Raw genomic sequence first — 72,089 nt, forward strand, 5'->3', positions numbered from 1 at the left:
TCTCCAGATTGATTTAGACTTGTCTTCTGAGTTGAAGTATATATTCATTGTAAACATTGTTGATGATTTTTACATCTAAAAAGACAATAGTGCAAGACTTTTCATTAAAAACATTTTTCAAAATGAGATTAATAACTGATTAATTTACATGTGTCAAAGACATGTTAACAAACCTTTTTTGATGACAAAATAGTCCACAAAAGGGATCATTTTAGCAATTAAGACCATCTCAATAATACACCTTCTGAGTAATATAGAATAAATAGTTATCGGATACAACTAATTAAAATAATTAGTATTTCTATCTTTACAAATTACTTTAGTAATTACCTGTGGCTTTACACACAATTTCCTGCAAAATAACAGTGATGCCATAGACATATCCTTTTTAACATGACGTACAAAATACTTCAGATATAAGTAATGGTGACTGAAAAATATTTCAATCTCTTGATCCATTTCAGGAACAGTTGGATTTCAAGTTTGAAGAGAACTGATTTACTCCCGACCCCTATGTTTTTTGTTTCTTCAATTACTGTAAATATTCAATCTCACAATGTCAAAGGAAACCAATTTCGAGTAATCTACATGTACACATTTACAATTTTATTCATTGAGTAAAAGTCCAGAATGGTCCAGAATAAACAAATTGGTTTGAATCTGTCATTGCTGCCATCTATAATAAAGTTAAATAATACTTGTCGGTTTTAAAAGATGGACCAAAGAATACTGCCTGACCCTACAGAGGCTTAGAACTGAGTTCCCTAACCATTATTCTATTTGCATCACACTAAAACAGCTGATATTTATTCATGCAAACAGGCACAGAGTACTGGGACACTGGGTATGTTATGTTCTAGGACTTGATCGATCAGCTGACAAAGATATTACCTATCTTTACAGTAATTAATGTTCTTTAAATTATTTTTAAGAGTATTTCAGGAATTATGCCTACGTTTCATTCTAATATATCTAAGTAATGTACATGTTAAATTTATGTTTAAATCTGACCACTAAGTTTTGTGTGATTGAGTATTAAACATCCAAACATTCACATAAACTTTCATATTTATACTATATATAGGATTACAGTTTTACCTATTTAAATAAAGAGAACAATATTATTCTTCATCATGATATTGCCAAGCATATTCAGTAATTTTCCAATGTAAACAGTTTTAGAGTGTTTGGTCAAATTCTATTCTTATCCATCTGAAAACACATTGAAAACTTAAGGAACAACACTATTCTTTAAGTTGATATTGCAAGCATAATGTGCAATTTTCCAAGGTTTTAATAGTTTTATAGTTTTTAGTAAAATGCTATCTGGACCATCAGCTGTCTATGGAAATGTCCCTTAAAATAAAGTGTTACAGATACCTTTATTTGTATAATAAAATCTATGCTATCCTCGGTAGGTATTGGTTCCCAGTAGTACTAGTCTCTACTACAACTATGCATGTTTTAAATATTTTTGTTTAAGTCTATGGATAAATTATTTTAACATGTAAAGCAGTTGAAAAATATTGTTTAAATTGATAGATATTTATTTAAAAATTTAGTTGTTTATTAGAATATATTATGTCAGACTATTTTCCCCTTTTGGTTACAATAAAATATTGACCCAAATCAGAGTTGTATTTTTGTCTATATTCTTGTGTTTTCTTGGATGTGCTGTAGAGCAAATTAAGTAATTTTAGTTGAAGAGTTTCCAAATGGCTTGTGTTGTCTTAACTTAGAGATTACTAATTTAAGTGAACTTTAATTCTTAAATCTGGAAATGTTTCAAGATGGTGAAGATTCTAAATAATTGAAAATGATATTATTAAGAGCCATTTGTAGTAGTGATAAATGACCTGTAGTTTAACCCCATAAAAACAATGTTAAATCACATTAACTTTATTTTTGTTACAGAACCGAGTTAGATGTCTTATTTTTACAGATGTAATAATTATAAAAATATGAATGCAAACACTTCAGAGTTTTTCTCATAAAAAATATAGTTTGTTATAACAATTTAAAAAACATGAAGTAAAAGAAATGTTTGAAAACCCAAATTAAAAACTATAAATTGTTTTCACCTTAAACAATTTTAATTGGACTTCTGGACTAAATCTTCTTGGATGGCTTAGAACTAAACTTGTACTGTTGTTGTATTTGGTGGTTGACAAAACCAATTATTATTTAAACATTCCAAGTTGTCCACACATCTTATTTAACGGAAAGAGGCAAAACAAGAGGTACTTTAAAACAAATTTCATATTGCCAATTGAAAGTACCATTGATTTGTTAATAACATGTACAAAGTTTTGAAGATTCATTGTTTTTGTACACTAAACATTTTTTATATATTACTTTAGTACAGATCATGAAATAGGAATTTTTATTTGAAATCCTTGATTTGTTGTCATATTCCCATCCTGGAAATATGCAAAACACTATAATGCAAGTTTTAAGTAATGTTACAAACATAATAGAAAACATCTGGTTAATGCTTGATGGTGAGATAACAGATGGAGGCTGTTATTTTATTCGCTACCCATAGTATACTATAAACAAAATATGGCACATTACTAACCTAATTACCAATTAATTGTTAGTTTATCTTTGCTTTACATTCATCTTTTATTTTTATTATGTACATCATCACCTGTTATTTATAAATAAACAGAATATAGAACAAACTATAATTATCTTCAGTACATTTCTACATGGACTAAACATAATTCCAGTATTAACCATAATGAGTCGAATATTTACATATTACTTTAAATTAAAAAAATTCACATTCAGCCATTAAAATCAGAAATTTTTATTTCAGAAGACAAACCTGTTTTATTAATAAATTTCAGTGCTAATAATGTTATGCTGTGAGAAGATAAGTCCAGTATTTCTATGATCAAGAATTGAAGTTTAATGATTGTCAAATATATAGTATAAATGAACAATTACAAGATGTATATATATAGTTTATTCATTACAATCTGAGACTAATAATGGCAAAACCCAGTAGAGCCCGAGTGTACACGGATGTCAATTCCAAAAAGCCAAGAGAATATTGGGATTATGAATCCCACACTATTACTTGGGGAAAACATGACAATTATCAGTTAGTCACTAAACTAGGTGGAGGCAAATTCAGTGACGTGTTTGAAGCTATGGATCTAACAAATGATGAAAAATGTGTTGTTAAAATTCTCAAGCCAATAAAGAAAAATAAGATAAAACGAGAAATCAAAGTTTTAAAAAATCTTCAAGGAGGTATGAACATAATTTATTTATTGGCTGCTGTCAAGGATCCGATTACACAAACACCGGCGTTAGTTTTTGAATATGTAAGTAACACCGACTTCAAACAGCTGTGCCAAAGTCTGACAGACTTCGACATTAGATTTTATCTTTTCGAACTGCTAAAGGCATTGGACTTTTGTCATAGCATGGGTATCATGCATCGTGATGTCAAGCCACACAATGTTGTTATAGACCACAATATGAAGAAGTTGAGACTTATTGATTGGGGACTTGCCGAGTTCTACCAGCCTGGACAAGAATACAGTGTTCGTGTGGCCTCCCGTTACTTCAAGGGACCTGAGCTCCTGGTTGATTATCAGACTTATGACTATTCTCTGGACATGTGGTCATTTGGTTGCATGGTAGCAAGCATGATATTCAGGAGGGAACCATTCTTCCACGGCCGTGATAATAATGACCAATTGGTAAGAATAGCCAAAGTGCTTGGCACAGATGATTTGTACAGATATTTAAAAAAATACAACATGCATCTAGAACCAAAGAATATAGATCTTTTAGGGTGGCATTCAAGAAAACATTGGGAGAAATTCGTTGACAAAAATAATAAAGACTTAGCTTCTCCAGAAGCCTTGGATTTTCTCAATAAATTACTAAAGTATGACCATTACAAGCGACTGACAGCTCGTGAAGCAATGGAGCATCCTTATTTTTTTATCATCACAAAGAAAGATACTGTTCTAAATCCTTCCTCAAGCTCCATCATCCGTACGCCACAGGTTAACAAAGCTCCAGGAATTGTTGGAACATCCATACAAGTACCTGTTGTGCCTCAGCCTCCTGTTTCCACTACCACAGCTGAGTCACCAACTTCCACGTAACATTATAGTAGTGATGATATTTTGTCAATATTCTTCTCATTCCTTATACAAATTCTTAGTTTAATTTAGAACTAATTTTAGCCTGGATAGTCATGAACATTGTGAGTAATATATGATTATTATACAAGCATGGTTTTTCTCATCTTGTGTGATATTACAAAAAGATATTTTTATGGCACACTTCCTTTTAAACTTTAGTATTATCAGGCTTATTAGTCAATTAACAATTACAAGTTGTACATGACTGCTGACTGAAGAAACAAACATTTAGCAGAGTCTGAACAGCGGTGTGAGGCCTATCACAGTAACAGTTAATGGCAACAGTTTTTTGGGATATGTGTGGTGCATGGGGTGCCATGAGGAATAACAATCAATGCAAAAGCTTACTGTGCAACTCTAACCCAACGATACAAAACAAAAGACACAGCAAGCTGACAATGGGATTTGGCTTCTTTATGTTTACACTAGGCCTCACACTGCGGTCCAGACACGGGGAATGGGAAGTTTTGTATAATCCATCGAATAGCCCTAACCTTGTCCAAGCAATTATTGCCTTTGTCCTTACTTGAAGCATCATCTTGGTAAGAACTTTGATAGTATTACAGTTTCACATAGTGGCGCAGGAAGCACTTCAATGAGGAGGGAGAAGTGAAAACAGGTATATAAGCTTTAGTTGTCAGAGCAGGTAACAAAATATTTCTTTGATGAAGAAATTAAAAATTTAGACTCAAGAGATAAAAGTGCTTAAATAATCAAAGTATCTATATATAAAAATGAAGAAATGTATGTAGGTCGTAAAAACAATGTTTTCTAATACATATTTTGGGGGATTTTATGTATAAAAAATGCCCTTAGCTTAAACATCCTCAGTATCCCTCATTACTGTAACACTTGCAGGCTGATCTCATTAATGTCCTTAGACCTTGGAAAATAGAACTTTGTTCGCTATTATGTAGGAAACAGGATTTTTCCGGACAATTTCTATCGTTCAGTGAAACACAAAATGAGTAACATTACATTTCGACATCTTCAATCTGATCTCTTCTTCAGGTAAATAACTAACCTAATACATAATCACAAACAAAGAATTATGTACCTATACTCTATACCCTTTGCAAAGTACAAAAGCTCCTTAACCCTTATAGGTTGCCTAAAATATGTTTAATTCCCTTAACGCTCACTGGTCGAAATATCGACCACTTGGAAAACTTCCTTGTGCACACCCAAAAATGCATTCAGTTTCGTTTACGCACGGTGGTTGATATTTCAACCACTTTCAATTAAGGTAAGTTTGGCTCATACGGATGGGCGAATATAGTCCTTGTCAGCACTAGCCATTCTTGGAATTCCTCCTGACATGTTGGGATATGAAATAGACGTGAACGGAACTTGTACTGCACTCTATCGAGATAAAAAAAAAAAAGTGGCTCATTCTGCGACCAGCGTGCGTCTAGGAATAGTGACATCAGAGAAAATCCTGTTTGTCATTATGTTTTTAACTGCAGCTGAGTAAAGGTGAGATTTTAATACATTTAAATTATTTACCATTGGTTGTGATATTGAGACTTTACATTATGCTTTGTTTTTAAATTATATTAGCCATATAGGCTCTTAAAACAAATTAAATATCACACTAAAAGAATTTTGTCCTAAATTATGGTAATTTTATAATAAAAAGTTTATCTTTATAGATTTTGAATTGGTGTTATACACTTTTAATGTGGATATTCTCCTCTAGAAGACAAAATTATCAGATAAGACGAATATCTTTGGGCATGCAAGTTATAAACAAAAAATAATGACTTTGCTTGAAAGTTTACATGACATTTTAAAGATAATTTTGTAGTATAAACAAATCATGTTATGGAATAGCCCAGAAATCAAGAAAATAGTGGTTAAAAATCTTTTATTTTCTTTTAGAATCTGTCATAGTCAACTCATCTATTTTGTATAAGTATATTTCAACTGAAAATAGAAAAAAACCAATGACACAACTACTTTTTTGTGAAAAGCTGGCAGCAGAACTCATTGGGAATTTCCGTAGTAGAACACCAAAAGCTAATACCTCAGTAACTGCAAACAAAGTAACTGGTAGAAAGGTAACGAATTTAGACCTTAATAATGTTGGAGAACATTTTCCAATTCCCACTTCTTCTCGTAGATGTGCAAGATGTAATACGAAGGAAAAATGTAAGCGCACAAGTATTGCCTGTGAGAAATGTGATGCAGCCCTGTGTCTAGCTAGCTTCGCCCCATTCCACAAGCCCTGAGCTATAATTTATATTCATTACTTCTTTTTTAATTAAGATATTTAAGTTTTTAATTAGGTTAGATTAAATGTGTTTTTCATTTCCAAATGACTATGTATTGATTAGGCCTATAGATATTTTTTTTCTTCTGAATATTGCTAAATCAAAATATGTTTTGATTTAATATGTACAGTATAATTATTTGGAGTTAAGTAGATTCAATTTTTTCTATGATAGTTTATATTATTATTAACTTGTAATTTTCTCTTAGCAAAAATTGTTTAAATGTAACATTGTTTACATTTAAAATTTATAATTTTTACCATTGAATTAAATACTTTTCGTTATAATAGTTAGTTTGAATTAAGCTGTTATATATATAAAACAGGGGGGTGGTTATTACTTTTTTGCTTTAAATAATTAAGGTTTTATGATAATCTTGGTTTATATTGGTTTGGATTACTGTTTTGCTTTAATAATTGATGTTTTTTTTTATCACAATTATGTTTAAAAATGAAACTAAGTTTCTGTTTAATGCGATTAACTTTTTGGGTTTAAATAAATAATGTTTATTCATTATTATTTGTACGTTTTTAACCCTATCCATAAGTGGTTGAAATTTTAACCAGTGAGCATGAGGTATTATGCATATACCTGAAAGGTCACTGGTCAAAATATCAACCATAGCCTAAAATATATCAAATAAAAGAAAGGATTTTTTAAATTATTTTTCCAAGTCTAGATACAACCCCAGTATTAAGTTAAATCAATAAAACATGTTAAATTTGCAAATTTTAGGGGTGTGCACAGAAAGAATTTCGGTGTGGTTGAAATTTCAACCACCGTGCGTCTAGGGATTACAAGTAAAAATAAAGCGTGCACAGAGCAAATAATGAGGTGGTTGAAATATCGACCAGTGAGCGTTAAAGGGTTCACTTCTGGCAGTTTTACACCTTCCAGTTGAACCTGCAATGGATATAGCAAATCCGATGTGTTATACCTGGGCAACCATATGAATATCTAGGAGCACATCACTAACCGCAAATGTTAAGATATTAGGATAAAAGGATTGACCAATAGGCCTAGTTTACTGTGGAGGATGACGGAGGAACGGGGGGGGGGGCTCTCTTAAACCTTTAACCTTTTTGGAAGACATGATGAAGAACCGTTCACTGCCTGCTTAGACTGGAAGAGCCTCTCATTCTTTCAAGGTGACGTGACTGTGAAATAATGGTTATAGCTACCATGGTGGAAGTAACAAAGGATTTCGGCAGGAGGTGGGGCCTACCCCCAATCTTACCCATCCTAAATATTCAGCAAAGGTCCTCTTAGGACTAAGTGCAATGAAAGATTTTCCCAGCTTCCTGTCCTAAACAAACAGAATAGGATGTACATGAACTCTTTCATTTTCTTAAACTGTAGTCTTGGACTTGGACAGACTGGCTCGTTGTGCCAGGCATTATATTGTTAGTGCCCTTTCCATGATAATCCCACCCCTCTGTTTTTCCTTCAGTGACAGTAAACATGCCATGCAATGTCAGGGAAGCCACATTCTAATATCTTATGTGCAATCACAGTTTTGTTCATTAAGTTGAATATTTTATTATAGTTCATTAATGTTTCAATAACATCCTTAATATATTTAAATGTGGTTTGATTCACTACCGATTTCACCTATAGTATAACATAATACTATTAATTGTTATTGTCATATTTAAGTAAACTACACATCAAACACTGTATATTTAATATTTTATAAATCTGCATTTACCAGAGGTTGTTCTGACTCTCATATAGATTTCTCACGTCCCTGAGGCCATAGCTAGTGGTTAACTATACTATATATATATATATATATATATATATATATATACATAAAATGAGTATTGGGAGTGCTGATGGTTTAGCACAGGTACAAATCCTGTATTTGACCTTCGCACTTTTTATCAGCACCACTGACCTGACCTTCTACTGTACCGACTCTGCTCCATATTCTGTTTGGTTTGATAAGATCCTTTCACAGGCCATGAGGATTGAAAAAATAAGGCTTAAAAGGGGATCGGTTTCTCCTAATATACAACCAAATAAGTCATTTTAAACACTCTCTAAACTAAAAACTTGTGTCCCATAAAATCAGTTTTCTTTTTGACAAAATTCAAGATTATGTTGTGGGACATTTCTGTTATGCCTTGTGTTGTATTGATTGATGACTAACTAGAATTGGAGTGTTGTTTTCTACCTGTTTTGCACAAAGAACTGTTACATAAATATATAAACTGTATACCGTTACAATTCCATTTTCTGTAAATAATTTCTTAATGGAGTCAGTCTTTTTAATCCTAAGGATAACCCATAGAACTCTCTTTTGTTGGGCTAGTAACCTATCCAGATTCTTTTTTGTTGTTGCGCCATATATGCTTATTCCATACAATAAGTATGAATGCACTAATGAAAAATATACGGATCGTAAAATTTGTAAACTATAAACCCTTGACAATTGTCTCAGTGCATAAATACCGGAAGAGATTTTATGAATAATATGGTCAACATGTTTATTCCAGGAAAGTCCTAAAAATTTGGTGTATTCAACTTGGCTTACTTCGTCTCCAGTTACATTGATGCCAATATTAATTTTGACCCATCATCACCAAGGTGAATGATCTGACATTGATGTTACACTTGATTTAGTGTGTTTATCATCAAGTTGTGTGATTTAAAACCACTTTTGTTTCAGTTTTTAATTTGAAGAAGAGAGCAAGATTTCAGTTCTCATTTATACATTTTTCCATAACATGTTATAAATGATGATAAGCATGTTAACTGATAATACTTCATGAGGTGTAATACGAGGGGGTACTCAAAAGTAACTAATAACATTGCCATGGGTGGGGATTATACAGTATGCATTCCTGCCGGTAAGCGTGTATAGCATATCTCTTTGTCAGTTTAATCTTGCCTGTGTTGTCGACCTGGCTTATTCTGTTCGGACATTTGCCATCGTTCAGTGAAACAAGAAAACAGTAACACTACGTTTCGAGATCTGCAATCTGATCTCTTCTTCAGGTAAAGAACTAACCTAATACATAATTACAAACTAAGTTAAAATAAACAAATCTTACTAAAGCGTTGTGGCACGCCTAAGTCAGGAATCACAACCTACATGTTGTTGTCAACTTCACTAACACTAAAGACATGCACTTAATACAAACTATACAAAACACTAATCATTAAAAGTAAACTACGGAAACAGGTCACAATGCGTCTTCACTCGTCTACTGACCACCTACGACTGACCAGAGGGACTAGCCAATGGCAATCGTGACGGCTGGCTAAAACAAGATGGCGGAAATACAAGGGAAGGGGAACAGGAATGGGCCCCTTTCGTTATTATTGGTTCATGCGAGATGAACTTCTTAAAACCATATTGTGACTCCGCATTGGTTTATTACAAATATCCGATCCGTTTGATACTTTTGGTTTTCTCTTTAGTTCATTTTTTTAGAATTGGCAACCAAAGCGGCCTAATCTCGACTGATGGTTGACTGATTGGTTGGTCTGCCAATTTAAATGTATGTTGCCTCAATTAATTTCCTTTTGAAGAAATGTGGTTCCCGGTGTATTATGTGGGCTTCATCCCAATTCATATGATGGTCTTTCGGACCAACAATGGTGTGCAATTTTTGACTTTTCTGTGAAAACCCTTTCTCGTGTTTTCTTTGTGTTCTTTTATCCTTAACGTTTAGTGGTCTTTTTGTCTCGCCTATGTATTCCCTATTGCAGCTACATTTTATACTGTAAACACAGTTTTTTTGGAATCCTGTGTGCCATTTTTTGGTTTTGTTTTTACGAGACTTTGTCTAAGAGTGTTGTGTGTGTTTTAAACGCGGTTCTAATGTTGTACTTTCTACCTACTCTTCTAAATTTTCTCCGATAATCCCGGCACATAAGGGATTGACATAAACGCAAATTTATCACAAATCTGTTTTTTCTGACTCAGGAATGATTCTTCTGGTTCGTTTGCACTTATTAATTACTAATTGAGGGTATCCATTGCTTCTGAGATCCGATTCAATTTTCTTAAATTCTTCTTTTTAGTCCCATCTTTATCTGAGCACAAGCTCTTTGCTCTATCAAACAACGAGTAGGCTACTCCTTCTTTGACAGATTTTTGATGGTTGGATTGATAATTTAAATATTTTCCTGTGTGTGTTATCTTTCGAAAAACAGTTGTCTTAAGGACATCCCTATCTCTTAATACACACACATCCAAAAAGGGAAGCTTGTTTTGGACTTCCACTTCCATTGTGAGGCGGATGGAAGGAGAAATACTATTAATGTGATTCAAAAAAATTATTTAATTCAATGTCTCCATGAGAAAAAAATAACAAAGGTATCATCCACATACCTCCACCAAATCTTCGGTTTGAACTGAGCTGAAGCCAAAAGCTTTTCGCTCGAATTCCTCCATAAAGATATTGGCGAAAAATAGGAGACAGTGGAGAACCCATTGCCATCCCCTCATCTTGACTGACGGTAAATTTTACCCTCTAACTCAAAATAATTGCATTGAGTGCATAGTTCTAACAGTTTCCATAATTACTGGCACGGGAAGTTTAGTTCTATCCTTTAATGTTTGGTCTTCTTTGAGACGTGATTTAATAATTCCGAGAGTTTCTGGAACCGGTACATTTGTAAATAGACTTTCGACATCAAAACTTACCAGTTTGTCAGTTTCAGTCAACTTTAGGGATTTTGACTTTCTCTACGAAATCCCTGGAATTTTTGATGAAAGAGTCAGTTTTTTTCCTACCAATGGCGTTAAGATGTCCAAGAGGACTTTAGACAATTCCCTGCAAGGTGAATCACGAGAACTAATGATGGGCCGAAGAGGGATGGTAGGTTTGTGGATTTTGGGAAGGCCATACATATGGGGGATTTTTGAGTGGTGAGGAGTTAATTTAGATCTAAATTTATCTGAAAAAAATTCTTTATGTTTTCTCAAGGTGTTTGCTACTTTGCGTTCAAATGAATCAGTCGGGTCTTTATTTAAAACTGTATATTTGCCAGTATTTAAAGTTTCCACAATCTTTTCTTTATACGCTACTGAGTCAAGTACCACAGTAGCGTTGCCTTTGTCGGCAGGTAAGATTTTGACCGTGTCGTCTTTCCCAAGGATCGACCTGGCCTTTTTCTCCTCTATTGTCAAATTGGGTTTTGTGGGAGGAATTTTTCTGAGTAAAAGACTGGCCTCACAACGAAACCGGTCACCCCTGTTCCTCAGGTAACTGTGAAACAGCCGACTCGATTCCAGTTACGAAATCCAGTGCCTTTACCGATTTTTGTGCCACAGAAAAGTTTAAACCCTTGGATAAGACTGATATTTCCGCTTCATTCAGGATTTTTGAAGAGAGGTTGATTACATTTTTATTATTTGCATCCGTATTCACGTTGCCATCCTTAGGCAAATCACATTTTTTAGGCCTAATTTTTTCCAGTTTGGAGATTTTATTTTTCTTATCTGTTTCAGAAACTTTTTATACATCTATTTTGGATGCTTTCGAGAATGTTGTTGAATTCTGTACCGATCAGTGTTTTTAATTCAGTTTTTTTACACTCAATACTATTTTGGAGGAGGTATCTTTCACGATGATGATATGCAATTCTTTCTTTAAGTTAAGATTTAGAAGCAGAAGACAAAATTTTACTGGCTTTTCCTACTATGAAAAGGAGTAGCCTACTCGTTGTTTGATAGAGCAAAGAGCTTGTGCTCAGATAAAGATGGGACTAAAAGAAGAATTTAAGAAAATTGAATCGGATCTCAGAAGCAATGGATACCCTCAATTAGTAATTAATAAGTGCAAACGAACCAGAAGAATCATTCCTGAGTCAGAAAAACAGATTTGTGGATAAATTTGCGTTTATGTCAATCCCTTATGTGCCGGGATTATCGGAGAAAATTAGAAGAGTAGGTAGAAAGTACAACATTAGAACCGCGTTTTTAAAACACACAACACTCTTAGACAAAGTCTCGTAAAAACAAAACCAAAAAATGGCACACAGGATTCCAAAAAACTGTGTTTACAGTATAAAAATGTAGCTGCAATAGGGAATACATAGGCGAGACAAAAAGACCACTAAACGTAAGGATAAAAGAACACAAAGAAAACACGAGAAAGGGTTTCACAGAAAAGTCAAAAATTGCACACCATTGTTGGTCCGAAGACCATCATATGAATTGGGATGAAAGCCCACATAATACACCGGGAACCACATTTCTTCAAAAGGAAATTAATTGAGGCAACATACATTAAATTGGCAGACCAACCAATCAGTCAACCATCAGTCGAGATTAGGCCGCTTTGGTTGCCAATTCTAAAAAATGAACTAAAGAGAAAACCAAAAGTATCAAACGGATTCGGATATTTGTAATAAACCAAATGCGGAGTCACAATATGGTTTTAAGAAGTTCATCTCGCATGAACCAATAATAACGAAAGGGCCCATTCCTGTTCCCCTTCCCCTTGTATTTACCGCCATCTTGTTTTAGCCAGCCGTCACGATTGCCATTGGCTAGTCCCTCTGGTCAGTCGTAGGTGGTCAGTAGACGAGTGAAAGACGCATTGTGACCTGTTTTCCGTAGTTTACTTTTAATGATTAGTGTTTTGTATAGTTTTGTATTAAGTGCATGTCTTTAGTGTTAGTGAAGTTGACAACAACATGTAGGTTGTGATTCCTGACTTAGGCGTGCCACAACGCTTTAGTAAGATTTGTTTATTTTAACTTAGTTTGTAATTATGTATTAGGTTAGTTCTTTACCTGAAGAAGAGATCAGATTGCAGATCTCGAAACGTAGTGTTTACTGTTTTTCCTTGTTTCACTGAACGATGGCAAATGTCCGGAAAAATCCTGTTTCCTTCACAATCCTTCCATCGTCAAAAATAACCTTTAAACAAAGAATTATTCTGTTCATTTGCAGTAATTATTTTGCTGGTACTGTTTTATTCTTGTTTCATTTTTTGTGATGGCTTAAGTTTAAGTGAACAACGTGCAGCTGTGAAATTTCATTCTGTTCAGTGTAAATGCTGCGGAAACTGTTTTAATGTTGAAATGGCTTACCAAACCGACACTTTAGAAATTTCAGTGTACAACTAAGAGGTTTGCTCAATTTAAAAATGACGTTCATCAATACTATTTTTGTAAGTTTTTATAAACATTGTATAAAAAAGGGGAAAAACAAAACATTTGATTCAGTTTCCATAACCTCTTCTGTATGTGCAGTTAGAGATGATTCACACTCATCATTACATCAGAACTTTTAGATTCTTATCCTATAGAGAATACAATGACTACCTACCTATCAACACCTGTTCTGTGTAGACATGAATCCTGATGCAATTACAATACTGTTTCAAAGAAAATTTATCTTTATTTCAGGTATAGTATAAAATATACTGTAATAAAATACAAGTACAGCATAAATAACAACACCATATTTATATAAGTATTTTATTTGCAAATTATGTCATTAGACTAGCTCACACAATAAGTAAAATGGTGCAAACACAACACATTTTTGATCAACCACTGGGTAAAATACTTATATTTTAAATTTATTGTAAGCCTAACCTACTCTACATATATTTGCTGTAATGGGAATGATGCGGTAGTCACATACTTCAAATCTGGATCCATACCAGAACAACCCCACCTAGAACAAATTATTGTTATATTAATGTTTAACACATGCTTAAAATTATATCTCAGGTTTGAACAGCTGAAGAAGAGGAAACTACAAGTACTTAAAAAGTAGTATTTCAGTTTTTGAAACAGATAATGATGGCAGTTGTCTGATATCCTGTTTCTTTAAAACCCACTATGTTAATAACATTTGAAAATGGATGAAACCATAGTTTTATGGAATTTCTATCCATTTCTGATTCTTTAAACAGTGATATAAATGCAGTCTATGATACTTTAATTCACAATTTATATAGCCTAGACATTGGTTTGTTTGTAGTCATGTCCTGAGCCACCATCACATAGTAACTCAAAATCAACTGGTTGAAAGCCCAGCCGAAACAGCCAATTGTTGACTACTGACAAGTAATGTGAACATTACTTTTGATTTGTATCATCCTCAGATTGTGTCCTTTAAAATAGCAATGAAATACAAGATGGGAAATAAAAATCCTCTAATTAAAATATAGATTATTTTATTGACATAAACTGTTATATGGAAACTCATATACATAATACTATAGTTGGAGCAAAGATTGTTTACACTGTAAACGAGTAGATAATTAATATTCTCTGTGAAAAATAACACAATTTACTTTTAAACAGTATAATAATAATATTGCAAATAAATGGTTCTAATGTATAGAGGCACTCTTTACAACTGCAGTATTATTCATCCTTAGTTACACTGGATGATTGGGCAATCTTTAACACGTTCAATGCGGTTTGCGGTAGATCATACTGGCAACGGCTGCCTCGCGCCACCAGGGACGCGCATTGACGTAGATCTACTGCACAGCGCCATTGTTTAGAGAAACCCAGGTCAGTACATGTGACTCTCTAGCACTCCGTCGTGTAGGGTTGATCCAGTTTTTTGCCGCTCGTGGGGATATACTTTTCCCGCCTGTTTTTGTGGTCGGCCGTTTCTCAGTTTAGCGTTTTGGTGGTTAGTATTTTTTTAGACTTACTTCAAATTTTACCGCTTTTTGTTGTGTGTTTAGTGTTATTCTTATTATACAATAGACATGGATTTTGCCCTCCTGGAAACTAGTGGAATCCCCAGATATAGACGTCAGTTTTTGTGGGCTTAATAGTGATTCTGATTATGAAGACGACCCTGGTGTCATGGTTATGCTCCGGACCTACCAGACGATGAACAATTACTGACGACTGATGAGGTCCCAGAGGTCGAAGACCCAGACTATGACGTAAGACCACCACAATGGAAGTCCTCAAACATATTGGTATGAAAGATGTTACCGGTTTACAAAAGAGGAAAAGTTTTTAGTCCCTCTTGCCTAATGAGATTTACACCAATCAATTTTTTCCTTGTTTGGCTGGTTAGGGTGTCTTGGATGTGATTTTTTTTGGAGGGCATTGTGGCTAACCTACGAATAGATTACGCGTTGGAGTTATTCTGTGGACCTACCTACAAACCCCAGGCTCACGGAATTCCATAAATGGAAAGAACAGTTACCGTGAGAGGATCTCAAATGTTTTTATTGGCCTATTGCTGCGCACATGGGTAATAAGTACAATTACCCGGAATACAAGACTATTGGAAAAAATCTTGTAAGACTGTTTTTCAACGTGCTTCCCCAAATTCCATTGGCCAAGGGGACAAATTTCATGCTATAATTTTGCTGATGGCATTAATTTTGAAAGGTACCCTAACCCAAACAACAGAGCTTTCTAAAAGTACACAGTTTCTAATTGGACTACTTCAACAATAAACATGGACTCAATTTAATTTATCACTCCAAAAAAAGTTGTGCATTTGGACGACGGGGAATGGGTGTTTATGGAGGGGAAAAAAACGGTTTGTACTTTAGGCAATATTATAAAAGGGAAACGGCCATTAAGTAAACGGCATCTAAACTGTACAGTTTCTGTGTACCCCCATGGCCTAAATACTTCGATGTTTTTATGTTATTGCGGAACGTTTTAGTGATTTACGGTGGTCAAGGGGCATGCAGCCAATGTTGTATTGAAGCTGATTGCACAGGGAAACTCAAATTGTGGCCGACAGTTTTATTTATGGATAATTATTATAATAAGTTTTACTCTTGGCCTCAAGCCTGCTCCGTAGAGAATTACATATTGCACTGGAACTCTTCGGACTGGACAGAAAAATACGTATCTCCTGAAGTCAAATCGGCAAACCCTGAAAAAGGCGTGCAAACCCATCGCCCGCTACGCCCGAAAAGTGTTGTTGTCCGGCCAAATGGAAAGACAAAAGCGTTGTCTCTTTACATATCCACTGAAATTTGAAAATGACATGGGTGAATTCAATTAATTTGAGCGTGGATTGGAGAGAACTAAAACCACTACCAAATGTTCATACAACCAAGTTTATGAAAGGCGTGGACCGCAGTGACCAAATTGATGATCATATTATTCCCTTGCGAGAAGGAAAACACTTGCGGTGGTATTTAAAAGATTTTATAGTCCACTTAATTCAGGATGATGTTTAGTGAATGCACACTATCTCTAATAACGAATCGGTTCGCACATCAAGTGGAGAAAACAAATATGCCAATTGTACGACGATCCGTCTGGATGTTATTGACAAGCTTACTCCCGGACGTTCCCGAGCCTCCTCGACCTCTGAATCGCCGCCGCGTCCCGTCCATGTACCCTCACGGAATTACAGAAAAAGTGGGCTTGGTGGAAAAGAGAAGTAAACCAAAATAGGTGCAGAGATTGCTATGCAAAATGGCAGAAAAGGAAATACGTGATGTGGGCAGTGTTTAGAATGTGATGGACAGCCTGGGTTGTGTGGTCCCTCCACTTTGTTGTTTTGACCAATTCCATGACTAATGAAGGCGTACCTTGGGGAGGCTGGTTGGGTTTGTAAATAGTAGTTTTTAGGTGTTTTTTATCAATATATTTTTAGTTCTAATACTAAGTTGATTTGTTCCCAAGTATTATTATAAACAATGCGATAGTGAGGTCTGTTTTTCAAAAACAAATAAGGAAAACGGAGTGCGCAGCTATCCGAAGAGAGACTGTCCCCAGGAAAGCGCTGTGCGGTAGAAGATCTACTGCAACGTTTTCTCAAATAATGGCAAATTTCGGCTCTTTTGGTGTATGATGACCTATCTGTACCAACCCCGTGTCACAACAACTAAATTGGTAAGTGAATACTAATAAAAAAAAAATTAAGCCTCTAGCAACATACATTACTTAAATTTTTTAGGCAGAAGCAGCAAATGTGTTAACACAAAAGAAACTGATGTAGTCCCCTGTGCACCATGGTAGCAATAATGAACAATTTCTGTCATTTTCCCCTGCTCATATTTAAAATAGAGAACTTTTTGAAACTAATCTCAACAACAAGGTGAGAAAAACAAAATGCCATTGTAGACGACTTTCCGTCTGGAGGTTATTGACAAGCTACTCCGTACGGACGTTCTCAGAGCCTCCTCGACCTCTGAAGCGGCCGCCGCGTCCCCCATGTACCCTACACGGATTAACAGAAAAAGTTGGCTTGTGGAAAGAGGAAGTAAACAAAAGAGTGCAGAGTTTTGCTATGCAAAATGGCAGAAAGAAATACCGTGATGTGGGCAGGTGTTTAGAATGTGATGGACAGCCTGGGTTGTGTATGTCCCACATTGTTTTCGACCAATTCCGATGACTAATGACAAGCGTACCTTTGGGGAGGATGGTTGGGTTGTAAATAGTAGTTTTTAGTGTTTTATTTATCAATAATTTTTTAGTTTCATACTAAGTGATTTGTTCCCAGTATTATTATATAAACAATCGTTAGTGATAGTCTGGTTTTTCAAAAAACAATAAGGAAAACGGTGCGCGCTTCGAAGAGAGAGACTTGCCCCAGGAGCGTGTGCGGTAGATCTACTTGCACGTTTATCAAAACTGGGCTGAAATTCGGCTCTTTTTGGTGTTTGATGACACTTTCTGTTACCAACCCGTGTCACAACAACTAAATTTGGTAAGTGAATAACTAAATAAAAAAAAAATTAGCCTCTAGCAACATACAATTACTTAAATTTTTTAGCAGCAAAATTGTGTTAACAAAAAGAAACTGATAGTCTGTGCACATGGTAGCAATAATGAACATTTCTGTCATTTTCCCTGCTCATATTTAAATAGAAATTTTTGAAACAATCTCTATGTTTGTGCAATGATGCAACTACAGACAGAAATATGTATTAATTTACACAATATGCTTGGTTATTTTATGATTAGGTCTTACTACATAACACTATCATCAATCCGTAACAGTCCAGTGTACCTATATGAACTTTTGGATAAGTTGAGTTGTTGCAGAGAGTCATCATTTCTCACTTTATTATCTGGGCTGATACAGGTTAAATGAGATACGATCTTTCTGTTACCATCTCCTTAATATTTAACATTATACTATTTAAAAGTATTAATTTCATATTACATATTAATTTCAAAAAATTAATATTTACTAAAAATGTTGAAATAATAACTGTTAACATATTAATTATAAGAAAAATAGCAATGTTACAGGTCACCAACATGAAGAGATCAAATAAAAATCCTAAAATAAATTCTTTGTTTAAAGTTTGTTATTGATTATAGTAGGTTTGAAAAGATAATAGGATTTTGGATATTTGCCACCATTATGTGTACATATACGGCTCAGGAAGGATCAGCTGTTCTAGACATATGAAGTAAATAGGTTGCAGCCTATTCCTAGTGATATGGAATGTAACAGTGTTATTGAAATTGACAAACAGATGCAGTTGTTTTTTTCAAAATGAGACAGTGATGGATTTGTAACTGTGAAAAATAAAAGCATGCTCAGAAGTGAGAAGCAAAACAATCTCACTGCTGCTCGAAAGCCTGGAAAATATATTCTGGGCAGTGCTATCAAAGATAATAATATGCTGTGTTGTGTAAAAATACTGATATCTTTTTGTTTTTAGGTTAGTCCCTAATGTTGACTGTAATTCAGTCAAGCAATACTTGGCTCAGAGTGCTAAGTAAGGGAGATTATGAGGTCTCACAGTTGAGAAACAATATCCGGGGTACCAGTATTTTAAAATTATATATACATTTCATATATATATAAACTATGAACTCTGCTAGATTTTTGTTTAATATGAGCAAAGTAGACTTATTTGTTGTATATAATAGTAACCTAGATATTAATGATAAGTTTAACGTGTTCTTTGGTCTGTTTCTAAGGGCTTTAAATACTTCTGTACCAATAAAAACTAAAAGTATTGATAACAAAAAACCAAATAAAAAATTGTATTATGAAGGATTGGTAAAAAAAAGAGTTAGATAGGCTTTATTTTTATTTTGCAGTACCTCAAATAACAATGCAATTAGGGAAAAATACAAATCACTGAAAGCAAAATATAAATATAAAATTAGGAGAGCCAAACTATACTATAATAATAGTTTTATTACTGGATCATTGAATAAGTCAAAGGCATCATGGGCAGTTATTAATGAAGGTAGAAATGTAAATAGTAAGCCCTTTATATACCAGATTGTCTGTCTGCGGATATTTTTAATTCATATTTTATTAATAGTATAATTGAGGATATTAGTAAAAATGTACCAACTTGCCCAAATGACCACAATTTTTTCTTAATTAGAAATACAATAAGTAAAATGCCTCTAGCTGAAACTTTTACTCTAAAAGAATTCACTGTTGAAGAAGTTTTCTTAGCCATAAATAAACTAAGAAATAGCTTGTCTAGATATTTATGGAATAAATGCTTTACACTTAAAAGTAGCTTCTAAGCACATAAGTGAGATCTTAGCATACATTTAACTTATGCATCACACAGGGCTTTTATCCTGACAAACAAAAGCAAACTAAAGTGAAACCAATACATAAGAAAGGTCAGAAAGATTTATGTTCGAACTAGAGACCAACATCCATTATGCCCGCAAGTGTCGAAGGTCTTGGACCGTCTCATACATAGTCAGATGATAATCTTCCTTAAAGGAAATAATCTTTTATAAGAATGTCAACTTAATTTAAGGCCCAAGAGTAGCACTGTTGCAGCCACTCAAGCTCTAATTACAAACCGCTTTAAAGGTCTGGAGGTTTAGATCGTATCATATATCCAAGGCCTTTGACACTAACACACAATGTGTTGCTAGATAAGCTGTATTTTTACTCATTTGACAATGTTGCCATTCTTTTTTTTAGATATTACTTGGAAAATAGATGGCAGTCTGTACATATTAAATGGCTTTTTTTACCAATTCTTTGCAGACTGTACAAAGTGTACCACAGGGGTCTATACTTGGTCCGACCTTGTTCATAACTTACATAAACGATCTTCCAAAGCAACATCATGGAGCAACATGTAGAGTTCAGGGTATTAGTCCTCGGACAGCTAAATATACTGTTACCTCTAAATCAGATGTAATACATGACTGGTTTAATGCTAATAAGCTGAGCTTAAATGGGGAGAAGGATCAGGACATACAACTTTGCCTTCGTTCTGGTTCAGAGAGATTCTTTTCTTTAAATTTCTTGGGCTTCCATCTCCAGTCAAACCTTAAATGGCTCTCGCACATTGACAATCTGGCAGCAAAAATGTTAAAGGGTCTATTTATAATTAGATGATCGAGAGGGAATGTGTCTCCTGATGTTCTCCTTTGCATCTACTATGGCCATGTACATAGCCACTTGTCTTATGGAACTTAACTTTGGATGAATTGTTCTTATGCTCACAAATTATATCTGTTACAAAATAAAAGCTGTCGGTCTTATCTATGGTGCGGATTGGCAGGCTCACTGCAAACAATTTTTTGTTAGGCTACGTATCCTTACTCTATTGTCTATGTATGTTTTTTCGGTTCTTATGTATGTAAAGGAGAACTTGCAAAGCACAACTAAAGTTAGTGACATACATAACTATATAACAAGAAATAGACATAATATAGCATAAACAAGATGCATGTTTTCAGCGACTCAACTAAGCTATGTGTATCAAGAGATTCAAATGTACAATGCATTACCTGGAAAATTAAAAACTGTGACACCTCAAAGTTTTAAGATAGCACTTAAGGAAATTCTATTGAATAAACCACTGCATAATATTACAGATTTTTATGGTGTAATAGCTACACTATTCCTTAAGTTTATATTTATGTTGCAAATTGACGACTGCCACGCATTTTGTAAAATGACAATGACAATAAAGATTTCTGATTCCGCATTATACATTTTGTAACATAAAAATGGCAAATTTAAAAATCCTACTAAAATTAAATTTACCTAAAATTATTTTAATATCAAATAAATTTATTTTCTTATGAAAATGTGTAATAACACCACATAACAACTATGTGGGTATATAAAATAGTTGTGAGGTGAAACAGCTATTGTATTTAAAAAATAGATAATGATGCATTTATTGAAATGTGGCAATGGTATATTTCTAAGATCTTTATTTTTCATTGGGGCTTTTTCTAAGATCTTTATTTTTCATTAGGACTTTTCTTTACATCTAACAGAAACTGCATTTTTAAACATTTTGGTTGGGGACAACAGTTGTAATCAATTTTAAAGTGACCTTGGATAATATTTTTTATCTAGTGCTACTTACAGCTACTGATTTCATTGAAATCAGTGTAGATCTTAAAATTATCGTAGGTCTAATAATAATATTTTTATTTATTGATAAAAAACAATGGATGAGTACCCTGCACAATGTTTAATAACGGTCTCTGGAGGTGGAGCGAGAGGGTCTGCGTGGTATGCGTGACAGACTGCGTGAGCGGGAACGCGACAATGAGCGGCGGCGTGGGGAACGAGATCGGGACCTAAAACAAGCAAGCACTTCTGTTAAAATAAATCACATCTTTTCAGGTTTGAGGTTAAATCAATATAGCTATTTACATACTGTGATGCAACAGAGATTTACTTACACCTTGGTGACTGCAAATATTTGTTCAGGTGAGCATCACCATTGCAAAGTTGCAGGTTTTATAACATTCAAAACTACAAGTAAAGTTTTCCTTTCAGTAGAACATATCCTAAGTACATTATTAAAATTTCCTAATGTTCCAAAAGAAGAAATTGGCTAATACATACAGTGCAAACACTGCAAATCAATGAGTAAGTGATAACCTTGTCCAAAAGTTATAACAAATGCTACAATATTCAATATTGATTTCTTGTCCTTTATAACTACAATGACCAATCCTATATCTCATAAAAATGATATTAAGATTTACATGATTTCTTAGTAGTTAACAAATATTAAAACAAAGCAAAAAGTCTAATAATAAATTATAAGCAAGTTAATTTAGACTGATCAATAGTTATCTCATATTTCATGAATATGGAGTTTTTAAGAAATAATACTATTCACCATTCTCCAGTTGTATAATAATGCATTACACAGCTTAGGTTGTTTCACCTGAAAATCTCAACAATCATTACATAAAATATTAAGAATTCTGTTTAATCATACAAATAATCTAATCTTTAATTATTCTGAATACAGAATAGGTGGAGATTGGCACATTGAGCACAATATTACAAATTTAATAGTAACTATACCTAACTATGAACGTGGTTTCGTACATATAATAATATCAATACTATTTACTTTCTTTATAAGTAATTCTTGAATTTTTGTTTAGTATAATCGAAGAATAATTAAAAACTGAGATTTACTAGTGGAATGGCTGCACAAACAAAATGGCCAATATCTTGGTTTATTAAACCTGCTGGCCACAAAATGGCTGAATATTGTCAGCACTGGGTTAATCCTAGACATCAAAATAAAGATGTATATATTAAGCTAATAGCAACTTATGACAAAGATGTAGTAACAGATATTAAAAGAATTATCTAGGAAACAAGATTGTGTAATTATGCAAGATGTTGGAGATGGATGATCAGTACTGTGACAGTGGGTGACATTAACTTTAAGGAAATAATGCTAAGGAAACAGTAAGTTTATACAAGAAACAAAACAGAGAAGTTAACAAATCATTTAACTAGAAAGTGTAAGTGGATTGCCTGATCCTTAGGATTTATCCAATTTGTACTGCTAGAGGCTGAAACTGTACTAAACATAGTCATGTTTTCAATTTCATAGAAAGTATGTACTAAGGTACATATTTAATGGCTTACAACTAACATTCAGATTGTTTTGAGAGATTCATCACCTCACTATAAAATCTTTAGTTACCGTATAAACTTACCATAAACGGCTGCAGTTGAAAAAGGAAGTTCAGATCAGTTTCCTAAGGGTGAAATATTCTGGATGTGCATTACTGGGAGGGACAGTGTTGAAAACAGTGTTTTGCCCTTATGATAATTTGTTATCAAAACTGTTTGGTAAGAGATCTCTTTAAAGTAATTTCACGTGAATTTTTTGTCTGCAGTCAGTTTCCAGGAGGTTTTACACTGGAAACACTCACTGCTTCAGCCTTTGGCTGAATTGACTTGTGTCTTGCCCAAGAAGTTATGGAGTGCCGAGCGGGGTGAAAGAAGAAATGTTGCTAGATGCAAGATGGAATGGTGGGGCGATTCCCAGTTGTCGGGGCGGATGTGGCGAGGGCGGGCGACCCAGAAGGGGGAGGCATGACTGAACGACCGCCCTTCGAGAGGGCGATCATTCAAGTCGCCCATAACATCAGGGTACAGGTGTTATGAACCCTGGAAAGTTTTCCACATCAGTTTTTGCAATAAATTTTTTAACCTTATACTTATTGAACAAAAGTGACCCTCAGTAATATAAAAATGTTAAAAAAATTGCTTTACAGTAAGAAGATTTTACTGGATTAAATTCAAATTAGATGTTTAGAGATTAAAATTAATGACATGTTCATGTGTTAACACTGAAGAATATTTACTGAACACTGCCAACAAAAATACAATTTTAAATGTAAATATAATGATGAATATTCAAAACTCTTGATATTATCACAAATAATATTTGGTGAAAAAAATCATTTACGTAACTAAATGTAAAACCCTTGTTAAATCCCATTGGAAATAATAAATATTTGAGTGTATTTATATTATTTTAACCCTTTGCACGCCAACGTACCTATATTACGGCCGTCGGCTACTCAACCGAAAATCACCAACGGCCGTATTATAGGTACGTCACGTTTTTTTCGCCTGTAATTTTCTTATAGTTCATCTGATTGCCGCGAAATTTTGACTAATCGATAGTCGATTAGTTGCTTTGCAACCACAAAGTAGTTAATTCCTTTATGGACTGTTTGTTTGGTCGTATTTGAGCTTCGCAGCTCTTGGATTGTTTGGTCGAGAGTGAGGTTACGTTTGTGTTGCTGTGCGTTGTTTACGTTTGTAATTCTCTCATTACTTTTGTTGTTAGGGAATTTTTATAATGCCCCTTTTATTAGATTCATTGATACGTTGGGATTATACCGACCACACCCAGACATGAATCGTTATTTGACATTTAGCTTCAACTGATTAATAGAACAATATTTCGTCGATATAAAACAGGAATTGTCTTATCGCAAACCCCTCCCCATCCTCAGACAATTGACATTTAGCTTCTACTGATTACTAGATTAGCGTAGAACAATATTTCGTCAGTATAAAACTGGAATTGTCTTATCGCAAACCCCTCCCCATCCTCAGACAGAGGTCAAAGTCGAGCGGTCTAGTAGATAACGTGATTGCAGAGTCTCGCCGCCCGTTCCCTTTGTTGTACTTTCGTATTTTACCCCTACATTTCTCCAAACATAAAAATTCAACAAAAACAAACATTACCAAACAAAAACTAAACTCTTTATTGAAAAAAAAAACACACAAAACTTGTTTTTATTCTTGATCAAACTCCGCCACCCAAAATGCGGGTGCTTCCGAAGCTCGCGCTGATGTCAACGAAAGAAAAACATCCCTCGAGATAATATCTATCAGTAAAATTTAATTCTAGAGGGGCTGATCAGAAATATAAATTGAATTGTAATGGAAAGGCAATTATGTACCGTGCAAAAAACTTAAATAATCATGTGATGCCGAGCGACCTGCCATAATCGGGATTCTCGAGAAAGATAAGATAACAGCGACCACAATACGGATCACAATACCTGGAAATGCTTGTTGATTGATGGAATATTAGCTCTGTTACTCAATTACATGGTTTTATAACGTTCTAAGTTCATTGAAAAAAGTTTAAGCGAATCTGATCTCATCAACAATTGATAATCTTTGTAAGTTTGTAATTTTGTAATTAAAGAGTTGATTTTTCGTTCTATAACGTTTGTTTATAATATATCTATAAATTTATATTTTTGTGTTCTTCATACTGGTGTGGTTGGTATAATCCCAAAGTACTGATTTGTATAATGTCAAATATTGATTTGTGAATATAGTGTAACATTACATACAACGTCCATGCAACTTAAAAAAACTGTGCCCGTGTCACATTTAGTGAAAAAAATCACAACTGGACTTCTATATAAGGTAGGCTTTTGAAATTTTGTAATTCGGTTAAGGGGTAGATATGGATTACTGGGATGTAACAGGAAATCAGCCTAAATGGTTTTTGAAACCATTTATTTGAGCTAAAAAACATTTTTTTTGAAAATTTTATTTTTTTTTTCTAAATTTTTATTTTTTTTTATAAGTTTAAATTACATTTATGCAACTACAATTTACCAACTGAACAAGAGAATGTTATAAGCAAAACAATGGTAAAGAAATCATCAACATCTGTTAAAAAATAAAAAAGTTATGATAAATTTTGTGAAAGCTTGCAAAACTGCTGAAAATAAAATTGGCGTTTCTGGGTAGTACTTTTGGAAAATAGGCTGGCGTGCAAAGGGTTAAGTTACCAAGGACTTGATTATCCTAATTGATAGCCCATTGTATAACTAAAATTCTGAATAAGATTGTATTTATGATTGTAAAATTTGAAGTGAAAAGTGGTTGAAATTTGCATTGTGCTGTTCATATTATAATCTATGATGAATAGAATTAATTTTAGTATTTAATTTTTTTTTATGTTTGTGTAAAATTATAAAAAACTCACCCGAGCATCCCTGAAGAGATTTTGTGCATAAGTATTACTTGCTGCCACTACTTACGTACAAACGATACAGCTCACGTCATGCAAGTCTGACTGATGTAGAACAGCAACTTCATTTCATTTTCATTCACCAATTTCATAAAGTTATAATTGATGGGAATGCAAAATTACTAGTGACAAGCGACTGTTTAAAATGTGTTCTTTTGCATTAAACTGGCTTTGCACTGTAAACTGTGTTATTTTCTGTAACTAATAACTAATCTGGACATTCCGGATACATTTAATAATATAATGTTTCATCAGAGTTGATATAAATAGTAAGTGCTGAGTGAAAGAACCTTTGAATGAAAGTCAAACTTGGTAGAGAAACTCATCACTGCAGGAAAGTGAATTTCACTGCTACAAACTAATCATTCATTGATGAGGCTGTTATGGTAACATATGTTAAGCATTAGCAGTTGACAAAGTGGTGTGAGCTGCTAGTACTGTATTGTGCTGGACAGAGGAGAGATGTGTGACTGTTAACAGGTTAGGAAACAAGTCCTCTTGAGAGTTTTTATTAACACTAGACGTACAATTGCATCAATAAACATTTTTGAAAGAACTTTCTTAATAAGGGTTTAACAATTTTACAATTAATTTTTAGTGTATCTACAAGAGTCAACTCTACATGAAAATTATGAAGCATCCTTTACTGAGTAATGTATTTTTTATACAAAATATATTTAAATCAATGTTCCAAATTTTTTAGTACAAACCAAAACATAAAATTAATTTGTTTTGAATAACTGCATTCCCCTAGTATATGTAGGGTACTTTATAAATGTCAAAGAACCAAAATGTTACTTCTTACCAATTAATCCAAAATAAATTTCAATAAACAATAATTTAAAACATGCATATACTTAGAGAACTGACAAAAACCTTGAGGAACTTCTTATTTTTAATTTTTTGTAAAATAAAATTGTAGAACAAATAACTTACACAACTTTGAATATAACATCCTCTTATATAATATGTTAAATAAACAGATTAGCCTACATAAATAATCAAACTATTTATGTTTTTAATACGAGATCACATATTTCAATTTAGACTATCACATCCATGTTTAGAATTAGAACAAAAAAAAATTGTTTTGATTACTTACTTAAGGCTGACTGAAGTACTTTTGAAAACAACTTCCGTTTAAATATAGCAATAAGTATCCTACTTCTTTAGAACTTTGATTTGAAATACTTTAAATGCAGTAAGTAGAAACATCTTAAATCCATCAACACTAAATTGGTGCAGATGTCATGCAATATTACAATAACCTTAGTTTACGTACAATTCATGAATAATTTTGGAGTGAGCAGTTTAAATCTATACACCTTTTTGTTCTCTTAGGACAAGAAGTGGAAACCATTCATTGCACTTAGTCCTAAAAGGATCCCAGAATTTTTGAAATTATAGAATGACCCAAGGAATGGCAAAACTAACAATAGATATTTACCTTGCAGGTGCTCTTCTACCACCACCGCCGCCACCCGCCACCGCCACCACCACCACCAGACTTCCTTCGGCCTGAAGACATTTCTACTCGTACTCTTGTACCACACAACCGCCTGATAAAACATCAACACAACAACAATCAATCAATAAATTTCTGTATTAATTACCAAAAACAGAATAAATATACAGGCGATAATTAATAAATAAACCTAATCCTAAAATTAGTTAAATATTAAACTATTATTAACACAAAATACTATAGTTAGTATCCAAATAAGGATCACAAGTTGTCCAGATAATCGTAAAATGAGTTAAAAAAAAGGCTTACAATGTGATCCAAACTGGTGATGCAACCAAATTCCTAAAACTAATTGTCTCACTGTAGGCCGACCTAAGATCATGGTTCAGTTGGGAACAGCTCTTTGCATTGATTAATCTGATACTGTTCAGCGCTACACAAACAAACTGAACTGAACAGTGTTATTTCTCACTGCACTGTCAGAATACTAAATCTTATTCCGGCACATTTTCATCTATCTGACAACTCTATTGAATTTGTGCTGAGTATGAATAAGGTAGGTATTCAACACACCATGTGTCGTGTAACAGCTTTCGATGAGCTTGCATGCAAAAGTTTCATTGCTCACTTCATTCTCAAGATGTTACATGGACGGACAGATAGCCAGATATAAAGGAAAGAATTTGTAGATGGCTGGACATGTCCAACCTCATAACTAATTTTTGTCCACATAGTAATGAAGTTTCATGCAAAATCTAATGTCTACAGATACCTAGCCATATGATGCATTCATATTCATTAACTTATTTGAACCTACTTTTTTAATTCGGGAACTGTCATCTCATCTGGCTGGTGCTCTATGCTGCAACTACTCTTATTAAGAAATTGGAAATATATGGGTTAAATTAGGTTTCATACCAGTGTTTAAATAATAAACAATTCAGTGAGCTAGAGAGGGTATTACAGGGCAAGATTGTGTTCAAATCAAGAAGTTCTAATACAACTTAGTAAAAGCACTTATGATGTAACATGAGTCCTAAGAAAGTTTTTAAACATAAGTAGGCATACATCAGGTAGATATGATTTAATTGATCATGGTTAAGAGTATCTGAATTTAACCTGACTCTTATATCATGTTTTGGATGTGTAGAAGCATTTCTGGTTCAAGTTAATTATATATATACTATATACCCCAATCAAGAAAATACAAACTCATAGGTCTCGGAAACCTACTTCGCTGAAAAAGCATTTACCTCTAGCCCTTGTAATATACATTTCAAGTACCATAGTGTAGTTTGCACATTGTTATTACACTACTGATCAATATACGAGGGTCATTCAATAATTAAAGTGACAAACAGGTCTGGGGAGAAAACTGTTGGTAGGGTAATTTTGGTACTTTTTAGCTCAAAGTTGGCATCACTGGGATAAACCCTGATCAGCTGATTGATTAACATTGTTGTTTTTATAACCTCAAAAGTACATTTAATAATGGTAAGTCCATTTGAAAATTCCACTTTAGTTGAACAACGTTCTGTTATTAGTTTTTTTACTTGCTGAAGGTAAAAAACCAGTGAATACGTAGTAGGTCCAGAATGTAAGTTCCGTTTGGGAATACAATTAAAGTGTGTACAGATACAGAACAATTATTTATTGCACAAAATTCTACAACTCTTCAACTACTTTTCCACATAACTGCCAAAATTTTGCAGGCATTAGTCATATGATTGTTTTGTTTCGTGTTGCTCAGTAAGAATCTTTGGTACGTGAGCAAAGTTTACGAAATTTCAGTTTTTTAGTAACAATTTCATGAATTAGTGATCGTGAGATTTGAGGAAATTCCATACAGAGCGCACTAATAGTAAAATAGCAGTTTTCCTGGATCTTGTCATAAATCGCGTGAACCAGTTCTTCTGTAACCAAAGATGGACGCCCACTTCGTTCTTCATCGTGCACTTCACTACATCCTTCATTGAACTGTCGGACCCATCTTCTCACCATTAACTCATAGCATTTTGTCCGTAAACTTCCCAAACTTGCCAATAAATTTCAATTGGTTTCATTTTCCTAGCATTCAGAAAACGAATCATAGATCTGATTTCACAAGCCGCGGGATTTTCAATCAACACCGACATTGTAAACAAGCACAACAAAGCGTACGTGGCTGACAGCAATCTCAACTGTGATCACAGCGCTGCAGCGGCAATAAATTGAAATGGAACTTACTTTCTGGACCTACTTCGTATATACTCTAGAATGAATTGTTTGAATTGTGCAAATTTTTAAAAGTGGGTAGAACAATTCAAAAATGGCACAGACTCAGTGACTGATGAACACTGTCCTGTCCAACCGGTTATAGTTTCAACACCCTTACTGGAAAGTCGAATTGATGACATAATTCGTGCTGACCGCCGAATCACTATGGAAATGATAGTTGAAAAAGTTCATGTGAGTATGGGTACAGTTCTTTGACTGGTTTATACCTTCCAGTTGAACCTACACTGGGCACAGCAAAAACTGATGTGTCACTTAAATCTGGGCAACCAGGTTATGGATGTCCAGGAGCGACATCACTAACCGCAAATGTCAAGATTCTGGGGTAAAAGGTCTTGTCTACTGCAGAAGATGACTGTTGGAGTTGGTGGGGTTCGTTCCTTAAGTATCAGAGATTCTTGCTAGCCTCAACAAGGATGTGCCACCCCTTGCCTGCTTTGACTGGAGAGGTTTTTTCAGAGCTGGCCTCCCCTTCTTCTGGGGGGTCATGACTTTGTGATTAGTGCCCCAATTCTTCCTCATGGATCTTGATATAAGGCGGCCCCTACCCCCTAACCGCACACATCCTGAATATCTTGTCACTCCAGAAGCAGTGCTATCCTTATAGGACTAAGTGCAATTTATAAGCTTCTAGTACTAAGAAAACAAAAAATGGGTATAGTTCATAATATTATTAAAAACAAGCTGAAGTACCGCAAAATATGTGCAAGATGGGTTCCAAAGGAGTTGACATGGCTACATAAGGAAACAAGGTTGAGAAGTGTGCACAGAGCTACAGTAACGTTATGAAAGAGAAGGTGAGCACTTCCTCAACAAAATTTTAACATGTGACGAAACTTGAGTCCACTATTATGAGCCAGAATCAAAAAAGCAAAGCATGGAACACGGAACTTTTGAACAAAGTGAAGCCAGCCATGAGAGAGAAACGTCGTGGATCTTGGAGAGGTGTGATTCTCCAACTAGTCAATGCATGTCCTCTACTGCTCAAATAACCCGAGAAACCATTAACAAAATGGGCTGGGAAGTACTGCCTCACCCCCCTTACAGTCCTGATTTAGCACCAAGTGATTTCCACTTGTCTGGTATGCTGCTGAATGAGACATTGCATGGAAAGAGGTTCTAGGATAACAAGGATGTCAAGAAGTTTGTGGGAAATTGGCTCAAACGGCAAGATAAAGAGTTCTTTGCAGCTGGTATAAAAAAGCTTGTGGTCTGTTGGAACAAGTGCATAGATTTTCAAGATGATTATGTTGAAAAGTAATAAAAGTATTGTTTTGTAAAAAAATTGTTTTCTCTCTAGACCTGTGTCTCTTTAATTATTGAATTACCCTTGTACTATATACCCCAATCATGAAAACACAAACTCACAGGTCTCAGAAACCAACTTCGGTAAAAAAGCATTATTATATACTTCCGATCTAAGATATCTCAAGTACCATAGTGTAGTCTCGCCTTGTTATTACACTACTTATCAAACACTGTATACTTAATATTAATAATTTTTTAAAGGTTTAATGTCAATTAAATTTGGATTATGAAACAGAAATGCAATATTTCCTGAATTATAAAATGTTTCAGGTAAGTTTTATAATCTTTTTCTTGATATAAACCTTCCTCGGATATCAATAAATATTTAACAAAAAGGATTACCTGAATTGTTCTAGCCACTCTCAAGATTAGCCTTAACAATATATATTGCAATTCATTTTTATTTACAAGACTTTGTTATTGCCATCATGCTTCCTCATATAACCAACATAAACATATTCACTAACACACAGCCAAATCCTACAGAGTGACTTGCACATCATCTAACTCAATTTTGTCTATATAGAAATAAAGCTTCATGCAAATTTCAAGTCTATAGGTTAGTTCGTTTACGAGATATGCAGACACACGTTACATTTTTCCAGTCCCTATACATAAACCAAATAAATTGCATTTTCTTTTTTAGAGATTTTTTATTGCTATAATGATATATTCACTCTTATGTTTATCTTGCAAGACCACTACTTCTAACTTAAAATTCTTTTTATCCTTTTGTTAACTTATCTATTTCACAGATAAAGGATTAAAAAATAAAGATTCATTTACAGGAACGAAATAGAATTTTAAGCTATTATACCAACAAAGAACATGACATTTTATTGACAAGTACACGGATGGAATAAATTTTCTATTTAAAAATCAAAGTAAAAATTGAAAACCTTATATAAGAATGGAAACTACATATATGTTAACTTTTAATATTAGAATTTTATTGTAATTTCATTATTTTAGGCAATGGAATTTTTACAATAAAACCTAAACAGTACATGATAGTTTGTTCATTAGCCAATGAATATCAGGTTATCACTTTAAGAAACATATCAGTTCATCCCAATAACACCCCAGTCCCTTGCAGTGATGATCAAACGTTCTTTCTACTGTCAGATCAGAAAGAATGGAATCACTGTAAATCACCTGTTTAAATTACAGGTCACACAATTGAGCAGGTATGTTACTCAGAACAGGTTAGCACATCACAAATGCAAACGGGATGACCATTTCGACAGCACTTCTAGTGTTAATACTAAAGGAAGCCCCACTTACTGAAACCATCATCCTCTGCTGTAAACTAAGCCCAACAGTTAAGTTACCTTTTTCCTCCTATTTGAGATTTGTATATCCGTAGAGTTGTCCAGATGTAAATAATATGAGGGTCACTATGAAAGTTTAGAGACATATGAAGTTTTTGTGTTAGACTTACCAAACGTTAGGAGTGTTTAAACTAATTCTCTCCAGCACCAATGCATTTTTGAAGTTGGATTTTCTACTTGTTGAAAGCACCAGCTACTCGATTTTTGGAATGAAGTAAAAATATTTACAAATCTCATAAAAAATTTTGGCTTTTGAAGAAAAACGATGATCACACAAATGTTACTTGGCATTGAAGAATAACCAGAAGTCACACATAGAGAGTCAGGTGAATAATGTGTTGCTCCATTGTCTAATGCTATTTTTGGTGAAAAACTCTTAGTTTTTGTAACAGTGTACAGGCTTTGTCATAGTGCAAAATTAAAATCTTAATGTCAAATCCTGAAGAACTTGGCAAGCATTGATCAGTCTATCAAGTTGCTGTCACAATCCTCTGCCTTTCGAGCTTAATAGCTTTCACAAGTCCTAAACCCCTGAAGAAAACAGTGTACATTACTTCTTCACCGATCATTGTTTGTTGACCATTGGTTCATCTTCAAACAACCAAATGTGATCTTCACTGAGTTGGAACCTCATAAAATGGTACATACATCCTATCACCAGGGAAAGTTTTAGAAATAATCAGATGATCACCATTATTAAGCAGTTAGAGGGTCTGATGGCTGTTGTCATACACTCATGTGTCAAAGCTAGTGGCACCCATCAAGAAACAATATTATTGTGACTTTTAAAAGGTCATGCAAGATTATTTGCACTGCTATGGATTCAATCCCTAGGGAACCTTCGGTCATAGAATAAGTGCAGTGTATGTCCTCTTGGATCATACTGCATATGTGATGAATGTTTTCTCAAATGACGGCAGAATGCAGCCTTCCTGAACATTCATCATTTTGAAAGTAAACCACGGCCCCTTCAAAATTCTGTATACCACCTAAACACAGTAGTAGTGAAACCAATTGCACTTCTTTTGAGACAAACCTACTTGAAAATCATAGTCTAAAATACTCTCTTGATAACTATATGACTTCACAGAATTGATCATTCCAAACAGACTGCACAAGTACACTGATGAACCCAAGTTGCTGTCAAGTACTGATTGATTGAACAATCAGATAATAATAATAAGATTATTGCAGTATGCACTGTCTCCTGATATCTCAAAACTTTCAAAGTGACACTTATAATACTGTAAGATACTCAGAGTACATTCTACTGGCAGGTATAAACCACCCAGAAGTGAACCCTCACAGCGCTTAAATCTCACCTCTTTAATATTTACATATTAACCCAATATAAGGTAGCAAGATAAAAAAAATGTATTTATATACATCATACCATATGAAAATTGATTTTAGATTCCAAGTATACTTACAGCTATATAGCTAATTAAATTGATATTGAAAAGTATAAGAAAATAATACATAACTTTTTAATGAATAATCATACTACAATTTTTATACCAACCATCACTTTATATTACAAATTTGGAAAATAAAATTTGAATTGATAAAATAGCACTTATATTGTTTGTATTTACAGTTTTTTGTTAAATTTTATTACTATAATTTATAAATTAACAGAAAATATATAAAAAGAGTAAACAGTAAATATCCAAATATCAGTCACAAAATTGTAAAGAATATGTCTTTCCAAACATGTACGATCAAACACAAAAATAGATCAAAACTTTGTTTCTTTTTCTATTATAGCCTACATTATTAATATAAAGAAAAACAAAATGATATCATAAAAAGTAATAAAACACATGGCAGGCACAACTTTTGTCCAGGCATCACAAATTGTGATAAGAACGCCCATGTTAATATGTAGTATTTAGTATTTAGAGTATAAATATTCATTAGTATTTCAAAGAAAAATAGAGATTTTTCACACACAAAATAGAGATAAACATCCACAGTAAAAATACTTTATTAAAAAAGCCTACCGATCATAAGTGAACTGTTTATTATTGGTCTGTATTAAACCAGGACAAATAAGGACATACTGTAAATATAAAGCTTATTACAGCTGAATTGCACATTTTGCTATACATACGTTCCATCAAGACCTCTGACAGCATCTTCTGCATCACGGGGATCTTCAAACTCAACAAAAGCAAATCCTGGAGGATTACGTGCTATCCATATATTTCGTAGAGGACCATATTTTGTGAATGCAGATTCTAGTTCATGTTTTGATGCAAAACTTCCCAGATTTCCAACGTACACTTTGCATGCAGCATCACCATCTCTATTCGACATTATGGCTGTTAACAGAAAAACGTTACATTAAGTATTAACTATAGCTAATGTTAGAAAAGGCAAAAAAGAAATACATATGGTTTGCATATAACTTTCAAATTTTTAAATATAGCTTTAATGTCTAATTCTGAACTAATTGATTTCATACATCCTAAAAATAGAACAGAAAACCATTAAAAAAATGAATTTACCATAATTATCAAAACAAAAATAATAATGTAACATTTCCTCTGTACCCAATATTCTGTATTTGAACCCAAAGAAAAAAGTCAGGAGGAGGTAGGTCTGGGTTGTTGTTGCCCACATGATTGTACCAGATCTAATTATCTATCTTCTTTCGAACCTGACGTTCCACTGCATGAATACAATTACTGTTCTCAGGAGGGGTAGAGCAAAATCTAGTTGAAGCTACATTAGTCCTTTCTCCACCAATGATTTTCTCATTAAAAATCAGTTACTCCCTGTCAAACATTTATATTATTTAGTCTTTCATTAGACCACCTCACACATTTACTTTTGATGATTCTTGCTGAAATGTATTGTTTCATTCACACGCCCAATGTCTACAATCATAGTAACTGACAGTCATATTATATGTGGAAATTTGACACTTCAATAAACATTGCAATATTTTCTGTTACATAAGACTATCATAATAATGTTTGCAAGACATTTTACATAGAAATAGCCAAATTAATATTATTTTTTCATAAATATACTAAAGTTCAAAAATATCCTTTTCACCTTGAATTTTTATCCTGCACGATAGGCCCTGTGTTAGGTTGAATAAAACTAAGTATTGTTAAAATAAATGACATGTTAGGAGTTATAATGGTAGAGTGCTAGCTATTCTCCAAGGTTACCGACCTAGTTACACTCAAAGATTTAGTCAAAGTCGGAGTACACATAGATGAGGAGGAGGGGGTAGATAGATTCTTTCTAATCATCGTACAGACTGCTTGTGACTGGTTTTCTGAGACTACCTTAGAGTCTAAATACTCCAAAAGAGTATAAATATTTGGTTTTTTTAACTAGTTTTTTGTATAGTATAGATTGTTAATCTTTGTTATTATGTTATAAGAAAAAGCAGATTCACTCAGTCTCATTGCAATGAGTATGTTGTGTCTTATGTAAGGAATATACCACTTCACTCATGAAGAACACACTTTTATACACTGATTAGTAAACATTCCATTCAAACTACATTGCCAGAGAGATTAAGGCCCAAAACCTAAATTGCTGTTACAAAATAATAGACAGGAAAAGGACAAGATCTGACAAGCAACATAAACCCTCTTTTACAATATTTCACTAAAATACAGACAGAGTATATCTAATAAAATTGACAAGCTAAATGTACACTTCTTAACTCAAGTGAACCAGACATTGTAATTCTAACAGAGCATGGACAAAAAAAGGAGACATTAGACAACACAAGACTCTTAGGATACTCATTGGTGGCAGCATACCGTAGGGAATTACACACCAAAGGAGGTGTAGCTCTTTATGTTAAAGAAGAACTAGAAAACAAAACTCAGATTGTTGACACTCAAAACATTTGTGTTGAGATGCTCTGCGAAGTGACAACATTAAAGATTAACATAAAGGCATCATTCTATATCACAGAAGTTTCTAGAACAGGAAATAACGTGGAAGAAGGCCTGGAGGTTATATCGGAAGCTCTTCAAGCTTTTCTGCTCTTGAAGCAGAAAAACATCAAACACTCCTCATCGATGATATAAACATAGACTGCCTCAACAAGAAAAAGGACTCTAGCCAGCTGACTGACACATTAGCATCTTTCAACATGTACAGAACTGACTTACCTCCATCCAGAATAACACCTACTTCGATGACCTCAATAGACAGTGTGTGTACCAACCTCCAAGAAGAGATCAATGTTGAAGTTTTGAATACTGGTATCTCTGACCACACAGGACAACTGTGTACAATATCCAGAAACAAAATCACATCCTCACCCAAAATGACTGTAGAAAGAAGAAATATGAGAAACAGAAACCTACTATGGCTCAAAGAATTACTGAGACAGCAAGAGTGGGAAGATATCTACAATACTGATGACACAAACGAAACATACAAGTTTAATAATGTCCTAAACCAAGCTTTAAATCAATCCTATCCAGTAATAGAATCAAGATATAGTAAGCAGAAAAATCATTACCTTTTGAATGACCCAACTGCTCTACTCCTAAGACAAAGATTTACATCAGGTGAAACTTTGTATAACACAACAGGTAGAGAGGATCACAAGAGGAATGCTGCATTACTAAAAAAAAGACTATGACCTAAGACTCTGATACCTAAGACAACAAGATACTGCATCTAAAATTGCTGAGGCTGACAATAAAACAAAGGCGCTCTGGAATATCATAAACACAGAAAGAAAATCAAAGAATGAAAAGAATCTACCTATTAAATTTGATACAGGAGATGAAGTTACAACTAACCCATGGTAATAATGGCGAACTACCTAAATAATTTCATTATTGATGCGGCTAAAAAGATTATAGACATGAATGGACTACACAAAACTCACACACTTCCATCACCTGAAAATATAAACTTAACACCATTACTACTCATGCCAACCCAAAGTTTAGAAATGTCAAAGATTATTAGGTCACTAAAAACAAAAACGTCAGCTGGGTATGATGAAATCTCATCAAAGACAGTTAAGATATGTGAAGACGAACTAATATAACCCTTAGTTAATATTACTAACGGTTATAATTTCTGGTTATAATTTTATCTAAATATTATCTGCAGAAATTAATAATTTGGAATCTTCCCGTCTGCATTAAAGTTCGCTAAAGTTTACCCTAAATTTAAGCAAGGGTGCACAACACAAGCATTAAACTACAGACCAATTTATCTTATCTCAACCTTTTCTAAAGTGATTGAAAAAGTAGTGTTAACTACATATTGAACATCTGGTGACCTATTCTTTATTAACACCTGACCAACATGGTTTCTTAGCTGGAAAATCAACAACAATAGCCTTGATTAGTCTTACGGAGTTCATAATAGGCCAACTTGAAAAAGGCAATACATGTACAGCTATTTTACTAGACTACAGTAAGGCTTTCGATTGCCTCTCTAATAAAAAAACTCCTTGAGAAACTGTCAACACTTGGCATACAAGGTACTTCAAAAACATGGTTCACCAGCTACCTGACAGGACGAAGCCAAGTGGTTGAATAAATCACACAAGCAGAGGGAGTATAAAAAAGATTAGATCAGTACCTAAATTTGTCTCACGCGGAGTCCCACAGGGATCAGTATTGGGTCCAGTTTTATTCATCCTCTTCACTAATGACTTTCCTAACTATATAAAAGACTACAGAAAACGACTTATGTATGCTGATGACACAGTTTTATTACTAGGAAAAAATTACCAAAAGATCTCGTAGTAAACGCATTTATAGCACTCAACATGGTGGTCATGAAGAAAATAGAATTTGGATATTATAAGATTAAAGGTCGAGGTGGCAAATCACGAATTTGACGTTATCAACGTATTCTGCTCATCCTCCTGAACAAAAAATATACAGGGTGTTTGAAAAGTATGGGTACGGCTTAATATTTTAAAAACCATAGGAGATAACATCTATAAACTTTGCACAGTGTCGTATGGCTATGTAAACTATTTTCCCTTGCTATTACCATGACATGCCAACCATGGGGGGACGGCCCACAGAGGAAAACATGGAAATCTTAAATTGAAGCATGGGTCGAGTGATACCTCATTTGAAAGAGCTCACTTAGTAGAGTTGAATTCCGCAAACCGCATCTCAAAAGGTTTATCCAATCAGAAATGGCGGGTTGTTTTAGGTACACATTGTGAAGTACATTATGCGCTGCCATTTCTGACTGGATCGTCGTATTCTGATGCGGTAGGCGGCGTTTCACTCTACTAACCAATGTGTTTTCACTGACTTTTTTTAATTAGCAAATTATGTCATAAATTTATAACACAATAAATAAAACACAATAAATACTGATGTTTTTTAGTATGCGCTCCTCTCCTGTGGGCGTTGGTAGTGGATGATCTCCTAAGCGAAGCAGAGAAGAGGGGAATAAGGCTACTATGATATGTGGACAACCTAGTGCTTATGATTAAAGGAAAAAACAAAGGCATGCTGGAACGCCTAATACAAACAGAACTTAACTTCATAAGTAACTGGTGTCATGAGGAAGGTCTGCGGATCAACCCACCAACAACAAATATGATTATCTTTACCAGGAAAAGAAAATTCCAGCTAGCACAACCTGTCCTGGAGGGAATCAGCATTAACCAAACAAAGGAAGTGAAGTAAATGGGATTAATCCTGGATGAAAAGCTCACTTGGAACTCCCATATTAGAAACAGGATATCCAAAGCAATAATGGCCCTTGGGGCCTGTAAGAGACTTTTTGGATTTAAATGGGGACTTAAACTCAAAATGATATATTGGATTTACGAAACCATAATAAAACCAATGGTCACATACGCTGCCTTAGTGTGGTGGCCGAAGGTAGAACAAACAACAGCTGCAAAAAGGCTACAGAGTCTTCAAAGGTTAGCTTGCTTAAGCATCACAGGAGCGATGAGCTCCTGCCCAACACTAGCAATCGAAGCGGTCTTGGGTTATACTCCTCTTGGCCAGGAGGTGATGAGAACAGCTGCGATGAGCGCAATGAAGCTTCTAGGAACAAAGGTAATAAATGCTACCTCCTTAGAAGGCCACATTAAAATATTCAATTCAAAACAATCTTTATTTACAATTTGTACATCATACATTATACAATATACAAATACAAAATGGCGTCAAAATTACAACTGAGAAGCTTATTAAAATAATGGTATCTAAATGATCACCAAATAATAATGGTATGAAGCATAATATACACTTAAATATACTTAATAAATTACATCGTATTGTCATTCAGAAAAAAACTCATCAAAAGAATAAATTGTTTTATGTAATAAATAATTTTTAAGTTTGAGTTTAAAACTTTTAATGTCATTAATATTTCTAATATTTTGTGGAAGACTATTGAAAAATTTTATACCTGCTACTAATGGGTTTTTTTTTCTAAATTCTAAGTTTACTTTTAGAATTGCAAACTGGTTTCGATTTCGGGTCAAGTAGCTATGAGACGAACCCAAAACAGGTAATCTGTCTCCAGCTTCCTTAACTGCAACTGCCGTTTCTAAAATATACATACTGTACACTGTTAGGATACCCAATTCAGAAAAATATTGTTTTACTGACTGACGTAGATCTAAATTGAGAATGATCCGTATAGCTTTTTTTTTGAAGAAGAAGAATACTTTGCAAATTTTGATCGCTAGTTGCACCATATAGTACAATACCAAAATTTATATGGGAGTGTATGTGAGCAAAATACACTACTTTCAAAACGTCCAATGTACAGAATTTGGATATACTCCTCAACGCATATAAACCAGAAGCTATTTTATTCAAAATTTTATTTACATGTTCGTTCCAAGTGAAATTTTTGTCTAATGTCATTCCTAAAAATTTTACATTGTCTAATTGTGTCAGTTTTACTTGAGAAATTTCTATATCAAGATCGCTTGAGCATCTGTTTTGCCTTGTATTAAATAAAATATAATTAGTTTTTTCAAGATTAAGTAGCAAATTTTTTTTTGAAAAGTAGTTTTTAACTGATGTTAAATTACTTTTGGATTGAGTTTCTATTTCTTTTAGAGACTTATTTGAAATTATAAGATTCGAGTCATCCGCATATAGGCACATCTTACCAGCAACAGTCTTCGGTAATCCAGTAATATAACATAAGAATAATATAGGCCCAAGAATAGATCCTTGGGGGACACCATTAATTACAAACAAAGAACATGAAAAGAATTTTATATTGGAAAAATTCCCTGAGGCTGAAATGCTAACCAAAGTATCAGATGCTATGGTTAAGAAATACTCCTACGCTCGGTTGGGTACCGGGTCATGAAGGTATTCACGGGAATGAAAAAGCGGACATCCTCGCCAAAAAGGGAGCAGAATCCACATTGGTGGGGCCTGAGCCAGGTTGTAGGATAGTCTTCTCCAACATTAAAGCTCTGGTCAAAGATTGGAAAAAGAGGACAAGACACAAGAATTGGAGTAGAGCCTCAGGTTTAAGACTATCCAAATTGTTTATCTCTCCTTACGCTAAAGGGTGGACAGCTCTCCTAGACCAGAATAAGGAGGATATAAGACTGATTTTAGGAATGTTGACAGGACATGGCCCTCTGAGGAAGCACCTTATGAAGGTAGGCCTTAGTCAGAGTAGCGAATGTAGACTCTGTGAAGAAGAGGAGGAGTCAGCGGAGCACATTTGGTTGGATTGTCCTGCATCGTAGAGACTCGGAAAAGATACTTGGGAGCAGATTTCCTCAGCCCCAAGGACATTAGAGAACAGGAGCCCTTAAATTTGATTAGTTTTTGCAAAAGCCTCGGTTTTTGAGGGCACAAATTAAAGTAAGGGAGGCGCAAAGGTCCTATTTAGGACTAAGCGCGGGGACAAACTGTCCTCTTCCCTCAGGAAGGCAAAAAAAAAAAAGGGGTATTCATGATTTATTAAGTTTTTTACACGGTACATAATAATTGCCTTTCAATTACAATTCAATTTATATTTCTGATCAGCCCCTCTAGAATTTGATATTTTACTGATAGGTACTATCTCTAGGGATGTTTTTCTTTCCTTGACATCAGCGCGGGGCAGCTGCCGAAGCCCGCGCTGATGGCCGGAGGCACTCGTCTCAACTCGATAACAACTAATTAATTTGTAGCTAGAAATTTAAGAAAAACATTATTCATTTGGATCAAAATTCTGCTCATTTCATTATTATTTTTCATTTACGTTTGCAAAGATGGCGCCTCATCCGATGACGTCATCACGAGGTTAAATCATGGTCACAAAAGGTCACGTGATGCCCGATGTAGATGTAGAACATGGAAATATTGCTCCGCGCGTGAACAGTTGTTCCATTTTTGATGTTCTAGAACTTCGTTATTTCTCATTTCCACCCCGTCAAACCTTATATTGTTTTGTTCTGTAGGACGATTCCAATAAGTTAATAACGCGAAACTCGTATTTTGCCACTCCGGCCGTTAATGTGACAATTACCTAGAATTTTGCTCCTGCAAAAAAAGGCACTTAGAATAATTATCACATTCTCTAATTATAGAGCCCATTGTAGACCCTTGTTCATCCAGAAAAGGATACTCACTGTTTTTAATCTGTTTATTTATTCATGTTTAGTAAATGTTAAATTAGGTGCCATACCTCTAAGGTCACACTCACATGCTCATTTTACCAGACATAGAAAAAATTTAGATTTACCTCTTGTTAGGCTAACTAAGTCCCAAGAGTCATTTTCATATATTGGTTTAAAAATGTTGAATCGATTGCCAGCTGATACCCACCGTGTTGAGTCAAAATTATTTCAAACAAAAATTTTTTGCTGGTTACTAAATAATCCATTTTACAGTATGAATGAATTCTTTACGACTGATATTGATATTAGCTTTTAGATTTTGACTGAGAATATTCTTGTTACATTCCTTGTTTTGTACTTGTTATTTATTGTTATACTATATTAATTGTTAAATTACATTTCTTATCATTAACTAATGTTAAATTTTATTGAATAACTATAGGCTAGGCTAGTCATTGTTTCTGTTAAATATGGCTATTGAAATATGCTTATGAAAGATCGATGCCTTGGTCTTAAAAAAGTAATATTGACGTCCAACTATACAAAATGTACATTTTGTAATTTGTTAAATAAATTCTTGATTCTTGATTCATGGCCATTCAATATTGCCATAGAAATAAATTGGTTGTCAATGAAAGAAAAACAAAACCGTTAGTACTAGGAAAATACAAAGAGGATACAGGGAGGCTGACTGAATTAGGAGAAGTCACCCTCTAAAAATAAAAAAATACTTAGGTATAACCATAGACAATGACCTCTAATGTACTCCACACATTGATTCTGTGTGCAAAAAAATCAGTACAGCACTGTATGTAATACGGCGAGTGAAAAGCATAGGTGACTTATAGTTACAGCAAAAGTTGCTTACTATACGCTGCTTGAGACACACCTCCGATATGGAATCATCGTATGGGGAGGCATTACAGCAGGAAACATACAAAGGTTACTGGTGCTGCAAAAACGAGCTATAAGAATTCTAGGAAGTCTTCAACACAGGGAAACATGCAGGGATTCCTTCAAACAACTTAGAAAACTAACTGTTGTAAATTTATACATCCTAGAAGCTGTGATGCATGATCAAAGCACCAGAGGCAGCAAGGACCTATGCACATATGCATCAATATAACACAAGACATACATCTGAATACTGCCTGCCTCGCCATAGGCTCACAACAACTGAAGAGAGTCCAAGCTATGCTGGGGCCAAGATGTGGAACGCACTTCCTGAAAACTTGAAAATGACGGGCCGGAAACACTTCAGACAAACCCTTAAGAACTAGCTACTGGATCGACCATTTTACTCACTAAACGAATTCTACGGAAGGAGGACCTAAGACCAACAAGACAACTACACCTAAACTTTTATTTGTTGACGTAATTACTAAAGTTAATGTTAATAAATATGATTTGACTTTGACATTGATTTGTAATACCTAACTAACATAAATAATAGTTACAAGGGTTTAATTACAAATTTTGTTTGGTTAATGTGCCAGTTACTAGTGTTTTGAGTTATTTGTCTTAGCAAAATCACTAACCCTGACAGTGCCAAAGTCCAGATAACTGGACATTTAAAGAACAGAATATGCTGAAGCACAGACATCTGGGTGATCGGATGTTTTCATAAATATAACTAATATACAATGTAATAAGAGTATTTTACATAAAATCACATTTAAAATGGACACTCTTTCCATTAAATTTATTATACTGCATAAACACAACTAATCAGTAAACAAAAAATGGTCTAATATTTTTAAATTTTAACTTGATAAAGATTTGTAGAAATCGTTAGAAACAAAGTGTTCTTTAATTGTATTTAAACCAAGCCCCACTACAAGAATTGATTTAAATTTAAATTAAAAATCCCACAAACATTATTAGGTGAGTGTGAGATTGACTACTTCATGAGCATTTAACCTTGAAATTTGTAAATAAAAAAAATTATAGCAAGTTTTTTTTATTTTCCTTGTAGGCTATTTTAAGAAGATAAAATGTTAATATACATATGCAAAAAGAACAAAGCCAAAACAAAATTATAAGAACTTCCTAATAAATAACAGTTGACATTTTTTTAATCATTGTATAAGAATTACTTAAAATTAGCTCATGGAAGTTTTGGAAAACACTTCAATATGTACCCTTTGCACTTTTAACTAGAATTCCAAAAAAAAGTTTGGCACCGAAAAGGTGAAAATAATATTAAATAAATACTTTGTAATATTTGTTTGCATCTCCTAATAAAGTTAAATTGGCAACAGTGGAATTGCTAAAACATCTTTAGTATTAGAGCCTAACCCTTTTTGGTATCATGACCAAAAATTTATCCTGAAATTCATCTAAAACGCATGTATCCAAATTACAAAGCGTTTGTTCTGGAGAAATAACCATAACAAGAGGCCCAATACAGATATAATTGAAGGTTTTAGTAAAAAAATTACCAGAAATAAATTGGCTTCAATAAAAATTAATATCAGCCAAAAATAATGTAAAGAAAAATTCTGAAAGTACATTTAAACATGAAACATATTCAAGAAAGTTAAAATTTGTTTTAAATTTGAAATAATTTTTAGTTTCAATGCAATCTACAAACAATAAAATTCCCTTAATCCAACATCTTATAATTCACCACGCAATCTCGTGTCGTCGCAACCGGAAGAGGACACCTTCCAGAGGAATAATAATTAACCGTAGATCCGCCACTAGATTCCCCCTATCCAAACCTAACCAGCTTTGATGACAAAAGATAAACTAATAATTTAGATATGGTTCCAAAAAGTTCCCTAACAATTAATTATACTTAATCCTAGACAACGTACATTCACTTCTACCCGGTCCACTTTACCCGATCGCTGCACAATGACTCCCACACAACCTCCACTCTCTGCTTGCTAACCTAGCAGGAATCTAGCAGAACCTGTCCAGAAGAATTCCGGAAAGTAGGAGGCTCCTATTGTTTAAGCTATGACCGCAACCACGCTTGGTAATCCGGCATGCCTTATATGGAAAAAGTAACATTTTCTTAATGACACAACACATCAATCATTTACGCAATTATGTTTTTTTTCTGTTTGTGGTTGACACAACATTTAATCAGGAATGGAGAAGAGGCTAGGCGTCATATTCAGCTGACTTTGGGTGATAACGTGCATAAATCAAACAATGGCGTAAATCACCCCAGGGCAGCGACCGACGCCACGAGGGAAACAGCGACCTTCACCAACAAGATCAGATAACTCAATTCAATTCAAAAAAACTTTATTCAACAAAAAATGTTTTAAACATTTTATCATTCCCCATGTGCACTCGCACGTGCGGGGTTATTATAATTTAATTGTAATACACTGTATTTTATTTGGCTATATAAGCAGTCTTTGTTGTACCACCATCTCCCTGTATTTGATAGGCAATATAATTTTATAACAACAAACTATACATATATAGTAACTTACAAGAAGGAATAACAATAAATTAACAATACAACTAACATAACAATAACAATTTAATACATAACAAATAAACTTATTTATAACTCAACTGTCATAGAACTGAATTTTATACATTCTAATAAATATTTAATATTTTATTGCAACCTTTCAATAAATAAGCATTAATAACCTTTCAATAAATAAGCATTAATAAATAAACAAGCTAAATTAACAATATAACCAACATAACAATAACAATACATAACAAATAAACCTAAATATGTCAACAATCATAGAATTTAATTTAATAACATTATAATAAATATCTCTACACTTCACCTCAACTTTAAATAAATAAACATTAGTAACCAAACAAGCAATGGGCATAGTTAAGTAACAACAGAATAATCATTGTGCACTGCAAATCATGGTTTTGATTGTCCTCTTCAGAATTGGCAAGGTACTGCCCCGGACAACATTCAGAACATTTGAATATTTATTAAATATTTCTAACAATTTATAGTTCAGTTGTTTTCTGGAAATTTCCCGTTTATAGAACGGCATAGCCAGAGTACTGGTAACGGATGCTCGAGTATTTCTGAGAAAAACCTTACTTTCAAACATTTCTCTATTTTTCACTGTAAACAATAATACAGAAAAAAACAGAGTTGCTGTAAATTTAAGATACCTATTTCCATAAACATATGTGATACACTTTCATATCTAGTCATATTACATATATTCCTAACAGCAAATCTCTGCATAACTAAATTAGTTCTAGTCATTTAAAATAGGAAATGTTAAAGTATAAACCTTTATTACATCAATTAAATTAAACATTTATTTTATTGTTCACAGTTTAACTTTAATAATAAAATTTTCATAGTTCAATCTTAATAATTTAATATTTTTTGCCCTTTTTATAAAGTACTTCTTAAATAACTTAGTATTTTTTAATTTAACTACTAACAGTAAAAGTCTCCTTTAAGCTTTAACTAAGCAGAGTTACGATTTATATAACCAAGTTAAATAATTTTCTTTAATTACTAGTAACCTGAAGACGCTTTCTATTAGACTGTATCACTATTTATTTCACTAATAATTATAGGTATTTTGCAGTATTTTCCTTTTTTAACTTTTAATTACATAACTGTCCATTTATTTTTACAGCCACAATTTCTTTTTTAAGTTTTTCATAAGGCTTAAGTCATTTAAAAATTATTATCTCGGAGTTCGTAATTTCCATCTGTCTGTCTGTTTCAAACAAGAATTTCTCGTTTCATTTTAAGACAGTTTTACAATTTAATTTGTCAATTTTCCTCGTATATATACTTATAGTTCACAATTGTTATAATTATTTTACTTCAATTACTATCCAAATTAGATTTTCTCATTTCTGGAACTACAGTAAAATTTCTTGACACAAGATTAGTCATTTTGCTGTGCAGGCACGTAACTGTGTAAGCAGAGTTCCTCAGATCTGGTTTTTGTATCACTCCGTAGATAACAAAGTCTAATTATGTTACTCTATGTTGTGGATATGAAGAGGTTAATATAGATTTTACTACTACAGTTAAGCAGGAATATCTCAGTGGTATGGTGGCCAAAAGTCCAACAGGTGACTGCCGCAAAAAACCTGTCAAAGGTACAGCGGTTGGCATGCTTGGGGACAACGGATGCCATGAGAGGAACACCAACCGCTGCTATGGAAGTAGTGCTAAACCTCCCACCCCTAGACATATTCGTCAAAGGAGAGGCTAGGATGGCTGCCTACAGACTGAAGTGCAATGGGAACTGGCATTATCACCATGCTAACAAGCACTCCACGATTGTTGACATTCTCAAACTGGATATTCTAGAAATAATGTCTGACAGAATGGCAAAGGTTACGGACTGGGAAAAACCATTTCAAGTCAACATTGTTGAAAGGAAGGAATGGTCAAAAGGTGAGCCTGACTACATGAAGAAGGCTCTAACCTGGTACACGGACGAGGCAAAGACTCTGAAGGGTACTGGGGCAGGGGTCTGGGGAGCCAGACCTAGGGTTAACTTATGCTTTAGCCTAGGTAAACTGGCAACTGTCTTTCAGGCTGAAGTTACAGCCCTTGCAGAATGTGCAAGAGTTAATGTGGAAAGGGGCTACAAAGGCAAAACCATCTACATTAACTCGGACAGCAGGGCTGCTCTGCAGGCCTTGGCCAACCATGACTGTAATTCGAAGACAGTCTGGGAATGCCATAAGGTCTTGAAATTGCTGGCGAAAACCAATAAAGTTATTCTAACTTGGGTGCCTGGACATAGAGGAATCACAGGAAATGAAAGGGCAGACAGTTTCGCTAACTTGGGAGCCAACTGTCTTCTTACCGGTCCTGAACCAACGTGTGGGGTCTCATATAACTTAGCACGTAGATCAGTTACCAAGTGGATGGCTAACAAACACCTACAACATTGGAGAAATACTGAGGGAAATGTACAAGCAAAGCGGATGCTCAAGGGACCATCAAGGAACATTGCAGCAGATGCCCTTAGAATGAATAGAACGGAGATCAGAAAAGTGACTGGTTTTATTACAGGTCATTGGATATTCCGAAGTCACCTGATCAGAATAGGTATTCCAGTTCAGGAAACACTGTGCAGGAAATGTGGCGAGGCTGACGAAACAGCCAAGCACGTCATATTTGAATGTCCGGCATTACAGAGCAAACGCTCAAGATCCCTAGGTGTTCTTATGCATACGGAAGAGGGGTTGGAACAGGAAAGCATTGTTCAGATGATCTCATGGTTTTGTAAAGGCCTGGGATTTGATACAGTTTAAACCTATGAGAGGGTGCACAATAAGCCGGATGGCTGAGAGGCAACTACCAGGCCCTCTGTTACAAAAAAAAAAAAAAAAAAAAAAAAAAACTTAATAATTTCACGGGGATGGGTGGTTATGAGGTCTGCCGTTACAATTTTTTTTGAACTTTTTACAGCTTCCATGAATTTATATTTATTTATATATATTTTTTTTGTAATCAATATTGGGAGCAGTAAAAGTCTCATTGCCTCCTATGCGCAACCCCAAACACACTTCATTAACATATCTTTAACTACCTCTATCCTATTGATTTATTTTTTGTTAAGTTATAACTTAAGGCAATTAGGGATAGAGAATAATTTGTATTGATAAATGCTATTAAAACCGACATTATTTAACATTTCCCTTATAGTCGACTATTCAACATAGTATTCTCCTATATACAACTAGGCTAAAACTATAGCGAAGCTCACACGCCAGTTAGTCAAACTTTATTTATTGCTATAAATGCTTATCTCTGTGTAATTTAGTGTTTGTGTATGGTGTTTCGTTGATAAATATTACTTGTATTTTCGAGCATGCGTGTTAATCTACGACCATACAGTATAATGGTCAGTTCTATGTATATTTATTTGTATGTGTTAGTTATATAGAGTGGTTATCCTATCCAAAAATCAATCGTCATTTCCAATCCTATCTGGCCAATTAACTTATCATAACTCTGAGCCAACAGAAGTTTTTTTTTCTTTTCAGTTATTGTTTGTTGGCTCATTCATTCCTTCTCGATCTGAACTCTCAATTTAGGAAATACTACTCGCCATATGTCACCAAACAATCTTGAGAAACTAATAGGGTAGATAAGTTTAAAGAACTGTGTTAGCATACCAATTCTCCTCTTTTCCTTGCCTCTTATGACTGTACGCATTAGGAGACCTCATCATTTAGATTTGGATTTACATTTTCAATGGCCATATCATCTTTTCACCACCTTTCCTGTATTTCAAATATTGAAAGAAAATGAACAAAAGATTTATATATGTTCTTCCATAGAGGTCATGGGGACGTTTCACTCCCTCTCCTTCTGCGTCCGGTGGATTGGCTTGTTGGTAGCAGGCTTGTCTCCTGCTGCAGGGGGGGGGGAGTAAGGGGAACAGGACTAGGATATATTCTAATGAGTTACACAAGAATAAAATATCCTTAACCCATTAGCCTACTTCAACGAGACCATCTCGCCGCTAGCGCTGTGCACGGTAAAATACTTTGACAAAACCATCTCGCCACCAAGTAGTTCGCCTATTTCTCACAAGATGTCAGCACCATTCAGTCCTAACTTCGTTTCTGTGTTCTATGCAATAATGGGAATTGAATAATTTAACTTTACAGCTTGGCAACACTGCAGTTGGGGAAGGGGAACATAAACAGACGATTGGAACAAGTAAACAGCGTGTGTACAATGGCGCGACATGGAGCTTTACGTAGTAGTGAAATTGATTGTTATATTGACAATGACGGATTTATTTTAAGTGAATCTGATGGTGAAATCGGTTCTAATCATGTGGAAGAAGAGTGGAGGATTGATGGTGATGAAGAATTCAGCAACGGTGAGTCTGACAATGCTCTCTCAGATATTGATTTTGAAGAGATGGACGTAGGCCTAAACAATGCTGATGATCCTATGAATGATTTACATTTACAGAATGTTGAAGACGTTATTAGCAGTGTGGCTTCTGGTGTAACTGGATTATGGAATTTTCCAATATGGAATGACGAGCCAAACGAACCTAAAAATATTGTGTTTTTAGGCAATCAGGTAGGAGTAAATATTCGAAATCTTGACCAAATAAAATAAATAAAATAAAAATTAACCAAAATTAACATTAACTTACTATTTTTAAGTCGACAGTATTTGTATACTTAAAAACATTGTAATAATAAATAATTGTCAGTAAAAAATAAAAAGTGTTTATTTTGTAATTAACATAAAATTAACACAAACAAAATTAAAAAAATTAACATTAACTTTTTAATTTTTTTTTTGTGTGAAAAATATAGTTTAGGATGCTTTTATTAAATATCCCAAGTTTTATTAAAATCTAAACAGTACAACTACAGTAATGGAATTTTAAGTGAAATTCTCCATTTTGGGCCAAATTAATTGGATTTACTGTGGAGTTGAGAGGCTGGAAATACTAGTAGGCCAATGAGTTAACTTCTCGTTTCCTACTTGGCCTATTTTTGGAGGGAAATCTGAGTCTGATAATGGGACTGAATGAAGGTTGTGATTCTCAGTCAAACACGGTTTCCAGAATTCTGATTCCTTTTACCTAGATTATCTTCAATAATTCAAATACACTTTTAAGAAGCCCAACCTTAACTTTGCGCACTCATAGCCAGTTCGGTGCTGCCTGTATTGTCAATCTAGCTTGTTTGTCGAGCAAAATACAAAATGTTTGTTGCTCCTACTTGTGCAAGTTTTACTTTAAAGTGGTCATGTTCGGATTACGTCGAAACACTTAGTGTTGGAATTGAAATAAAATTGCTCAAATAGTTGGTGTCTAGTACATGTTTTATAACTATACAGGTTTTTTGTTATTTGACTTTAAATATTTGTAACAAAGTGTCTGTTTAATATTAAAGAAAATAATACAATTTCTTTTTCCTCTATCTATCCAAATCTATGTGCCAAATTTTATTTCCTCAGTTTAACCCTTTGGCTGCTATGCAACGATATGTCGTTTTTGGTAACCATGCCGAAAAATGCTATGCAGCAATATATCGTAGTTGGCCTTTTTTCCGAAAAATGCTATGGAACGATATTTCGTTGTTGCAAATTTTTTTTTCCAGCTCTAAATATTACGTTATTTACACGCGGATTGCTGTAAACGACAATTGAATAAGTTTACTTTTTCTTAAAAATAATAACAACACTTGTATTTGCTGGTTTTTTATAGTACACTAACGGCAAAAACAGCTGTGATCTAGATAGCACAGGGTAAGTTTTTTGTGTTTTTTTCATTACATAAGTAAAAATCTATATTTTTGCATGAAAATTTCAGTATGTACTCAAAACAACATATGGTTTTAGGTAAAAATGTATTTAAAAAAATAAAAGTTAAATTTAATTATGTTTTTCTGTGTCAAAGTTAAAAAAAAAACAAAAAATTATTTATTTATTTGTTTACATAGTTTTGTATTTTTCAAAATGTATTATTTTTTATTTTCTTACATATATTATACTACAAAACAAAACATAAATCAATGAAATAGGTTAAAATTTGAGGATCTTATGATTTTTTTTAGTAAAACTCTACAAATTCGCCGTTTTAGGCTTAGCACTTTTGGGATAAAATCCGATAAAAACCTGAGAACTTTTGGGATAACATGTCAAAAATTCTTAGCAGCCAAAGGGTTAAATAGTTTTAGAGATATTAATTCTTTTATAAAAATACAAAATGGCGGCTAGCAGCTAAAAAATAGTCATGTTTAATAATAGTCAGCTACCTAATTCATATTTAGCCTGCCATGGATTTAACACGCAAGAGATCTGACAAGTGTATGGCAGTTTGCTCTAATTTTCAAAACGAACAAGGTTAGCAGCTTAGGAGCAAATCTCATCCCTTTTATATATATATATATATATAAATGACAAATATATGTATATTTTTGTTCAGGATGAGCAGAATATGTTAATAACATCAAATTCATGTTTGCCGGGTCGGCCCATAACCTTGGGGGAAATGAAAAATAACGAAGTTCTAGAACACCAAAAATGGAACAAATGTTCACACGCGGAGCAATATTTCCATGTTCTACATCCACATCGGGCATCACGTGACCTTTTGTGACCACGATTCAACCTCGTGATGACGTCATCGGATGCGGCGCCATCTAATAATAAATATAATAATAAATCATTTATTTCCCCAAAATAACAATCTTTGCAAACGTAAATGAAAAATAATACTGAAATGAGCAGAATTTTGATCCAAGTGAACAATGTTTTTCTTAAATATTGAGCTACAAATTAATTAGTTGTTATTGAGTTGAGACGAGTGACTGACGGCCATCAGCTGCCTTCGTGCTGCCAAAGCCCGCGCTTATGTCAAGGAAAGAAAAACATCCCTCGAGATAGTACCTATCAGTAAAATATCAAATTCTAGAGAGGCTGATCTAAAGACCTTTGGTGCTGCCCCGCGCTGATGGCCGGAGGCACTCGCATTTTGGGTGGCGGAATGTGATCAAGAATAAAAACAAGATTTGAGTGTTTTTTCAATAAAGAGTTTAGTTTTAGTTTGGTAATGTTTGTTTTTGTTGAATTTTTGTTTGGAGAAATGTAGAGGTAAAACACGGAAGTACAACAAAGCGACGCACCAGCTGAACGGGCGGCAAGACACTACAATCACATTATCTACTAGACCGCTCGACTTTGACCTCTGTCTGAGGATGGGGAGGGGTTTGCGATAAGATAATTTAAAAAACTTAATAAATCATGAATACCCCTAATATAAATACGTATATAAATGGACATTAATAGAGAACACTTACCATTAGTATGTTCCACTGAATGTACAGAAACTAAATAATCTCGTTTCGGTCAAAACATAAACTCTTCACATGCCCGACAAAACACTCCGACACACCAATTTACTACGATTGGTCGAACTAGTGGATGGTTGATCCATGATCGTCACGGACTCACTCGATTCAAACTACAGTACACGATATCTAGTGAAGCACTGACTTCTGCCCCGGAGCGTTCAGATAACAGATACGCTATCAGCCCCACCCGCAGATAATATTTACAGATATCCAAACACAGCATACAAACAGAACATCAAGAACTCAACTATTTATGTATTTACCCTCTAAAATCATGTTAAAACTTATTTGTCATTTGTACCCCCTAAAATATATATTTTTTTGTTCAGGAGGATGAGCAGAATACGTTGATAACGTCAAATTCGTGATTTGCCACCTCGGCCTTTAATCTTATAATTTCCAAAATATTGATTTTTCCTTTGGTATCAACTGCTTCACAGAGATCACGCATTTATGCAATGGCTAGGCTAAATATACTTAAAATGAACGGTTTGTGTTGGTGTATTCAGTATAAATTTCACTACAAAATGTAGAACTTAAAGTAAGTTTTCACAATGTGCAAACTAAATTATTGGTTAAAAAACTAAAAATTGTTTTCAATGTTAACCCTAGAACTGTTAATCGACAAAATTTTGTCGATCAATGCCGCTTCTGTAGTGTCGGTCAAACATTCCCTCGTATAATTACTTTTTATAATATACTCCGGTAACCTATCGATATAATTCATGCACCATTGGATTCGGGAAGAAAAATGCTAGGGAACAGATGAGTTTTATTCCTCTTTGTATTATGATTATGACGTAGCAAGCTTGTCATTTTGAACGTAAAAGAAAACGACGCAGTTTGTTGTGACCGCCATATTGCCGCTGCCGTTCTGTATCACTTTCGTGTCGAGCTGTGGATATTTGTAAGTTTTAATAGTTTTACGCGTGTTTTAGTGTCGTATTTAATGTGTAGTGTGTTGTTTGATGTCGTAGTAGTGTAAACATATATATTTTAGAATAAATTAATTTCCATTTACTGAAATATGTTTGAGAAATTACCGGCTTTGTGTAGGCTATGGCAAAATGACTTGGCTAAAATTCATTTCACATAGTTTGTTATTGTTTTCACTTACTAAACGTTATTTATAGCACTCTTTTATCTCTGAAGTAACTATTTATTTTTGGTAAACAGATAGTTTTCACAATAAAATATATATATTTCCTGTAATTTCTTTGGTTATATATAATAACTGTTTGGGTTATTCTATATTTTTTCAATATATTTAGTTATATTTATAGTTTTCTAACTACATAATATTTCCTATTACTTATAAAACATAAATTTTTAAATTTTGATATAGTACAAGCTTTAGAAACGATTTTATATTTTGCTGAATGAAAATTTTTCACAAAATTTTTGAATAATGGCAAAATTTAACTTTTTTTTACTTTTTAAAAAATAATTTATGGTAATTATTTCATTAGTACTGTATATTCTATTTTATTCTAAGTAATAAAATATGCAATATAACATGTATTCATAGATAAATGTATTAGCAAAACTTGTTTTACCAAAGTCTTACGTGTACACCCGATTTTCAGAATTTATACGCATCGCTGCTTTTTGTTCTATAGCTTTATGATGCTTTCATAAATGTGTATAATGTTTATGTTTTTCTGAAACTAGATAAAATTTGACACAGAATGGCTATCTCACTTATAAATATTTCTCACTATAACTTCATTTGCTAGGTATGTTCCCCCCCCAAATTTAAGAAATATTTTTCGTAAATTTTATATTTGATTAAAAAAAGTGTTTATTAGAAAATTTTTTATGGTTAATTTTACAATATAGTGCAATTCTACGTTTAATTCTGAACACAAAAATATATACTCTTATTTATATTGCTTTTATTTTATATTTTTAATAATTTTTTTAAAAAAACCTTGCGCGAAGCTCCAAAACAGGGCGACACTACAGGATGAAATGACTGCCAGTTCTAGGGTTAAGGCTTACTGATACTGAAATATTTATGATAGCCTGCTAACAGATATATATATCTGTTATATATATATTTAATACATATTTATAAGAATTACAAAGTTTGGAATAAATATCTGCAAGACTAAAACTGACCTTACACTTCATTAAAAGTGTCCCTTCTAGGCAAATTTATCAAAGTCTAGTTTTAAGTTTGGCCTTCATTTTATGTTCAAGAAAGGAATATTGATCTTCTAAAACGTAATTTGGCCAATACATACTATCGCTTAATTTGTTCATGAAAGTTGAACAACAGTATTATTACTTTAGAACTGATAGGCTAAGTAATAAATGTATAGTACCTTAATTCCAAACGAGTTTCACTCAATCAGCAGAATCTTGTTTCTACAAACACAAATTTTACAAAGTTTAGGGCTAAAGCTGGGCTATACAGTATTTACACAGTATAAAAAGTACGACTGTTGATCCTAAAACATAGAGAATCAAAAATTATAACAATAAGAGTCAAAGGCCCATGAAAATTAACTGAACTGTCAACAAGATCTAAACCATATTAAAGTAAAAAAATTATCCATATTATTGATACGCATATACAGCGTTTTTACCGATTTATTTATAAAAAGAAGGTTTTGTTGACTTAATGAAACCCCGAGGTAGTTATTTTGATTGAAGTACTGTTGGATGTGATTTGATTTATGTGAAAATCAGTACAACACGCAACAATATTAAACTGTTTCAAGATGTATGGCACACACACACACACACACACACACACACACACACACACACACACACACACACACACACACACACACACACACACACACACACACACACACACACACACACACACACACACACACACACTATATATATATATATATATATATATATATATATATATATATATATATATATACATTTCAATAAACATTGAATCACAAAAAATACTTGCTCCGCCGGGACTCGAACCTGGATCTCTCACTTGCCGGGTGAATGTGCTACCATTACACCACAGAGCCCTTATTTTTTTACGATTCAATTACTATATTGTATTTGGCCGTATCTAACATAAACTAACATATGATCGGAAGAACAAATATCTGTCAATTGACTTTTGTTAACATCAATCAAATTTGTATAAAAGGCAATTAATAGCCTTATTTAATTTTTCAATAAACATTGAGTCACTATAATTACACTGGTAAAACTAGACTAAATTTTGCTAAACCGTTTTACAACCAGATCATGAAATTGAGCTCTCATAACAAAGTGTACAATGTATAAGCATTTTCTTTAAGGGGTTCCGCCACTATCTTTTTACCGATTTTTTAATTTTTTAAACTTTTTCCAAAAAGTGTATTTTTTTGGCTAAGTATATAGTTCTGAATATGTGGGTGAAATTTTAACTCAATATGAACATTTTTTCATGTATTTTTTTAACTAAAATGTAAAACAGTGTACCTCTCTGTTTTAGCAGTTTTTCAATTACGTTTGGTTTATTCACTTATTCAATTATTATTATTTTCTTTACTGTAAATGTATTTTGATGAAATAGAACCATAGTAACAAAGTATTAAGTACATTTTCACAAAACAATAAAAATATTCATGTTTTTATATATAAATTTTGTATTTTACATGAAAATAATAAAGAGTGGTGAACAATTTGTGAATCAAAAGTTGCATCACTGCTGGTTGTTTCTTGAGTTTATAATCATTGTTTTTTATTATTATTGGAGGTTATGTTTCACTGTTAGTAAACAGAGTGACAACTAATAACAGCTAACTAAAGTTTATATAGTTTTTACTCAGTGAATTTTGAGTGGTGCTTTAGTTTTTTGACTTAGGCTAGGCATACCTTTTTTGCTTACTTTGTGCTCATATGGTAAGTAAATATGGGAAGAGTAAAATTAGGCAAGAAAATCAGAAGCAATTTGAACATAATGTCAGAGTTTCTAAAAGATTTGTCTACAGATGATCTTCTAAAAAGATGCTCCTCAGGAAAAACTCAAAACGCAAGCGAGTCCCTACATGGAGTTATATGGAGTAAATGTCCAAAAACAGTTTTTACTGCCAAAAGGAAGCTTGATGCCTTGGTGGCAGAGGGCATTTGCTTGTACAATGAGGGACATGCCATGACAATGACCAAGCTCTTTTCTAAGGCTGGTATTTCACCGGAGAGTAATACAGTGCGACTTGCCCAAAAGACGGACTCTCATCGTCTTCGCCTTCGGAAAGAAATAGACCCAGAAAAATACAAGAAGTACAGAAAACTAGTGAAAAGTGCACAGCTGAGAGAGGATTAAAAAATTTTTGAAGTGAAAACTTCTTTAGGCGCGTTGAGCGTTTTGGTAGAGGGTAAAATCCTTGGTTCGCGTCACCGACATGCTAATGATAATACTCTATGTAAAACAGCTGATCCCTATCAAAAGACAAACTGGTTGTTGTTCCAGGCTTGTGCAAGCCTACCTTTAACGTGGTTGTGTTTACTTGGATTGACGGAATTCAATAAAACAAGTACCGTTGGAATTGTAATGTAATTTTTCATTTAATTGGTGTCTAGTAAGTTTTTTATAACTGTACTGGTTTTTTCTAATTTGCCTTTAAAATTTTAACCGTAGACATGGCCGCGGACTACTAACCTGCATGAAAAAGTCAGTCTCGCTGTGTTAAAACTGTCCCGGCGGAGTATGAAAACAGACTGCGAAAATCAGTGACCTCTACGGCTTCCTCTCGCGATTTAAAAGTGAAGCCAATGTAGTACAATTTTTTTTACACTCGCCAATGGCGCAGTGTAGTGGGTACGGCGGCGGTTATCGCAAGATAACCAGATCAAGCAAACGCCGAGCGTGGCTGCTGCTTGGACAGGTGATCGCTGAGCGATCCTGTCCTTGCAAGCGGCCCGCCTGCCCGGCCATTGGTGGTGGTTCGGAAGTCACCTTTAAGCCGTTGGTCCCCAGGTTAAGTGTTAGAGAGGGCTTCTTAGCCCTAACTTCGCCTGGTAAAATAAGACATTCTTTACTTTTACTTTTTTTACAATTTTGTAAGATGCGTCAAATTAAAGCTCTTAATATTGGCAATCTATTGGTTACATTTTTAAATATTAAAAAAAATTTCGAAATAATTTTGATTATTGTTTACATTTTACATAGCGTTTACAATGACAAGAAAAAAAGTAGTAAGCGAGGATTTTTTTTTATTTTTTGGTCAGACAAAATTTGTCAGCGAGAAAGTTGTGTGAAAATAGATGAATATTTTTTTTGAAATTTATCATTTTTTTATTGGAAGTTTAGTTTAGCCTGTAGTAGCGTATGAAGTGATGAGTGAACGTTTCTGCCGGAACTGTAGTTGGCGCATTGGCTCACTGATACCGTATTAACTCAATAAATTAGTTTATTATGCAATAAAAATACCTTTACGAAAGAACCAAGTTAATTTAACAAATTTATTAGTCTTAAAAATATTGTGGGTTTAATTGTTATTGCAATTATATACTTTATCCGTAGCAATAACTGTATTATTTACAACGGTGTTAACTCACTTGTATTCTATGTTTAACTAACTATTAATATTGAGCAATTACAACAAGTATAATGATTGCATTGAACTTTTTTGCATTAAAATAATATTCTTTAATACCTACAGTACTTTTTTACAATGGAGCGGCGAGTTCCTCCACATCACTGGCGTCACTATCCTCTTCACTATCGCTGGTCTCAGAATCACCGATGTTTATTATAAAACTTTCACTAATACATCGACTATTTCTGACTGTATTATGTGCGCGTTGGACGCTTTTTGGATAAGTATAATTTTGTGAGTCACGTCAACAATACGTTATAGTAGCAGTACATCTGTATAATTTTTGCATATAGTTTTAATTACTCTCAACTTAATAGTTCCGTTTTCACTTCTATCGGCAGTCCCACGACTGCTACTGTTTTTTTAAATTTTTTTTTTTAAGTGGAGGGTGTTACATATGGTGCAGGAGAGTTTTAAAGTCACTAAAAACAAATGTTAACTTACGGCCGTTTTCTCAAAACTTAGATTTAGAGGAACTTGCTTCACATAAGTTTGAATAACTTTGTTACTATGATAGATATAGCTGTCAAATTTTTACCATAGTACCTTGACATTATAAAGAAGGTTTGTGTGTATAGGCAATGTAATACAAGCATTAATTCTATAAAAGTAGGAGAACAAAAAATAAAATTATAAAAACTGAGGGATTCTTTTTATAATTTTGTAAAATATTTCATAAGTAAGTTATTTTTTAAGTTACCAAGTTGACCATACACAGGAATATTCTTGGTAGTGTTAGAAACAAACTAATATCCAACTTTTTAATATAAAATTGTAAATAAAAAAAGTTATTTAGAATTTTTTTTTACTAAAAATTTTGTAAACATTTTTGAAAAGTTTCATAAAAACAAAATTAATTGTTGAGTTTTTGGTTTCAATGCATAAATCGTCTAATTAGGTCCTATTCAATAATAAAAAAAGTTTAAACACCTAAAAAAGTCAAAATAAAAAGTCTGAAATAGTGGCGGATCCCCTTAAGCAGAAATGAGAGTAAATTTATTTTTATTTATTTTAAATATTAAATGACTGTAGCGTATTAGTGAATTTACCGGATGGTTGTCATGTGATGCATACTAAAACAAAATAATGGTGAATAAAAAAGTTTTGCCTACTAAAACGATATTACCTTATTTGTTATTAATATTCAATTATTTATTTATCAAAGGTAAAGCCAAATTGCAACAATATATAACAAACAATAAACCAATTAAATACAACAAGAATAATGTGGAACACTATAAGTTTAGGAGGCAAAACTACGATTTTAAAATTAAAAAGAAATCCAGTGAAAATGTGAGAAGTATTCATTCACGTGCGATTCAAAAATTGGAGGACCATACTCTTAAAAGTGATGACACTTATTTTTTCAAAAAAGTCCAATTTAGAGGAAAGTTCATTGCCAAGGAGTTGGAGTCGAAGTAGAGGAGCAAAGTACTTATAGCACTCTATCATGTTACCTACGAACAAAGATGTCTCTAGAACGAGTACTAGTAAGGATGCGGAAATCGATCCGACTGAGGAGATGAGGGTAGTCAATAAAATGGTTAAGAAGCTTGAACGGAAGTGTGGCGTCCTAAAGTCGTCTTGTACTGTATAAGGACATATGAGTTCAAGAAAATTGGCAATGTCTTCAAATGGCACTTCAAGGCAGGGAAACCAACTCTCGTTTTAACAAAACGTAAAAATCTCCTTTGTATCCTCTCCAAAAGTGAAATATGTTCATTATAGTAAGGAGACCACAGTATACAACACTATTTAAGAACATGCCGAATTAAGGTGACACACATCATTGTGAGAGTCTATATACTGAATGCATTTGCAGGAATTCTGTAAAGGACGCTGAGCTTCCTGTTGGCTCTAGAATATACATCCTCAATGTGCCTCTGTGGACAGAAAGAGGTATCAAAGATAATACCTAGATCATGAACTTCAGAGCATCGAATAATGTGGTCACCTCTCAAGGAATAGTTATGAATAATACGCTCTTTACAACCTTAGAAAGACATAAGGCGACATTCATTTCTGTTCAAGGACATAGAGTTTTTCTCACACCATTGATTAACTCCGTCAATGTTATGCTGAAAATGGCTGTAGTCCCAAGTATGAGAGATCTTATGGAAAAGCTTAATATCATCAGCAAACAGCAATGCTCCCACATCGATAAGATTGAAGTTTGGCTATGAAGGTGAGTATGGCTGACCTTGTCGAAGGCTTTAAAGAAATCCAAATAAACACTTGACCTGACATTTTCTAGAAAAAGCAGATATAGTCCTCGTAAACTAACAGGTTAGTAGTTCATGATCGTCGGAACAAAAAAAGGTGTTGGTGTTCAGACAGGATATTTTAAAAGTAAAAGGAGTCATTGTCCAAGGTGAAGGATTCAATTAACACCTCAGCTAAAGTATTCTGTATAGCTATTGGCCTTTAGTTCGTTACCGCCTCAAAGTCACCTGACTTAAATATTAACACCAGAAAACTTTTCTTGAGGACATTCCCTTGGATAAAATTTTATTGAACAATCTAGCAAAGGCGCAATTGAATTTCATCCATGCTTGATTACTGAATGTAATATATCATCGGACCTACGTCCTTTTGAAGCATCCAGTTAAGCCAATTTGAACAGGATTTGATCAAGTGTGATAAAGCAGTTAAATAAGACGTCAGGCACACAATAATGTAATTAAGAGGTTTTACATAATCAGCCAATAAAATAGAAGCAAAGAAATCAGCGAAAAGTCACACATTTTTAGGATCATCAGTGGTGTTTCTATTGTATGCAATCGTACTTACAATACTGCAAGATCTGTTTAAGTTCTTAATAAGACTCCAACGCACCCTTGGGTTCTCGGGGAGAACAATCTCAACATGATCCAAATAGCCCATGTAACAGGAACCGCTAAGCTCCTCGCATCTTTGCCTCAACGACTGAAAGTTCAAGAGATGATATTCAGTCTCACAATTGTTACCAGAGTTCATGGCAGATTTGTACAATCTATGAAAAGTTTTGTCCTCTCGGATCAGTACTTTAAGATAATTGCTAAACTGGGAAAACGAATAGGCTATTGTATACGCATGATGAGCGGTTTACTGCTGTATATTGATAACACAAACGTTTCATGGGCGTATGATTCTTGAATAGTGCGCCCAAGATATTACAAAAATCTACAAAATTTTCTTCAATATCCGTTAAGCTAGAGCAGGAAGAGAAAGTATCATACAAAACATTTAGTATGCTCACCAGTTCACACCTTCTGTAATCAGGAACAAAATTTGTTTCTTCATATCCAATCTGATTAGATTCCAGATATAGCGAAAAACAGAGAGTAGGGTGTACAGCTTCCGCAAGAACGAATCTATAACAGGGGATATATAATGACTGAATAAACAGTGGAAAATATCAGGTTCAATATTGTTCCTCCGTGATTAGGGATAGAGTTTAACTGGTAAAGATTGAAAAGGTTTGTAAATTTTCTGACACCTCACCGAAGAAACACTTTAGTCAGAAAAAGTCCAGTATACATTGGCAAGAATGAAATCACTAATTAAAGTTAGAGAGCTGCCTCCATGATGAGCTTACATAACTCCATCCACAATGACACAGCAGAGCATGTGCTTTGAGGCAAATAAAGAGGGTGGGATAGACACAATACTGAAGACTTGACGAACCTCAGGATATAGCTTCACAGAAATGAAGACACATTCAATGTCACTATTTGAAGTAGGGATAACTTTAGATTTTATCTCGGAGGACACTGCAATAAGAACAACTCCACCGCTAGATTTTGTACTAGTTTGAGCAGACCTGTCCATTTGGTAGTCAGTGTAGGAGGTAAAACTAAGTTAATTATTCAAAATATCAGCGTAAAGTTTAGTCTCGATGAGGCATATAATATTACAAATACAAGAAAATAAAGACCTTTTCAATATTTCAATATTTGTGCGGAGCCCGTTTACAGTCTGATAGTACAGTAAGACGTTTGGTTGACTGTTGAACTTAATTAGTTTTTCGTTTTTTTACACTTTTGGAATGCCATTGAAGTACTTCGGGCTAAGGGCAGTCTTGGTCGTGTCGAGCGGTGACGTGGCGTGGTGGGTGTGTCGAGCGGTTTACTGCTGTTGCAGTTCGTATTTAGTGATTACGCCAAACGCCAGCGACCCTCAACGTCACCTGATACTACAGGAGAAGAGCTCATGGACGCCAACACGAAGGACGAGAAGGTGGGTGATATTACTCACGGACAGTTAATGGCCGGACTTAGTGGTCTGCTTGATCAGAAGATTTCCAAATTAGCAACAAAAGACAATTTGGTCAACCTCTCAAGACAGGTGAAGAAGCTAGCCGAGGAGAATAAAATGTTGAAAGGCGATGTTGTGCGCCTCCAACTGCAAGAAAAGGTTATATGTAAAAAAAACTTTTAAATCTAGAAAGCCGGTCTAGAAGAAACAATCTGATATTTAGAGGGCTTAAATGGACGGAAAAGAGTCCAGATTACAAGCAGGTGGTCCTAAAGTTTTGTAGAGAAATGTTAGGCTGTGGGGCTAGACTGTGGGTTAATCGGGCACATCTTCTGTGGAAGACGGTAGTGCGGTGATAGCTCATCTCCCCGAGGATGCGGATGTTGATTATATCATGTCCCGAATTTCATCCCTGAAGGGAACAAGGGTACACTGTGCACAGGGATTTCCCTACAGAAGTGCGTCATAAACGTTCGTGTCTAGCGGCGGTGCGGTCCGAGGTGGAGCGTGTGGCTGGCAGGATGAGGATGCTTTTGGCATTTGATCACCTTACCATTAATAGCACCAGGTTTACACGGGAGGATGGAAAGCTAATGGCAGGACAAAGAGACGGCGCTGACCAGTTAAAGACGCTCTTCAACCACAGCTTTATCGACTTCCTGGATGGGCTGAGAGAGCGGGCTCCAAGACAACAGCGACAGCCGGGAGCTCCAAGACCGGAGAGAGGTGCGAGTACGGCAACGACGACTGTGAGAGCAGGTGCCGCAGACCCAGCAGTCGCGGGGTCGGGGACGAGTACTGGACCGGCTGCGAACACCACCAAAGGCTGAGGGGACTTTGCCGATCCTGCATCCGGGGGGCTGCCGATAATTTAAGAATAGTCTGCTACAATGTGTGTGGTCTAAAACTTAAGGCAAATGATGTTTCCTTTATAAATTTTATTAATGATTATGATATTATTATTTTAATTGAAACTTTTTGTTCTGAACAGGATATCGAATTTATTGTAAGCAAATTTAGAGATTTCAAAATTCAGGTCAGTCCGGCAACAAGATTGGCTAGCTTTGGTAGATTTAATGGTGGGTCTGTATTTTTAATAAATTTAAAACCAACTTGTGCAAAAAACATACAATTTATATTAGTAGAATCGTTTACATTAATCTATATAAATGACAGCCATAGAAACAAAACAATCAATATTGCCGTTTTATTTAAATTATAATTACTGGAACAGGGATTATACTAGTCTATTGAATTTTTCCCAACATAATCATATAGACAATTTAGTAATTTTAGGTGATGTCAATGGAAGAGTTGGTTTTGAGCAGAGTATAACGGAACTAATGTTAAATAGTACCTTAGTGTTATTAGAAAATCGAAGGATTCAATTTTGAATGGGAAAGGGAAACGAGTATTGAAACTATTCGATCATTTAGGAATAATTATTTTAAACGGACGATCTCCAGGAGATCAAAAAGGAGAATGCACTTTTGTAGGTACTATGGGCTGCTCTGTTATTGACTTGGTGGCAGTGTCAATAGACTGTTTACACCTCGTCCGTGACTTTCAAGTGGTTTCTCACCCCGGTTCTGACCATTTTCCAATCGAAGTAACTTTTGAAGTGAGTCACCTTGCCGTTGAGGGAAGAGGGGAGAGGGAAAGACCGCTACCATTGTTACCTAAATTGAAATGGACAGATAACGAGAGTAGAACTTATGTTAATAAAATAAATAGTGTATTTATAGATTATGAATTGAGTAATGACAACCAATAAAATGTATGTAGGGTAACCGAAAGCATAATTAATGCAGCAAGTTTCAAATTAATACATAATCGGAAGAATTATTTAAAGAACAAACAGCCTTGGTTTGATTATCAATGTTTAAAATTAAGAAAACGCGTATTTAAGTTACTTAATTTTTTTGTCGCAGAGCAAACTCTAGCAGCGTCAGAATGAAATATTTGGAAGCAAATAAACTTTACAAAATTATGTGTAGGGACAAAAAAATTTGATATTATAATAAAGTCGTTCAAAATCTAAACCAAGTCAGAGATACAAGGAACTATTGGCGGGCGATCACTCATTTTAAAAGACATTCTAATAAGGATATAGGGAATATTATACCTGAAGAATGGTTCACTTCGAAAATCTATTGAACCCTCCACTTCTAGCCAGTGGTGTCAGCTATGCGAAGCCGGCAGTAGCAGATTATTATTTGGACGCGGAATTCTCTGAAATTTAATTAAAAACTGTATTATTTAAAGCTAAGTCTGGTAAAGCCCCAGGCTTTGACAGAGTTCCCTATGAAATTTTCTAAAATACTCCAAATTCCTTACTTACCGCTTTACTAACAATTTATAACAAAATTTATAAAGATGGCATTATACCAGAAAGTTTCAAAAAATCCATAGTATACCCGTTACGTAAAAAAGAAAGCCCAAATGTGGCAACAAATTACCGTGGTCTCTCGTTTATTGATTGTATTGCTAAATTGTTTACTGGTATGTTGAATAACAGGTTATGTAATTGGATTGAGGAAAAAGGATTATTACCGAATTTCAAGCTGGTTTTAGAAAGGGTTATTCCACGATTGACAACATATTTAATTTAACATGTATGATAAGTTTAAGTTTATCGATGGATTCAGGAAAATTGTATTGTTGTTTTGTGGAATTCACCTCTGCGTTCGATTTTGCCGATATAAAATCGTTAATACACACGTTATAGTGTTTGGGAGTATTGACGCGGATGTTACAGACTATAAAACACCTGAACAATGGCACGTCTGCTAGTGTGTGGTGCAGGGAGGGGCTGACCTGTAGTTTTGCCATACAGATGGGCCTCAGACAGGGCTGCATTTTGAGTCCGTTATTATTATCTCTTTTTATTAACGATTTACCGGATGTTTTGGGAGGAGGATGCAGATTTGGAGGCAAGCGAGTTATTGTGTTGATGTTTCGCGGACGATATTGTACTGATAGCGCCTGGAAATTACATTTCGAAGAAAAATCAAAATCGGCAGAATTTGCAATCAGTTCAATTTGGGTGGAATTATTAAAAAATAACAAAGTTCCATTGAGTGGTAAATACACGTGTTACAATACAATAATACGGTCTATTTTGTGTTATGGCGCTCAGGTGTGGGGATGCTTTGAAAACGAGAAGGTTGAGTCGGTTCAAAAATATTTCATTAAACAATTATTCTCTCTCCCTACTAATACGCCAAATTATGTTTTATATTTAGAAACAAACTAAAAATCAGAGCTCTCTTCTAAAATAAAATAATACAATGGATTTATTTTAAACTGGCAAATTAATAAGTTCAACGTTTCAGAATTTTTATCACTCTATTTTCCACAAAGAAAAGAATTGACAAACCTTTTTAGTAAATTTAAAAGTTCCTTTGGCAAGAAATAAAAAATATTAATCAAATAAATCAAACTAAAAATCAGAGCTCTCTTCTAAAATAAAATATTAAAGTTTTAAAATAAAAATCTAATACCTCTTGGAAATAACTAAAATTAAAATGTTCACTTCTTAGTAAACCCACAATTCAAAAAATAAAAATTTAAACTTCTCTTTACACTAGTTGAACCTTAACTTTCAAGTCTCTGCAATTCAGGTTACAACTCTCTCAAACAATTATTAATGTTCAATTAATTTCCAATTAATAATTCACAATAAAACAGTTCCAGTTAAATATTAATAAATTACTACTTTTCCAAATCTCAATTAAAGTGTTATTAACAAAGTTCAATTTTAATTCACTTTTCTTGCAAGTATGAACCAAATTTAACTTGTATGATTCTATTATGCTCTATTGTTCCTCGAGAATAAGTTATGCCGATTGCTCTGTTGTTTCTATGAATTTAATTTTTTCCTCAAAATCCCTCGCGGAAAAAATATTTAAGAAACACGGCGCACTGTAATCAACTTACTCACGAAAATAACCAAAAGAAGGGCGAAAATTATGAGCGGGCGCTTAAATACTTCCCTTTCCAATCAACTTTGCAGGACATCCGCGGTGTTCTCTCATTGGTCCAGCTGTATCAAACCAGGAGAACAATACTCGCAACAAGACAAGTTCTAGTCAATTCAAGGCAGTCAACCTGCCTTCCTAACAATTTAAAACTACCAGTACTAACTTGCCAAAGGATTACATGTTCGTTTTTACCCTGACTTTTTACAATCTAATCTAAAATTAAGTCCCAATATTTCGATCCCAAAATTTTCATTTAATTTAAGTTTGAATTAAAAACATAAATCAATGTAGCTTTAAAATCGCTACTTCACCCCCCTTCTTTACTTCTAAATACGGCCCTGAGTTAATAAAAGAAATTTAACACCAATTAGCAATTAAAAAATGTTTTTAAAACGTACATCATTTAGTTACCCACCAATGTTTTTGGAACAGACAGAAGAGTTAAACAAATAGAGATTGACAGTTATAAAAGGAATGTAGGTTAATGACTCGAGATAGCGAAGCCTATTCCCCTCACAATTCTAATTTTACTATCTACAGCAGGTCAGTCTTTCCCAGTCAAAGGAATTTTGTCCTCTCCGGTATCCTCCTGTCGACATCTATCTATGTACGTCCTGTCGCCCTCAGTTACTTCCGTCAGTTTGTGAGCGTCGATGCAGCCGTGTCGTACCCGTAGTCCGTAGCGTAGCTCACTACCCCTCGCTGTGGTAAAGCCGCGTTTACACGAGGCCAGCTAGCAGTCCAGCTGACTGGAGCCAGTCAGCTGGACTGCTAGCTGGCCTCGTGTAAACGCTACCGGCGCCAGCTGACACTCCAGTCCAGTGGGAAAAAGCCGATCCAGTGCACTGGCTTGAGGAGTAGATTTGACGCCAGTCCAGTTCCCCCACCACCAAAAACTGAGACTGGCGCGGCCTACTGAAAACTTGTGAACGACTCCGGCCAGTCGGTCCAGTCCAGTACAGACCTGTCTGCATGCAACACCCCTACTGTAGTGCACTTTTCTATTTAGTTTTGTTCAACATATTTTGTACTTTTTTACACCATGACGTCTAAAAAGTGGAGTGAAGGGTTAACGATTCCTTGAACACAAAACCTTCAGAACAAAATGAGTGGGATGCGTTCGGCAATTTAGTAGCAGCCCATCTAAAAAAACTGACCCCTCGCAGGGCTCCTGAAACGGAAATGAAAATCCTTTCGGTACTCAACGAATGCCGTATGCAAGACTTAATTGACAAAACTATCATTCCGTCACACTCAGGCTCGTCTGTGCGCTCCGTGGAAAGCAGTGATGTATCACTTTCTCCAGGGACGTCTGTACAAGAGGCAAATCAATTTTTACTGATGGAACCCGCATCTTATCTTGCCGACTACTACACCAATGCTAACATTTGAATACAAGTTTGTTTGTATAATTTAAATTTTGTAATGAAAATTATGTGAGTGAAATTAAACAAATCTTATATTCAGTAAAAAGTCCTTACTTAATATCCTTTAATATCCATTTTTACCATAGGCGTTTTATAGGGGGACTATATATACCATAGTCACTTGGGGGCAAAAACCCCCTATATAAGGGACCCATAAGTCATGTCATGTTAATGTTTACGTTTCTATCAATGAACTTAATAATGCAAAATAAATCTTATATTTTTTATATGGTTTGTATAAAACTGATTAAAGTAACATTGATTTTTAAGTTTGCAACTATACTATAAAGCAAAATGTTGTGTACCTAAATAAACTCCTGCAGACAGGTGTACAAAGCTTCACAAACTTCTGGCACAAATTTTGAAATTGCGGGTTTCGAAACTCGAAACATAGCCTGTAGAACTCTATAACTTGCTCCCGTAGCTAAATATGCCAATGTTACTTCCAACTTTAACTTGGGAGTTAGAGCTTCTCTCATAACAGTGTCTTGTTTGGCAATCAAGGGCGATACTCGATGCAGAAGTTCATCGAAAATAACAGGACTAATTCTCAATAGAGCTCTATATTCAATGGGATTTTCTAATCGCAATTCTGATAACAGCTGAGATGAGGCCCCAGATGAATCTCTCCGTAAAATCCATTTTCTTGTCCACTCTCGTTTCTTGTTAAGTTCTTCTTGCAGCACCTTAGAGGATTCACTCACAAAATCTCGACACAAATCTCGAAAAATGTTATTCAACTCAACGCGGGTGAGGCTTGTAGATGCACTCTCCTCCATGGTTCTAGCTCAACTGGCGGCAGTCAACTGGATACGTCTAAACGGTTACTGGAGCCAGTCAGCTGGCCTCCAGTTCTCACAATAAACTGGCGCCAGTCAACTGGACTACCAACTGGCCTCGTGTAAACGCGGCAGTGTTGTCCCGAATCTCACCTCCACAGCATTCCACATACGAACAGAACATTCTCTCTTACTATGACACAAGTCCCCTTCGTCACCATTTATGTCGGAATTTCAGAGCTTGTCTCTTTTCGTTTTCAAAAAATTTTAATTTTTATCCAACTCGAAGATTGCTCATTCTTTCCTTCATAAACTTTATTAACACATTTAAGACCCTTTATTTAATTACTAACAAGTTATTTACATTGGATTACAAGGGGGGGGGGTTGACCTAAATTTCTTTCTCTCATTCATTCACTATAAACAAATAGAAACATGAAATTGGACACACAAGAAGGAATGTTTGTACATCAATAATTATAATGTCTTTATACTAATATCAGACAGTATAATGGTTGTAGACACTATTATTAAATACTACATTTCTTAATTTTAAAGTCCTGAGGCCATGTAATTATCCTCTTCATGTAATATTTATTTATATGTTATAAAAATCCCCTTTTTCTTTGATACCTGAAAGAAAACACAAAACCTTGACTTGGCCTATGGTTACTCAATTATGACATTTTACTATGGTTTTTTTTTAAATTTTTATGCTGAAAGAAAAATTGTCCAATTGTTCTTAATTGTCCAAATGATCTAATTAATTTTCACTTAGGCGGGTCTCAAATCTTGTAGATGCACTCTTTTCAAAATTTTTAAGTCCTTGGTGTGCTGTATTATATAACTGTTCTCTGAGATAATAATCACAATCCTGTAAGGTCCGTCAAATTTCCTATCCAATTTATTTCTGTGTCCAGGTATTTTACAAAACACTTCATCATTAATTTTAAACTTTCAGTGGTTTCTATTATAGGGCCTTAACTTCGAATTTTTAATAAACTGTTTATTTAAATTTTCCAACGCCTCGGCATATTTTTGACATTTTTCCTTTGGCACTAAATTTTCAAAAATTGATTTTAAGTTCCACTTTAAATCCAACTCATTGTTAGGTTTAAAATTAAACATTAAAGAATATGCGCTATACCCGGTACTGTCATTCACACAGGAGTTAACTGCTTATTGAATTTTACTCAAATCAGAGTCCCAGTTCCTTTTGCAATCACTATACAAGCATGTCAAAATTGAATTTAAGTTTCTAAAATATCTTTCAGATTTGTTACCCTGGGGGTTGTACGGGATTGTAGTGATTAATTTCACACCCCATTTGAAATAATTTTCCCTTAATTCCTCGCTGATAAAGTAAGTAGCGTTGTCGCTTACAATAACTTCCGGCAAACCAAAGTTAAAAAAAATATTACTCTCTAAAGTTTACAACACTGTACCTGAATTCACTTTCCTGAGAGGCACGGCCCAATTGCACCTTGTGAAGTCGTCCACTATGATTAAGATGAATTCATCCCGTCTTGAAGATCTAGGCAGAGGTCCAAATACATCCATGTAGACTTTCTGTAGTGGACGTGCCGAATTACCTGCATGCAGCTCACCACGGTCCCGCCAGTTGGTATGTTTACTCAATCATTTCCTAAGATTGTCTACAGTGTCATATGTACTAGTTTCTCACACGGAACCACAGTTCATAAATTAATTCGTCCTTACTTAAAAAGTCCACTTTGAGAGCCATTTTTGGTTAAATAAATTTAACTTAACTATCACAACTTAATTGTATATGACACAAGTTCTTGCCAAAGTTTTCTAACACATTTTATAACAGTTTGTATAAGTTTATTAAAAATTCACTGGATACTTTACTAGCAGAGTGGCGCAGTCAATATAACGACTAGGATTGTAGATATTAATATTCCTTAATATTATTAATATATTAGTATTAATATTTAAATTATCAATAAGACATCCAAGACGATAAAAAATATTTTTTGATTAGTAAGCTCCTAGTGAATATTAAGTACAATGTATTACTAAATTTGTTAACTATTAAATATTATCTGGTTTGTCTAAAATAAAAATCACAGTTCTAAATTAAAAACAATGGATTTATTTTAAACTGGCAAATTAATAAGTTCAACGTTTCAGAATTTTTATCACTCTATTTTCCACAAAGAATTGACAAACCTTTTTAGTAAATTTAAAAGTTCCTTTGGCAAGAAATAAAAAATATTAATCAAACAAATCAAACTAAAAATCAGAGCTCTCTTCTAAAATAAAATATTAAAGTTTTAAAATAAAAATCTAATACCTCTTGGAAATAACTAAAATTAAAATGTTCACTTCTTAGTAAACCCACAATTCAAAAAATAAAAATTTAAACTTCTCTTTACACTAGTTGAACCTTAACTTTCAAGTCTCTGCAATTCAGGTTACAACTCTCTCAAACAATTATTAATGTTCAATTAATTTCCAATTAATAATTCACAATAAAACAGTTCCAGTTAAATATTAATAAATTACTACTTTTCCAAATCTCAATTAAAGTGTTATTAACAAAGTTCAATTTTAATTCACTTTTCTTGCAAGTATGAACCAAATTTAACTTGTATGATTCTATTATGCTCTATTGTTCCTCGAGAATAAGTTATGCAGATTGCTCTGTTGTTTCTATGAATTTAATTTTTTCCTCAAAATCCCTCGTGGAAAAAAAATTAAGAAACACGGCGCACTGTAATCAACTTACTCACGAAAATAACCAAAAGAAGGGCGAAAATTATGAGCGGGCGCTTATATACTTCCATTTCCAATCAACTTTGCAGGACATCCGCGGTGTTCTCTCATTGGTCCAGCTGTATCAAACCAGAAGAACAATACTCGCAACAAAACAAGTTCTAATCAATTCAAGGCAGTCAACCTGCCTTCCTAACAATTTAAAACTACCAGTACTAACTTGCCAAAGGATTACATGTTCGTTTTTACCCTGACTTTTCACAATCTAATCTAAAATTAAGTCCCAATATTTCGATCCCAAAATTTTCATTTAATTTAAGTTTTAATTAAAAAAATAAATCAATGTAGCTTTAAAAACGCTACAGTACTGTAAAGATGAAATTGCTTTCAGATTAAAACGTATAGATACCAGAGTTTGAAATAACCACAGACTAACC

At 34.2% G+C, this 72,089-nt stretch overlaps 2 protein-coding genes across 4 annotated transcripts; one reads left to right on the forward strand and one right to left on the reverse strand.

The window, feature by feature from the left end:
• Positions 1-2,557: 2,557 nt before the first annotated feature.
• LOC124368111 (casein kinase II subunit alpha) lies at positions 2,558-4,308 on the forward strand. The gene has a single exon (XM_046825413.1). The coding sequence runs from the start codon at positions 2,997-2,999 to the stop codon at positions 4,128-4,130; it is 1,134 nt and encodes a 377-aa protein (XP_046681369.1). The 5' UTR covers positions 2,558-2,996; the 3' UTR covers positions 4,131-4,308.
• A 9,563-nt stretch (positions 4,309-13,871) lies between these two features.
• On the reverse strand, positions 13,872-55,400 carry LOC124362872 (RNA-binding protein 1-like). 3 transcript variants are annotated; one of them, XM_046817750.1, is made up of 6 exons: positions 55,246-55,400; positions 34,646-34,856; positions 27,602-27,713; positions 23,297-23,753; positions 21,784-21,904; positions 13,872-14,087 (listed from the first exon to the last, which is right to left on the reverse strand). In XM_046817750.1, the coding sequence occupies exons 2-3, from the start codon at positions 34,849-34,851 to the stop codon at positions 27,617-27,619; spliced, it is 303 nt and encodes a 100-aa protein (XP_046673706.1). In that variant the 5' UTR covers positions 34,852-34,856; positions 55,246-55,400; the 3' UTR covers positions 13,872-14,087; positions 21,784-21,904; positions 23,297-23,753; positions 27,602-27,616. The 3 variants fall into 3 exon arrangements, with proteins under 3 accessions (XP_046673706.1, XP_046673698.1, XP_046673714.1); XM_046817742.1 differs by lacking the exon at positions 23,297-23,753; XM_046817758.1 differs by lacking the exons at positions 23,297-23,753; positions 55,246-55,400 and adding an exon at positions 55,040-55,203.
• Positions 55,401-72,089: the final 16,689 nt, after the last annotated feature.

The sequence above is a fragment of the Homalodisca vitripennis genome, chromosome 1, assembly GCF_021130785.1.
Source record: "Homalodisca vitripennis isolate AUS2020 chromosome 1, UT_GWSS_2.1, whole genome shotgun sequence".
Taxonomy (NCBI): domain Eukaryota; kingdom Metazoa; phylum Arthropoda; class Insecta; order Hemiptera; family Cicadellidae; genus Homalodisca; species Homalodisca vitripennis.

Coding starts and splice junctions, on each gene's coding strand:
- LOC124368111 (XM_046825413.1), top strand. CDS start 2,997: ATGGCAAAACCCAGTAGAGCCCGAGTGTACACGGATGTCAATTCCAAA.
- LOC124362872 (XM_046817742.1), bottom strand. CDS start 34,851: ATGTCGAATAGAGATGGTGATGCTGCATGCAAAGTGTACGTTGGAAAT. Junction 27,714..34,645: donor GTCAGAGGTCTTGATGGAAC/GTATGTATAGCA, acceptor ATGTTTTATCAG/GCGGTTGTGTGGTACAAGAG.